Here is a 72,089-nt window from a genome sequence, read left to right on the forward strand (position 1 = left end):
CGTACCTCACTGGTACAAATAGGCATAATTAGGCTTTAATTGTATTTTGAGAGAAAAGCTTTATTTTAATAGGAAGGGTGATATGTAGGAGGATCTAAGGGGGAAGGAGTATGGAGAGGAAAACAAGGAGTAAGGAGAGGAGAAGAAGAAGAAGAGGAGAAGCTAGGTGATGAGAAAGAGAAAGAGTGAGAAAGAGAGGGGGGCCATGGAGGCAGATGTTCACGTGTCTCCCACAGTAAAAGATAGTTTATATATCTAGGTTGGGTATTGGGTTACCTTTCTGATTGTGCATGACCAAACTTATAAAGCCTTTGATTATCATTTTAAAAAATTGTATAAAAGCAAAAAAGGGGGGCATGGAATAGGGGTACCTAGGGAAGGGAAATGGGGAAAGGAGATGGCATCTGAAATGTAAATAAATTATCCAATAAAAAAAAGGAAAAAAAGAAAAGACTATACAATACACAACATAAAATAAATATGGTGAGTGAAACTAATTGTAACAAATAATATGGCAAAATATAAAACTGAAGAGGCTTTATTTTTAATAACCACTTCTCCTATGCTAAATTTGGAGGTAGAAGGGAACACTGAAATAAAATGATTGGAATCTTCTTCAGTCCTGAAGAAGTTTCTGTTGTGGAATGTCATATGTTGAAATTGTTCCACAGTCCCCTGCTAAATGAAATAGAAAATGTCATCATTAGACAAACATTCTCAGATGATAGATTCACCCCACTTCAGATAAGACTAGTTTTCAGTGTATTTTCTGAACACTACACAAAGAATTAACAGAGGTAACAATATATCTGATTTTGAATGGTGTTACCTGTTGAATCAGGTATGCTTTAACATCTTTACTATTCTTCACATATGTGTTGTAATGGATCCTGTGCAACTTAATATTTATACCAAGTGCTAAGCATTTGGAAAGATTATCTCCCAAATAAAATTAAACAAACATTAGTGGTTTTGCAGAAGTATAGCAAAGATTGTTAGCACAAGGTTCATTCATATAGTATGTTTAAGGATTTTTAAATAAATTAATTGTTTTAAGTGATCTTTTAAAAAATAATTTCATATCCAAGATATCCTACATGACTTAGAGACTGTGGGAAGAAAGATGAGAAATAAATAAGGTAATATTCTGAAATTATTATAGAGGCTCAATGAGGAGTCCCTCTGTCATATATACATGCATACATTATACATGTATGCAAGTATTTATATGTGTGTATGTGTATGTATGTGTATATATTATATATATATATATACAAATATTCATATATAATTTAAGTGATGTATGACAACATTTTTCCCATACTTTAATATAATGATGTCAGGGGTAGCCCTGCTTATACACTGAAGGCCTAAAATCAGCCATAGGCCTAAAATCTGCAATAGGCCTGACATACATGCCTAGTAACACAAAGTGTTAGGTCTCTGTGGAAAAACACTGAAACAAATAGCTATAAGATATTGTAAACAGGCAGCTTTGGTAGAAATTTACCAGCCTGAATAAGAACAAATAGTCATAGGTCTTGTGGATAGTCATAGACCTTGGGTAGCCTTGATGGATAGTACTAACTTAGATAAGGACAAGTGAATCATAAGTGGAGTCATAGTGATTTGTCCCCTGAACTTTCACCCAGCTGACACTCTGTTCTAGAAGATATCTGTAATCCCCCTGAATACCTACACAACTGCATTCATCCCCTTCCACACATCCTGCCTTTTTGTGTATACAACCCCTGTGTGAAAAAGTAAAAATTACAGTTTGATCAGCCTATAGACAAGCCGTGTTGCTTTGCATTTGCCTGTCCCCCATCTTCTCTCTTAGGTGATCTCCCGGACCCCTGTTTAATGCTGGACAGGACATAATTATATGCCCAATGCTGCTCTGATATTTACAAATTTGTTAAATCAGGGAATGATATTACCCTACTGTTCATTTGATCACTAACTAAAACTTTTCTTACATGTAGGACCTTCCTCCTGAGAAGGAGCAGATGAAATCTTTAATTCTGCATTTTAGCATGTGAGGTTTTCTCACTGTGGATATCTCTGGCTTTTTCCATAAAAAGTGACTTACCAGCAGTATTTAGTGACATCTTTAGGTCATCAGAACTCTTTTGATTTTCTTTACAAATTGTACTCTCATTGTTTCCAAATATTTCGAAATAGTTGTCAATCATGATTTGTATAATAGTAAACTGTAACAACACAAGGCACAAGCAAAATCCTCAGTCATTTCACACAGCTTACAAAATCGAAATCATTAAAAACAACTAGTATCTAAAATGATGAGGAAAATAATACTATGAGCAGATATCAACCAGTGAAATGAAGTCTCTGTCTAAAATGCAGACTCTAATAAGTTCTTTAGATCTTGCTTAACCTAGTTAAAATTTCAAGCATATTGCATACAATGAAAAACCACTAAAGCAAAGTAAGATATGTGCTATCGCTATCACACAATGAAGTGATGTGCTGCCAGAATACCTGTGAGTGAATCAAGTTAGTGAGTTCAAATTTCTCTTGTCTTTGTCATTTTTTGCAGAGATGTAGGGAGCAGGGGGAGTTTCATTGTGATGGTTTGAATGGAATTCCTGTATAATTACTGGCATCGAAATATAAACTTTGTGACAGGTTTTGGGTGGTTTAAGTGGCTTGGCTTTTCTGGAGAAAGTATGTTATTGGTTAGAATTTAAGGTTACAGCAGCTAGGTGCCATTGGCAATGTACTTTCTCTGCTTCACATGTCCTGCCTAAGATAAGAGCCACCAGGTCTCTGCTTCCTGTTTGGTTGTCCTTCCTTCCTGCAGACATGCTCCTCTTTCATGACTTTGAAGAACTGTAATCTCTCTACATCTCTAAGTCCCAAATAATCATTTACTTCTGTAAGTCCCCTTAGTCCTGATGTTTTATTAAAGTAATAGAAAATGACTAAGAGAAGAAGGTGGGTAGAAGAGGGATCTTAGCTGAGAAAATGTCTCCAACAGATTGGCTTATAGTGCAGGGAAGTCTATGGGATATTGTCTTGATTAACAATAGAAATTTTAGGGCCCAGATTACCCAGATGATGATAACCTTGAGGTATTAGTCAGACAAAGAAAGTTATGAGATGAAGGACAGGAAGCACAATTCCTACACTGCTTCTCCTTTAGTTCTTGCCTCCAGGTTCCTGCCCTGCTTCAGTTTGGGCCCTGACTTTTCTCAGTAGTTAACTGATAAGTAGAAGTATGTCATGAAGTGTAACCTGTACTCCATAAGTTGCTTTTCATCAGTGTTTAGTTGTAGCAATAGTAGCAAACTGAGCCACTATCTAAATTGAACAAGCTCTTCCCTGAGCTGTCCTACTCCATTGTCAGTAACATCACCGTGAATGATGTTTTGTGGACCTTATGTCTGTAACTACAAGTTAAAATATACACTTGCTTTTTATTCTTTTACTTTTGTTGTCTGTCTTTTTTTCCTTTTCAGAATGTAAATTCTTTGTTGATTCTCTGTGAATTTCTCATCATGCAACCCAGTAACACTCATTTTCCAGTCCTTCCATATCTGTCCTATCCCCTGGTAACTTCCTCCCAAAATTTATAAAAAAATTAAAAATTAAATCAAGTTTAACTTAAAAGTAAACTGAGGGAACAGGGATTGTGAGGACAGGACTCAGAGATGGGTACTGGAATCAGGTTATAAAGTAACTATGTAAAGTTATGAAAAATATTAATGCATATATGTTTATAGTAGATTGAAGAGCTACAGAAAACCTGATCAACATCAACTGTACATGAAATAATGCAAACAGGCACTGTTCCCTTTTATGTAAATGTGAGTTAGTGTTGAAATAACAAAAACTATATTCCATAACATATTCTACTTTCTTATCATTATTCATTTTATATCTCATTATATATGTATATTTATACATATGTATATATATGTATATATATGTATATATATATATATTTATGTAATGTGCTTTTAGATGACTAGCACTGCAATTGGGATGAATATTATATAATTATAATAGTATCACCACTATGAAGTACAACGCTCCAACGTACAGCTACCATAAAAAACAAAAAAAACAAACAATTAGGTAATTGGGATTTTTTTCAACTTCACTGTAGCCCTCATGGACTACTGTTATACATGCAGCATATTGTTAGTTAAACCATCAATATCTAAAATCAATATCTGAAAAGATAAGAAAAAAGAAAAAGAAAGAAAGAAAGAAAAAAGTAAGAAAGAAAGAAAGAAAGAATGAAAGAAAGAAAGAAAATGATTCACTTCTTTCAAACTTCATTAACATTCTCTTTTTCCAGTCCTTCCTGAAATAGATCAATGCATCTCCCACTCTAGCAGAACTCAATTCTAGGGTGTCCTTTAACATCACTGGCCTTGCTGAGTTACTCCCAATTCCTGGATCACAATGAGGACTTTGTTTTCAAAGGGAAATATCAGATTCCCTTACCTTTTTTGAGAGGTCACTATTATACAATGAGTATTTGTAATTTGGATTTATCAGCACATTAGGAGCTATGCGGACAGATAAAATGTAGGAATCTAGATCATTCTGAGAAGAAGTTTTGATTTTTAGTAACACATGGATAAGACGTTTCAGCAAGAGGAAGTTTCGTTGTGGCATCTTCAGTAGAATACTATACATAGAAAAAGAGAATTTTACTGTTGGTTGGCTTACAAGTAATATTACTTACAAAACTCTAAAAACAAAGATTAAATGGGAGTAAATGTTTTCTAGACCAGCTCATATATAATCAGAATTCAAAGGAAATGAGAATATACAGCTAAATATTGCCTAAAATATTTTCTGCAAATCACTACTCCCTATAAAATTCTGGGAAATTTTTGAAAATTATGTGTGAAATTCTGCATACTCCATGTACAATGGCTACCCACAGAACTCAGAGAAATATGTCAGGCTCTCTGGAAAAAGGATGTAAAAGATTGTTATAGTCCATATGTGTTCTCTGTATGAAAACATAGTATACTTAAACAATGAACCATCTTTCCAGAAAACATGGGGACATATTTAATATCTAATGCAGTAGGAATCCATGTAACATGCTTTTGACACTCTGGAACATAAGGGGCAAAGAGTACACTAGTTACCATGCACAATACAGTTAGAAAAGCTTCTGCTATAGGTAATGCATAGATTCTGGAGTCCTGGGTAGAATGGTAGCCAAAGTCTCTTGTTACCTAAGAAATCATTCTATGGAGTACCTTACAGGAAATGATTCAAAGATGTCAAAGTTAACTAGACCCAGACTTCTTAAAGTAGCTGTGGTTGAGAAAGATGAACTCAGTAAAACCTTCATGTTCTAATGGATAACATATATTTAACAGGGACAATATTCAAAATACCCTGATAATAATATTAGGAAGCAAATAACCCACAGGTATTATACACACATGTTTATTTTAATTTGTCTCACACAGGAACTCTAACCAATACTCTGGACTGACCAGCACACAACTGTGTAGTACAGGCTGTTATAATGTGTCCAAACCATGGCAGTTATAATGTGAAAGACTCCCGGATGGTGGGATTACAGACATGGTACAACACTTGGGCTTGAAAAATGCACCTGTTTGTAAAGTGACTCTACATGTATGAGCAAAGGGAACTTCTCAGAACAGGACTTCATTCCAGTTTATAATCCTGTAAATACCAGCCTTTGTACTTTCAAATGCATTGCTTCTATCTTTGTGCAGTTCCCCAAGAGAGTAGTCTATCATTACCTTTGTATAGCGGCAATTTTTCCAAGCAGAGAGTCCTGATCAGGAACACTAATCCAATCTTCATATAAGTCTGAAGGAATTAAGCTTCCTTTTATATTTCCAATTAACTCCTTTTGTAATTTAAAAAAAAAAAAACAAGAAAAGTAATGGTCAATATACTCTGTAGAAAGTATTAGGGAAACATTTTTGTTTGAAAATAGCACTTAAACCAGTGATACTCAACTAGTGTCACAATCATTTTTGTGGTCACATATCATATATCTGGTATATCAGATATTCCATACATTACATGTTATAATTTATAACAATATCAAATTATCAGTTATGTAATTAGAGCAAAATGATATCATGGTTATGAATGAACACAGCAAGATCAAATACATTAGTGTCACAGCATTAGAAAGCCTGTGAACCTTATTGAGACTCTGTTTCCTTAAGAGATTCCCAACCTGTCATCTACCCAGAATCTTGGCTCAAAAAGTGAACCTACAGGCAGGAGCTTATGAGATCTTACCTAACACTAGAATCCAAGAAGCAGAGTTCTTTCTGCAGTATCAATGAAATAGAGCTAATATCTGTTCAAATCACCTTTCCTGGATTCCAGGTCACACTACAACCTGCAACCAGAGATCTGCACTCTACTTTGCAGCCCGACTCTCTATCTGTTTCAAAGGAGGCCAGCTCCTATGTGGGACATCCAGATAAGAGCCTATCATAACTATTCTCTGAAAAGCTTCAACCAGCAGCTGACTGAAAGTGAGACCCACAGCCAAACATTGGATAGAGCTCAGGGACTCTTATGGAAGAGTTGTGGAAAGGATTCAGGGCCCTAAAGGAAATAAAGACTTCACAGTAAGACCAATAGTCAAGTAACCTGGACCATTGGGAGCCATCAGGGATTGACACCGAACCAAAAAGCATACAGAAGTTGCATCATATGTGCTATGGTACATATGTAAGCTCAGTCTCCATGTGGGTTCCTCAAAATGAAGAACAGGGGCTAATCTTAAAACTGTTGACTATCTGTCAAAACCCTTCACAGATTTGTCTCAGTAGAAGAAGATGTGATACACCTGAAGACATTTGATGTGATAGGGTACGAGGAAAATCTAGGGGGCCCTAAACTGCTCAGAGGAGAAGAGAAGAGACTCTGCAAAGGGTGAAGAGGTAAGGGTATCACTCAAGATTTAATATGAAAAATTAATTAATTAATTAAATGGTAGAAACAATAACCATAATAATGAAAAGAGTAAAAAAATGAAAAGAAAAATAAGCAATAACTATAAAAACCAACAAAACAAACAAAACCAAACTGTCTTCTAGAAAATAATAAACCAGGAGAAAATGGTAGGGCCAGAAAATGCCTCATCATACTTATTTAATTTGTTGAATCAGTACTTTAAGATCACAGAGAGTAAAGTTGAAATATACATGTACACCTCGCTTAAACATCCACCTGGAATAATGGTGAACTTTCTGACTTGAGCATCCTGTTTTACATTTAAGAAGGTCTCACAGTTTAATACCCATTCCTTAAAAAGTATAAATATTCAACTACTTAAACTAATTAAATTAAGTGTAAGCAGCAGCTTGTTTGAAAGGCAGAAAACTGTCTTTGTTCATGAAATACCACAATTAACTTTTATGATGTACCAGTGATAGCAAATTAGACAAATAGAAGACTCCCAGGTGTTCCAGTGCAGTTAAATTGCTCTGAATACACATGGCTACCTACAGTTATTGATCTTCACTCTCCTTCCCATGATGAGGTCCCATGTTTCTGGCAAGAAGAGTCAGACACATTTGGCAGGCTCAAGAGCCATGGAGGGATCATTCAGTACCTTTGCCCAATGGTATTATACATGCCTTTTCTCAGAGCTTTAACTTTTCTCTTGATGTCTCAGTCCTTTGCTTCACAGTCTACTGAGTGGAAAACTCAGATCATGGCCCAAATAAAAATAAAAAAAGCCTTCCTTACCCTTAAAACCGAAGCTATGGTGAGCACAGATTCCTCATTCCAATTAATCAGTTCTTCATGGTAAATTCTGTCCTTCAGGGACCAGTGTGATTTGTTTGGTACATAGCTGAATATTTGATCAGAATCTTGCCCCTTTTCTGCAATTATTGACAACATATCCTGTGTGGGATAAGGACAAGTTTCTATTATTACAGATCCAAACCGCTGAAGTACAAATATGTCTTTTATGTTGAACAAGAGCCATGGTAATCATGGATAAAGAGCTACAACTGAGAGGAATGAAGAAGACATTGAATTTTTTTTCTTTTTGGCAATATATTTTCTTCCACATCCTTTTCCCCAATTTGAACCATCAGGGTTTTCTTGGAATCAGATAATCCTCAAGATTGAATCACACTTCTGTTCCCTAAGGCATTTTGGTGAATGTTCCTCTCTTACTTACTCCTTTCTTCCTTGAATAATTTCTCAAGCATGCCATTCTAAGTTATGATTGGAATAATTATCTTTCACAGATCAAATCACTATTTTAATTTCTGTCTTCCTGAACTCTATTATGAATCCTAACATTTGTGTTTTCATGAAAGCTCTCTTTTTTCTGTATAATTCTGAGACTTTTATATCCTTCTTCTGTAACTTCTTGTTTACAACTATCTATATCTGAAGATGCTGTCACATTTAAGAACCCAAGAAATACTGACCTCAGGCCATGGGTAATTTTATCTACAGTATCTACCACATCAAAGCTCAGCAGAGCAGCATTCTTGAAATTCATAAGCTCACTATGAAATGTTAAAACATCTAGAGAGGTGTTAGAATTATGCCAAATACACTGAAAGTGTCTTCAAACTTCTTCTCAATTATATTGACTACCACTGAAAATTGTAGAACTAACATGAATCCATGCCAAACATGTTCACATAGAGCATAAATTCCTCATACAGACATACTGCTAAAATAGAGCTGGACAGTAAATGAATATTTACAATAAAAATCTACTAGCATGTTTAAAATAGGCTAAGCCATATTACATAGCAATTATATATAGTCCACTAGGACAAAAGGATCAATAAATAGCAAAGAACAATGTGTATATCTAATACAGTGATAAAACCAAATAAAAGTCTATAGACAATATTAATTTTAAGATTGAATAATCTCAGAGGCAATGATATAAAGGTAGACTCTAGAGCAATATGGAGTCATAATGTAGCAGAAAGAATTGATAGTTGGAGAATCAGTGGGGCACTTCCAACAGTCCATTTCATGCAACAAGCTAGTGAGTTTGGGTCTTTGTTGAAATCAGTAAAAAACATGGGAATACTATATCTGTTCTCTTTTTTTTCATTTTTCATTAAATTATGAGACTCATATTTCAAGGAAATTCATTTCTATTATAAAAGGATCTTACCCTCATGAATAGGTTATCCATACATTCATCAGTTTGATGAAATAACTGACTTGGCACAAAGGTTCCCAGAAATTATGTGAATTAGGACAGCTCTAGAAACCCAAAATGAAACTCACAAGTAAAGGAGAAGGCAGCATTCTTTGCAAGCAAACAATGTGTGGTAATTCACTAAGTTCTTGTTCTTTTATTGGTGCTGGAGAAGGTGCTTGTTGGGTTGTATACACGTTGCCTTCTCGTTTATCTGTTTCTAAAAAAAAATAAGAGAGAGAGAGAAATCACTACAAATACACAGAAAATAACTAATCAATATTCTAGCACTTATAAGAATGACACTGCTTCATAAGGCACTGGATATCCAGTTGTATATGGCCCATACTTCTGGTATAAAAACAAACTCTTTTATTGCTATGAAAAAAATGCATATAGGTATTAGAGTCAAGCAATAAAATAGTACAAAACTTTTAGTCCACCTGTGTGAATTTCTGACTTAACAGCCATAGGCAACTGTACATTAACAGCAGTATCTGCACTTCACGACACAACTTACCTGACTGCACATCTATTACAGCCCTTGGCTTCCCTCCTAATCCTGACCTGTGAGTTCAAATCTAAGATCATAGTGTCTATGTCTCACACACTGGTATATTATGCTATATTTTAAGACATGCATAAGAGAAAAACATGGTGGCACATGCATTTATTCCCAGATCTTGGAAGCAGAACCAAGAGGATCTCTGTGAGTTTGAGGACAGCCTGGTCTACAAAGGAAGTTTCAAGATAACCTGAGCTTTAATGTAGAGAAAACCCAATTTGGTGTTGATTTGCTATTCTATGTATTATGCACATCTAAGTTAATACTTAAATTAAGTGATATATCCTTACTTTATTGATCAATCTCATTTCTGGGTTATACCTCATGTAAACTCAGTAACAGTAGAAAGAGTTCTAAAATTTTGAGGCAATTTCTAACAACAAAATGTTATCTATAAGACACAAGTGAAGTTTCCCTTCGCATGGTTTTGTACATTCTTCATTGCTGTTAGTTATGAATGATATTTTCATTGTTAAATGATTCTAATTTTAAATTATGGTAGTAGAACATGTATACACACCTACAATGCCATCATACAGAATAGGGAAAGATCGACTTTTCATCAGTGAACTGTGGCGAGGGCTGCATATCTTGGCACTAGGGTAGCTGTTCAGTTCATTTTCCACTTCCTTCCTGTTCCCGTCATCAGATGGAGGAGTTGGTGAACATGAAGCCTTTGCCTCATATGGATATAGAAATGAAGTTTCGTACCAAACTACAACCAAGTCAACTCCGAAAATTTGGGGGGAGTTTTCGATCATAAACATTACCAGAGAAATCTGTGGCAAAAAAACGAAAAACAGGATCTCTGTCATTTTTCATGGTTGCAAATCACATTTTACTTATGTGTCTAGGAAGGTAAAAAATATGGAGTTCAAAATACTGAAAAAAAATGTCAGTTGTTTTAAAATTAAGAGGAGATTTTTTTGTTAGATGATAGTGAGATCAGATGTTCAATTGTGATCATCACAGTGCAATGGCATATGAGAGGATGATTTCCAGTTTTCACATTTTCAATGCTAGTATGTAATACATGTCCACCTGAGTAACTTTGGTTGCTGCTGACTAGTTAATTGCTGTGTATACTTGTGGGGATGCTTATAGAAAGGCACAACTAAGGTGGGAAAATGACCTCTGAATCTGGGCACTCCACTATTAAAAGTACCCATGGTCTGTCTAAAAAGCAAGAGACAGGCAATTCCATCTGAGAAGTACCAGTCACAAGACTCTGATGGCTCTGCATAGGTAATGGTAACCATTTGATCCTCAGGTTGACTATGTTTGAAGTTATTTAAAATAATGTCTATTGGGAGGAAACTGGATAGTCTTGGAACCCATTGGAAGGTTCTTTGGAACCCTGTTTTTTTCTTCTGATATTTGATCTTATACAATATGAGAATTACTTTTACAAGTCCCAGGGCAGTTGGTCAGTTAATAAGGAATCAGAAACTCATATTATGACCATCAAAATAACCTTTGATCCAAATATTGTAGAAGTTGGGATACTTTATTAAAATATGTGAAAGGCAACTCATGACCAGCAATAAGAGGTCAAGGGTATATATGATCATACTAATTAGGAGTTATAATAACCATATGTGATAAAAACAATCCAGATTCCATTGCATTTGTTTTGTGAGGAAACTACCTTGAAAACAATTAGAATTTCACACATTCTACACTGATTACAACAGAATTCAGTCTTGATTCCTGACCTGAGTACCCAGGATTATTTTTATCATATCACAGAATTTGTTTTCACTAGATAACTCTAATGAAATTCTAAATCACAATATTTCAAGATACTGAGTTAGTGAGCTCAAATACCCATTTATATTTTACTTACTTATAATGCACCAATGATTCATCCTCTACAGAAGAATATCATTCAAAGGTATATATATTTTACAACAAAAAAAACAAAATCAAAACCATCATCATCAACAACAAAATAACCCAGACCATCAGGATAATCCTGTATTCCTTTGCCATGTAAAGCCTTATAAAATTTAACCATAAAGTTCATGTCTAATTACCTTTTTGGCAATATCATTATCCAGGACATCACTGGGGTAGCTAGGAAGGCATAAGATATATGGTGCTATCGCACCTGATAGATGGTAAGGTGACATTTGGTTAACAGAAGAGTTTTTTGCAATTTTATGCAATATTCTAAAAACTTGTCGCAGAAGAGCAGCATTTGGTTGTGGCAGTTTTTCTAAAAGACTGAACAAAGAGACAGTTATTTTAAAACAAATTTACTCAATTTATAAATGTAAAGAAAGGGGATAGAGTAGTTGTTTCTTATGAATGGACATCCATGACTCAAGTAAAAATAAGAAAGTATACTTGAAATATTGCTTGAAATGTTTCCTTTCCCTGATTTAGAGGAAAAAATGACAAATTTAACTAGAACACAAAGCTGAAATTATAAGCACGGTCAACTGTGTCTACCCAAGTCTCACTTCTCCTTAAAATTTTTTCCATGTTGGTGAACAACTGAAACCATTTGTTGTCAGTATTTTTAGTCCTGTGATACATATTGTATAATGTGTGTAAGCCAATATTACTTCAATGTTGTTAATGTTGTCCACACAATTCTCCATCCATTACCTCTGCATTGCTGCTACTTTCTCTTGTTCAGTGGCCATTTGGATAACAGCAAGCCACTGGTCGTAAAACTGAGGAGTCAGCAGAGTTCCTTTGATGGACCGCAGAAACTCCTTATAGAGAGAGAAAAAAATATTTTGCAGAAAAAAAATAAGTTATGGAGATTACTAAAACATAGTTAACTCTAAAATTGAGTTTAGTTCCAACTTTTTTCACAGCTCTCAAACTTTCCCCTAGTTAGAATATTGACTGATATGAAGACCCAGTAAGTTTTGTCCATCAAAACTGTAAAGCTAAGAGCAGATTTTCAGATGTGCTTGGATTGCACAAAAATCTCTTCTTACCTCAATGTGCCTCTAGTGGACAACTGTGCAAACTAGCACACATACATCACACCTCAGATCAAAGACTTTTTTCAATGACAGAAATATACAATTATGGTAACTACAACAAAGACAACCATAGTAAGTTATTATCTGATTTCTCAGATACAGCAAAACACGTGTATTACTCAAGCATGAGATGACGTGAGGTCATGGCTCTTAGAGAAGGACCTATCACCATGTCACTAAACGAGCATGATTCCCAACACTGTTGTAAATATGTAAGCCAATGTTTATAGATAATGTAGCCCATACCCATACATCAAAGAATCAGGAAATTTGCTTTGAGATTGGGACTCCAAGAAATGTGGCAAAAGCTTCATTTTTGATAGTCCAACAATATATTACCCTTGTTAAAACAACTTTTGAACAAAACATCATCCACACAAGTCACACTAACTGGGAATGAGTAATCTTATGAAGACTAACTTCTAGATGAAGAACTACAGGCACCAAAGTACTACAAATTACGAGAAAATTAGTGTTTCCCACAGGGAGCCTCCTAATTTCTAAACCAATCACAGTTTGGGAGCTCAGAAATAATCTGTATACTACCAAGAATAATGGACTTTTTAGGTTCTTTGAACATATTTATGGGCTCAAATTTCTCTATAAATAATAACACTAAATGAAAATAGGCCATGTATTATAGTGCGTGTGGAATGGAGGGGAAACACATTTAGAGTAAATGAAAGTTAGGAGAGAAATGATGTAATTGAATTTTAATTTTAATACTAAAATATAAAACACAATTTTATGGTGCTAAAAGTACAGCATAGTGCTCGCTTCGGCAGCACATATACTAAAATTGGAACGATACAGAGAAGATTAGCATGGCCCCTGCGCAAGGATGACACGCAAATTCGTGAAGCGTTCCATATTTTTATGTTCATAGCAGCCCTATTTATAATAGCCAGAAGCTGGAAAGAACCCAGATGCCCTTCAAGAGAGGAATGGATACAAAAAATGTGGTACATTTACACAATGGAATATTACTCAGCTATTAAAAATAATGAATTCGAGAAATTCATAGGTAAATGGATGGAACTAGAAAATATCATCCTGAGTGAGGTAACCCAATCACAAAAGAACACACATGGTATTTACTCACTGATAAGCGGAGATTAGCCCAAAAAATTTGAAACAGCAAAGATTCAACTACCAGACGACATGAAGCTCATGAAGAAGAAAGAACAAGTGAGGATGCCTAGGTCTTTCTTAGGAGGAGTAACTAAATAACCAGGGGAGCAAATATGAAGACAAAGTGTGGGTCAGAATCTGAAGGGGGGGGTTGTAGGGAGACCATTGCGTCTGGGTATTCATTCCATAGGCAGTCACCAAAAATAGACGCTGATAGGGATGTCAGGATGGGAAAGCTGACAGCAGCCGGATAAGGCTGTCTCCTTAGAGGTCTCTCAGAGTCGGACATACCCAGAGACAGATACCCACAGCTATCCATTAATCTGAACAAAGTTCCCAATGGAGGAGTTAGAGAGTAAATTGAAGGAACCGTGAACTGTAAAGGCTGGTGGCCCCGTGAGGAAAGCAACAATACCAACCAGCCAGAGCTCCCCAGGGTCTAAACCACCAGCCTAGGAGCACATAGGGAGAGACACATGACTCCAGCTGTATATGTAGGGGAGGATGGCCCTGTTGGGCATAGGTGGGAGACAAGATAATTAGTACCCTGAAGGCTGAGCACTGAGGGGGGGGGGATCTGAGGGTGGGGAGGGAGGCTGGGGGTAGGTGGGTAAACACCTTCATAGAGGCAGGAGGAGGGGGGATGGGATAAGGGGTTCCTGGGTGGTGGGGGAAATATGGTAAGGGGATAAAATTTGAAATGTAAATATTATATCCAATAAAAGAGGGGAAAAATAGAAAAGCGGTTAGAACCAACATTCTTAATAAAATGTCAGCCCTCTTCTAAAAAAAAAAAAAAAACTATCTTGATACTAAAATTTGTTTTGAGAATTGTATATTGCAGAATGATCAGCCTTGGTGTATCTACTCAACAAGCAAGCTGGGCAGACCTGCTCAAACCTCTGAGGTCCGTGAATTCCTTCTGGAGGCAGCGAAGACACAGCATCAGAGGATTGTCAATTTGCTCTACCCCCCACTCCTCTTCTAATATCTCAACGCCCATAATCAGCTTGAAGAAGCTAATGATGAGTCAGCGCCCCTATTCCCTGGGCATGGGGACTAAGGTGGTAAATGTTGGGCTGTCTCTCTAGGGAAAAGTAGTGGTTTTGTGGGAATAGAGAGGATTAGCTAGGGTTTATTGCATAGCCATAACCTATTAGTGGAAATCTGTATAATTAATATCAAGATGAAGATATAAATTCTTAAATGGCACAAATTTACTTTGTTTACAAATTTTAAGGTTTTCATTGGCATGAGCTTCTTAGTGATATAAGAGTGAGATGAATATTGTTACTCTCATAGGCATTGTACCAGTATAACACACTTAGGAATACAAAGCTTAGACCCAGCCCTTCTTCAACTTTTTTAACTGATTTGAGATGGTCAGCCTGTGAGTTAAGGGACTATAGCAAACTCATGACTTGGAGTTTATTATAAGGGTGTTCTCTATGTTTTATTTAGAAATAGCTGAGTGGAATTAACAGGCAACAGTCCAGATTACCTTACATGGATAGCTGGTTTTCAAAACATCAGAAATCCTTAGAATTGACATGACAAACATTTCAGTATTAATGTTCATTTTCATTAGAGACCTGTCTGCTCCGGACAGCTTCCTATGTTAAATTCTAAGAAGAAACTGAGCATCCTTGGAGTTACTCCAGTTGTGGTGAGACAGCCACTAGGCAAGAATTGCCACTTTCTTTCTACAGACAAATTACTGTCCAGAAAAGGACACACTTGCAGAATAGTCGACTGATTATATCTGCCTAGACAGAGTAATCAGCCCTTAATAATTCTGCAGCACTAAGGTCTGTCAGATGATCCTGGGCCAGAAGGCAGAAGAACAGATGCTCCAACGTTTTGAAGTAGAGCCAGTGTCCAGGTGTTCAGAGGTCTCTATAAATTGGCTAAGTTTTAGAAGCTATGCTTTGTGCTTCCCACAATTATAGTCAACTCAGTCATTTTGGATTTCTGACGAAGTTGAAAACTTATAGCTATTTACCTTGAGAGAAAAGATCTGAGTGTATGGTCGTCAGCTGACATTCATCCTAAAGCCAGGTTCAGAACTAAATGTTTTAGTTACGAGAGATGACAGAGGTGCTGGTAGGTCAACAAAAGGATGGACTGGGTATTGGGACTATCTTGTACCTCACTGGTACAAATTGGCATAATTATGCTCTAATTGTATTTTGAGAGAAAAGTTTCCTTTTAACAGGAAGGGTGATGTGTAGGAGGAGCTAAGGTGGGAGGAGTACTGAAAGGAAGAAAAGGAGTAAGAAGAGGAGAAGAAGAAGGAGAGGAGAAGCTAGGTGATGAAAGAGAGATAGAGGGGGGAGACAGGGAAGCAGATGTTCATGAATCTACACCAGTCAAGGATAGTAGATATATCTAGGTTGGGTAGTGGGTTACACCTCTGATTGAACAATACCAAACTTATAAAGCCTATGATTAACATTTTTTTAAAAAATGTATAAATGCAAAAAGGAAAAGGGGGCATGGGATAGGGGTTTTCTAAGGGGGGGGAAGGGGAAAGGGGATGGCATCAGAAGTGTAAATGAAAGATCTAAAAAAAAAAGGGGGTGTTAGCATTTAATTATATCATGTTACTTATTCCAAAAAAGAGTCAGTCCCATATTGTCATTTTATATTTATTCTACCTGTGTGGATATATTGATTAAATATATTTTTGTCCTTTCATATTAAAAAAAAAGTACAGCATAGTGATTAAAAATACCTGTTTCTCAGCTATGAGGACGTGCATTTGGGTACCAATATTTCATGAGATATAGACAAGCAGATCATGAGATCCTACTTGGTATATGGAACAAAGAGATACATGAAGGAATCACATAATCTATACTGAGGAAGATAAATCTACCCTTCAGTAAAAAAGGAGAGAGTGACAGAGAATGAAGAACACTGGTAGTTAAATGCGTCTGACTAGTCATGCATACCAGGTGAACCATGTTTGCATGTATGAAGTGACACTCCACATGGCCACATGAAAAAAGTCAAATAAATGGTTACATTACTTCTCATTCTGACTGGACTTTGGTTTGAATTGCTATTCCTCACATTGTGAATAGCAGAGGAACCTTGGAGCTTACCAGATTTCTCTCATACATATCTATTATCACTCACGGGAATACATGATGAAGGAAACTACTAATATAGACTCAGGAATCCTGAGGGTACATGATGCAAGGACTTTCCCTACCTTTAGGATCCATGCAACCACATGTACTGATTGATGTTTTATATCCACCTCTTCCCCAGAATCCATCTTTTCCTTTAAAGTTTTGCATGTTGTCTCATTGGGAGATATGATAAATATGCCCTCGGTTGTGGGCCCTTTTTCATTTATGAGGGACAGGATGTCCTGAGAGGAAGAAACGGAAATACCTGTCACAGTTCATGCAACAGAGAACACTATTTGCTTTTTAGAATCAGAGCAATGGTGTCCACAGGTGCAGTGCATGGACTACAATGGACAAAAAGGACCTCAATCAGATTATGTGCCTCAATCCTTTGTTGTACACATCCCACCATAATATTAACACTGAAATGCGAGGCTGTAAGTAATTTTTATTAGATTTTACATGGGAAGGCCAAAACTGAACCATATGAGACATACCAGAATTGCTGTGGGCACTTTGCCAGCATGACAAATGGAACTGAGCTCTTTTCCAAAGAGTTTTCCACTCTTATTAACTCTAGGGACAGTGCACCCTTGGTCCTGTTGGGGCACAGAGCCCCTATGGAAACACGATGTTATACGAGGAGGTCTTTCTTTCTTATCAGGTCTTTCCATTGCATCTAAGGAGGAGAGGAGATCATTACCTGGAATACTCTAATTTATACAGCTCTTTTAGAAAACTAAGTGTCAATTGCATAATGTCCCTACTGTAATGGGTTAGTCAGCCTGTAGTGTCTATATATTCTTATCCCCTATATTCTGCACTGTTAGTAATTTTAATAATGTCTCTAAGACATAATCTAGTGTTCTCTAAGACTTGAGCCATTGGGAATTCTCATAAGATGGTGCTGTCTTAGTCAAACTGCATCATAACTTGCATCATATCTAATTGAACAAGTTTCCTGAAGTATGCACCCGCAATAGCTTCAGTAGTCATATCTGATTTCATAGCAGCCCTCACTTTTATTCACATCAATCAGTTTTCTATTGTCTTCAAATGTTATCCTGAATTTCTTGTGATTTTAGAGGAACCATTGTTAAATTTCTCTCTTCATTACTATGTCTCCTTCATGAGAATATATACATGAATATTTTGTTGAACTGTGGACCCTGGTTCCAGCATTATGTGTTAAAATCTGGGATCAAAGTTTATTTTCCTCTTCTAAGATTTCTTGTTGTAAATTGATCCATAAAGAAATCTTATATATGCTACTTAAAACAAAAGCATTAAATGTAAACAAAGGAGTCATATAAAAATATAAAATAAACAGTAGTTCTCACTGTAGAACATACTGGTATTTGTCTAAAAGAAAAGAGTCTGGCCTGATAACAAAGTAATATGATAAGGACTGAATATGATGCATAAGTTTGTTTGTGTGTGTATGTGTGTGTGTGTAAACATCCACATTAATTCAAGTGCATGTATAAATATAGAATATACATGCATATATGTTACAAACTTTTTAGAAAAACAATAGCTTGAGTGCCATAAAAAGGGTACATAGCATATGGGAGTAAAGGGGAAAATAATGAAATTATGCTATTATTTTTCAAAAGTCCCAAAACCTAAGTATGAGCTCAATTTGAAATCCAGGCACAGGTGTAAAGAACACACAAAAATATGCTTTTTTGAGTGAATAGAACCAAGATTAGGGTCTGAGCTAGGAGATTAAGGTAACTTCTACTCTACTGTGAAACAGATCATCTTCAATTTCATACATATCACTTTCCTATGTCTCTCGCAATACAATATTTTAAGTAAATTCAAAGGTCATTTTCTGCTTTGATCATGAAACTCTGTGAAATCATATTCTAACAGGCAAAAGATGTGTACGCACATACACATGTGCATATAGTGGTGTCTTGGCATACCAGCCTATGTCAACTATCTGTGGAACAAATGGAATGTTCTCCCTATGATCAAGCTTGATATCGCAATATAGAGATCTCAGGATGGACCTGGGGCACACTGTTTTCCTTTGGTTTGTTTTCTACACTGCCCCTCCCTCGAGCAAATAAATGAACACATGAATTGATGTTTTATGCCAAATTGAAAAACGAACTGAGATGGTATCTGAAGGAAGGTGTAGGACTCACTTGGCTGTTGGATCCTTGCTGAGTCAATGGGCTTTAAGATGAATTGTCCCTGTGAATCCGAGTACAGGTCGTTCACAAGAAGCCCAGGCAATGGGGGAAAAGCAGTGAAAATTCTTGAGTTTAAACTACTGAAGTTTTTTTGAAGGTTGTTCATCATAATATCATGTATATATTCATAGCCTATGAAAAGAAAATAAGAATATGTTATGAAACTAATGAGTATGAGGAAACCTTCTAATAGGATTTAGTCTGCATTGCTATTTTTTATGTTTCGTTCTTCTTCAGGACAATGTAGACTGTACACCTAAGGACTAGATGATTTACAAGGATATTATGATAAAGAAAGGATATGAATGCTGAGAACTGTAAAATCAAGGAGAAAAATTTCAGTTGACAAATTGGAGCACTTTTTTTTTGGCAGATTTGGCTGTGTTCTACGTTGACAGACTTAACACCTGTCTGTTATAGTCTTGATATCAATAAGATTTCTAAATCATAAGAAAATTACCTTATTTGTTTAGATTTATATTAATCAATTTTCATATATTTACTGCAACATATGTGTGTGTGTGTGTGTGTGTGTGTCTAATAGAATTACTTATAGAGTGCTTCTCTCATAAGGTTTGGAGGTAGTACTCTATAAGTAATTCTATTAGCCATGTCAAGCATTTCAACGTCCAATATGTTTTTTCTCTCATAATGATAGCCACATTTATAAAGAGTCCATTTCCATTCACAGTATGAGGACAGAGTTTCATGGAATCAGTGAAAGGGAATGGCCACTGCTTCCTCCCATTGCTGGACTCCATGACAATGGTCAGGTTGATGCTGTATGCTGTGGAAATCACATGAGACCTTCTAGACACACAACAGTTTTTTAGTACTCTAGTTGGGGTCATGGACCAGGGAGAATGTGGCCTAATAATGATGTGGGATGTAGTTGTCTGCAATAGACAACTTTTCTCATCACATCAGATAATTTATAATCTGAGGGTTAAAAAGACTCACCAGAGGAATATACACAATCACAAAGCTTGGTAGACAAAACATGTTTCTACATAGAGGCATATGAACAACAGCCATTGACATAAACTCTCTTCTATCTGCTCTACCATGAGAGAGCATGAAAACACATTCAAAGGACAATTCAGTGTCTTTAAAGAAACCTTGGTCAGAAGACATTTTTTTCTTTGTGTGAAGATTTCTCACATGCAGTAAGAATAATTCTTTTCTCACAACAAAATTTTTAGACTGTTCTGACAAACAGTGACTCTGAGCCAGAAATACATAGAAAAATTTGGAATTTAATCCAGGTGCTTGATGTATTATTTCTTCTCTAAAGAAATGTTAGAGAGCATGTGCTCTGCTGAGAATATGGTGTTCTAGGTGTATGTAACCTTAGTTTGTCCATTTCTGATGAATCACCAATATGATTAAAGTCTTGATTTGCCTTTCCTTCTGACAATGATAGAATGTCAGTACTGCAATCAGAGCAAGACTTACAGCAACATTGAGATAAAGAGTCTCCAGAGTGTTCCAAGTTATCAATATGGAAAAATCTAGATCTGAGGGATCTAGAAAAATCTAGATCAACTTGTATGGCCTGTGGGTTGAAAGATACATTCAAAATGATGCTGAGAAACTAATAATAGCATTAACTGCTTGAGACTTCTGAAGCATCCATCAAGTACAAAGCACTTACAAGCCATAAAATTAAAAGATTATTAAGTTGACACATTTCAATCAATAAATTATTTAAGATAGTAACACTCTGCTCTTGCCTTATCACTGATTGAGCACTGCTATTGTGTCCACTTTTTTAAAAGCAAAAATCCGGATGATTTTTGCACATGCCTGTATTTTCAGCACTCATTTGCTTGAAACACTAAGGGTTAAGAGTTCCTTACTTGCCTGGACTCAATAGCAATACTCTGTTGCTCAAAGGAAAATAAAGTCCATTGTGTGGGTTCAGTTTGCCATGCTTATTTTCTAGTGAATGAAAACCCTTAAAATAAATATAGAAGAAAAATTAAAGTAGTCCAATTTTAGTTTCCTTCAAAGAATCAAGAATATCCCCACAGATTCTTGACTGTACTCTGATCTCAAAAATACATTATTACTGTCACTTGTCTGATGGTCATTTTAGGCATTAATACTTCACTATTTTGTTAGATTCTAAAAGATCAGTTTGCAAATACACTTGATAATCTCAGAATTTAAAATCTTATTCAAAGTCTTATGATCATTTTATTACTATCATTTATACAGCACTAATTTCATTAGTGAGAAATTTATTTAAAATGCAATAGAAGGAATAGCAGGTGATTCAGTCTAGAAGTCTCCAAGCATATGAATATGACATCTCAATCAGTGAGGGAATTGCTGGTCATAGGAGATGTGAAATGCATATTCCACATGAACTCAGAGATAGGTATACATTTACAATTTTCATTATGAAACAGAATCTACATAGTTTGTAATTAACAGAAAAAATTTTAAAGTTGCTAAATTTCTTACTTCTCATGAGAAATCTTCCCACACATGCAAAAGAAAAAAGTCTAATGACACCAGTTTCCTTAAAGACATAGAATTTCAATTGAACGTGGTTTTGTTTTAATTTTAGACTTACTTTTGTTTATTAGTTTTGCTCTGATGTATATCTTTGTACCACACTAAGCCTATGCACGATAGACCAGGAAATTTGATCCTCTGAAACGAGTTATGAATGGCAATGAGCTATCACGTGTGTGTTGGGAATCACTGAAACACTTCTTTTTATAGTAGGATTCTTTGTAATGACAACCAACTAAATTTTTTCACTTATTTTCTTCATAAACATTATATACAGACTTTTACTTTGTTTCTCTTTTTAGGAATATTATATTTTCCAAGTGGAAAACTCAGAAGATTTATTTATTTTTTGACAGACTTCAGATTCTTTCATAATGACATGTTTTCATGTGACTAAATGCTAAATTAAAGTTATTAATTATGAATTTAATGATTGAAGTACTGTAATTTTTTGCTTTAGTGTTTATATATATTTAAGGCTAAATAATAAAAAACAATCTTTCTTAGATTTTCTTGTTACTTACCTTGGAGTGCTCTTGGAGCTTCCTTGTGGCCAGGACAGAACCACAGTTGGTAATCTTCAATGTTCTGGGAGCCAAAAAGAACAAAGCATCAAAAATAATATGACAGTACTGTCTTTCAAAATCTAATCATTTTCTTTATTTACAATTCCCAGCTTTGTACCAGGGATATTATTAGGACCAGTATTAATGTCATGTGTTCTGACCACAGGTTTGAGTCATCAGGATTGATTTCAGGAGACAACCCTTGGGTGCTTGCCTTTCCTCTCTGAGAGATCCTTGGTCTATTGATCCGCAGTAAAATAAGAAATTGCATTCAGCCACCAGCAGTAACCATGACAATATTATTACAAAATGACTCACATAGTTCTCTCCAGTCTGTAGTGGAATACTGAACTTTAATTTTATAAGAACACACAACCTAGAACCCACAGAGTCATATATTCACAGTGATTATAATGACTTGATACAGAATATTTGAAAGCTATGGTTACTTCATCAACATTAGAAAAATAGACAAAAACAGAGAGGATTTGAGAATACCTAGGAATATACAAAACTAGTGGCTTTCATTCGAGGTGGCCAGTTTGAGGAAGGGACGAAGATGTAGGTCACATACTTGAAAGAAGTTTCACAACATAATTATTGTATGCAGACTTATGGATTTAAAAAAATCATATAAACTGAACAAGATTGATTTGAAAAAATCATATAAATAGAACAAGATTGATTTGAAAAAAAATCATATAAAATGAATATTCTGTTGAAATAGCAACATCCAGTAGTGATTAAGTTGATAATATGCTCTAACTGGAGTTATCATTTATTGTACTTCCATGTTGATTCATGATTAAAATCAAGGAATTGTTCTATAGAGTTCTTAAGTATTACACTAGTGGATAAAACTTCATACCAGCAGACACTCATAACTCCACACACAAAACATACAAGGAGAGGAAAGTGTAAGACAGAAAGAGAAAGAGAGATAGAGACAGAGAAACAGACTGAAATTCACAAAGTCATCATACAAACTCTCAGGAAGTGATAGCCACATACACATATGCAGAGAACACATACACAAAACACATACACACACATACACAAAGCACATAGGCATACACACACAAGCGCACACACAGAGGGAGAGAATTACAAAGAGATACACATGCACAATTTAAAACAGAAATACTAAATATACAAATGTGTATACAAAGAAACAAAACACAGAAAGGAATACACAAACACATTTATTGAAGATTAAAATCAACAACAACACACCAGAACATGCACACTTACACCTTCACACACAGGAAAATGAAAATAAGGAGGAATGGGGAGGAGAGAATTTATGTACCATAAAGGAAGAGCAATAAAATTTTAATGAAGAGAAAAAAGAAACAAACAAACAAACAAACAAAAAGAGAGAGAGAGATCTTGTTGCCTGTATGATTGGCAACCTTTAAATCAGGTGTGTGCATATGAATAATTAATCTCACTTTATTACAATGTATCCTTATTGTCTAGTGATAGTAAAAGTATAGCTCAATACCATTGAGCTATGAGTTTCATTTCTTTTTTTTTTAAATTTATTTTTTATTGGATATTTTATTTGCATTTCAGATGCTATCCCCTTTCCCCATTTCCCCTCCCCAGAAGACCCCTATCTCATACCCTCTTCTCCTTTTTGCTTTTATACAATTTTTAAAATGTCAACCAAAGGCTTTATAAGTTTGGGAATGCTCAATATCAATCAGAAGTGTAACCTAATACCCAATCTAGACAGATCAACTATCTTTGACTGGCCTCCTCTCTCTTTCTCTCTCATCACCTAGCTCCTCCTCTCCTTACTCCTCCTCTCTGTACTCCTCCCACCTTAGCACCTCCTATATATCATCCTTCCTGTTAAAATAAAACTTTTCTGAAAATACAGTTAGAGCATAACTATACTAATTTATGTCAGTAAGGTGCAAGATAGACCTAATACCCAGTCCATCATTTTGTTGACTAACCAGAACCTCTGTCATCTCTCCTAAATAAAAGACTTAGTTCTGAGCCTGACTTTTTTTTCTTCGCTTTAGAATGAATGTCAGCTGAAAACAATCCTCTCAAATGTTTTCTCTCAAAGTAAATAGCAAGGATTGGCTATGAGGCTATAAGTTTTCAACCCCATCAGAAATCCAGAATGACTGAGTTAACTGAGATTATGGGAAGCACAAAGCATAGCTTCTAAAACATAGCCAATTTATAGAGACTGATAATTCTGCATCACTAGGTCTGTCAGATGATCCTGGGACAGAAGGCTAAAGATCGGATGCTCCAACGTTCTGTAGAATATGGACAGTCCAGGTGTCCAGCGGTCTCTACAAATTGGCTATGAGTTTCATTTCTATGGAAATGCAGACAACAAATTCAAGAAAACAGTCTCTCTCACGACTATTACTATATCTTAGATGACTTTACGACAAGGGAGTAGATACTAAGATGTGATTTGTAAATTTATCAAAATTAAGTATCATCTGTATTATTTATATGGATACACACTTGCACATACATGGACCTCAAAAACAAAATTCAATTTTCACTCAAAGTAACTTGAAAATAACTTACAGTCACTCTTATCATTGGTCGTAACTTCTCAATTATATCATTCACTGTACTGATGTTTGTTGCTGTTACACATAAAGGCTATGGAAAATACGGAGAAGAATGGTATAAAATAAATTTGAAGCTAATGATTACAAAATTAGTTATTGTCTAACCATTACTTATAATCTACAGTCTGTAATGGCAACTTTAATATAAAATAAACATCTTATTTTCTTCTCTTGAGATGACTCTGGAAGAATGTCAGTCTACCATATTTATCACAAAATTAACTATGTGGGTACTTGGCCTTTGAACACAACTGTAACAGGTTGTGTATGATAAAGGAAGTCTTAGTAGCCATGGGTACAGGAGCCCAGCATCCTGATTTTTTTTATTATGGAAGGAGACAGGCAAGGAGGGTGGTTATCCAAGAGCATATCCCTTTGCTTCCTCCTCACCTAGACTTCCATCATTTTACACCCTTACTTTCATGCACATCATATGCACAGTTCTAGAAAAATCAGGATAAATGGCACCTGCAATTTAAAAAAGGAAAGAAAAGACCAAAAAACCAAGAAAACATAAAAAGCAAAATGAACAAAAGATGAGTGAGTACTGTCTCCCTATCAAGCTCTGTACATAGTTAGATGATATCGAGATCTATAACACTGAAATACGTAATGGTAATAGCACTAGGCACACAACATTAATATTTTAGAATTATCCATCACTTAATACTCCAAGAACAAACAAAATGCTTGTATTATTAGCTCTCTACTGCCTCTCACATTTAGAATCTCCTCCAAAGACTTAGGATTACAGCAAGAAGAAAATAGCATGAAATCAAATGATAGGAATCTGAGAAGATACCACTGATATACTGATATTCTAATATATTACCACAGTGTATGACAGTGAGTCAATAGGTATATGTTTATGAAGACTGTTTCTATAGCACCAGCTACCGGCAAGAAGCACTGTAGATTTCTATGAAACAATCCCTTAATAAGAAACATAGCACAACTCCCCAGTTGCTATCCAAAAACAACCTAGATCCAAGACAATAGAAAACCACTTAATAAGCCATCTCTTTCACAGAGTTTTTATTTATTGTCTTATAACCACTGGGCATAACCTATTACCATGAAAAATAGTGTGTGTGTGTGTGTTTGTGTGTATGTATGTACATACATGTGTATGTGTGATTATGTGAGTGTGTATGTGTTTTGGTGAAGATTCATCCAAGAACCTATTGTAACATGCCAGGTTACTTGAACCAGGAATATGTAAGTAATTCTTAGCAGAGAATATCAACCTTATAGTAGATCACATGTTCCTACTATGAGGAAGAATAGGTTTTTAATAATTGTTCAATATATATATATATATACATATATATATACATATATATATATATAATATGTTTAACGTAGAAAATGAACAATACATTAATATAGAAAATAAAAACCTGTGAATTTTGAAATTACATATTAATAAACTAAATGTGAAACAGTGAGTTGCTGCTATCGCTCCTAACAAGGTATGAATTTCAAAACAGATTACGTAAAGGCATTTAGGAATGAAGGAAAATGCTGTCCTCCGGTATTGGCATAGGGAATGACTCATGAGGACAGTACAGGAACTTGTTACCTCTATAATATTAAGTCAAAAAGACAGTATTCTATGTATTTGTATTTGAGGTCAAGAGGAGGAAAGACATGTGTAACTTAGGGAGAGGTTTGGGGATATCATATGATTCATGCAGGTGATCTGGCAGTAGATTTCATACTTATATGAAACTGTCAAATAAAGAAGCCTCTAAAATCATCTGTGTCTATGTATTTTAAAATATACAGACACTGAGGATTCTACGCTCAATACAATAATAAGAAAAAAAGGAAAACTTCAGAAAAAAATCTTTACATAAGAATAGCAAAAACAGTTTCCTAATTAATACATAGGAAAAAACAGGTTTATCATAAGTGTAATGAAATACATGGATGATTCAAAGAACTATTAAGGCTAAAAGCCAAACTGTAAACATAAAATCAAAGAAAACCAGCAAAAAATTGACAAATATAGGAAGGATCATTGCTGAATTCTCACTAGAGAACATTGAGAAAGGCAATATATTATATTTATATACTAGAAGAATGTTTTTTAAGCTCTAAAAACATCTCTTCAAGGAAAAAAAGGGAAATAAACATATCACATAAGGAAAACATAAAAAGAATCCATTACCAATGTTTTGAACTACAAAACTTTTCAATAATTATAGCAGGATAAAATAGGAAAACACTAAGGTTGTGTGTAAAACTCAGCAAAAATGTTTCCTTTAAGGAACTGGATCTAAGTCACAAAGGTGTTGAAAGACATCAGGGAAATTGCTCGTGTACAATACTGAGCATTTGCCATAGCTGAAATCAAGCAGCAGAGGGAAGAGGGCACTTTGCTACAGGACTATATGTTCTTCTTCTCTTCTCTCACCTGAGGACAGATCTAGTTCAGCCAAGCTACTGAGTGTCCTCCTAATTAATGTCACTGGTTAGAAATTACTTTTATACTACACTTTTCTCTTTCATTACTGTTTTGTGTGAACTTGAAAGTGTGAAGATCAAATTGCATGATGATCATTCTACACACCTTGATAAGTTTAGTGCAATTTCAAAAGTGACATGTTAGGATATTGACTCTAAATACATTTTATATGCATTAACTCTTATAAAAGTCACAAGGTGGTGATCCTCTGAGCTACATACTATTCTGCTTACAGTAAGAAAGATCTTTTAGTTTCTGCATGTTAAATTCCAGATCTTCACTAAACAGTAAAAATAAAACAATAATATAAGTATTAGAAAAATAGATAATTATTTAATAGCTATGAAGGTACCTCAGTGATAAAACTACTATGTAGAATGTGTGAGGTCAATGAGTTTTATCCTAAGCATTGCACCCACATAGGACAACACACACACAAACACCCCAATGGTAAGTTAATAAATATGATTTTTAAACAGACATTACATGAAAAGATATCCCTATGTCTACAATCAAATAAATATTAGAATAGAGAGTCATAATTATGTAATTGGCCTTCCAAAGTCGATGGGAGCATGCACAGTAAGGGGCATACTGAAAGAGCAGAGGACAGAGATAAAGAGGTAAAATCTTATGAAATATGTGGTTGTGTAGAGCAAATTAATTCTTGATAATATTGTGCCTTGTTTAAGATTTGTTTATGATTATCATATATAATAACTGTTTTTGATAGACACAAATATTTTAAAATAAATAATAGTTGAAAACACATAAGTTAAAATGTGAGACATAACTCAGGGAAAAAAGCAGTTTGATTCTAATAATAACAATAATAATAATAATACTTGGTTTAGCAATGAGAGCTCTTTCAACTGCAAGACATAATTTTCAGTCATTTAAGAAAAAATATTTCTTCTTTTTTGATGCTTTAGCATATGGCTCAATCTTGCTTCATAATGCTTTCTATATATCACATATAAAAGATAAATGTGCATATGCCATACACATATAGCTTTATTATATTTGTAAATTCTTACTATCTATCCCCTCATCTCTCCACTCCACACTCTTCTTATGTCTCCATCTTCCATTACTCTATAAACTGCCTGTCTCTCTGCTTGTCATGAACTTAAAATATCAATTTTGATTTTGTGTTCACTTACACTATCACAGCTTGGGATGTCCTCAGTGAATATCTTCAGAGAAAAATTTGTCTTGATACCGTTCTTGGCTACTTTAATGGATCTGTTCAAACGCAATAAAAACACACAATGTAGTAGAATTAATTTGCTTGTAGCTTATTTTCAGCTAATCACTATTAATATTTTATAAGTACCATCTTAGCCTTGAATATAAGACAATCAGCTTAGCAATATACATTATTGGATTAGGAATTATATAAAATTTTTCAGAACCAAGGCCTTGGTCAGGTAATAGTACATTGACCAGAACCAGGAAGCACAGCCAGAACTTCTTTTTGCAAGGTTGTAGTCAACCTGATTACATCTGGAATGAATTAGAATCCAGAACAGTAGGGGACACCAGTGATTCAGGTCTTCAGAGTGGAATACTTGGACCTTGACATGGAAATCTTTAGGCATACTGGCAAATAAAATCTTGGGCCCAGACAAGGTAAAAACATACCCACCATTAACCCCTAATGACTGGGGGAAGTATATCTCTGAGTTAAAGGTCAGCCAGGACAAAGCAAGTTCCAGATCTAGGCATAATGGTACACTACTTTAATCTTACGCCTTCTGCAGGAGGCCTACATAAGGACATTGGAAGAAGGAAGACTCATGCTTTGCCTCTTTGCTCTTACTGTCAGCCCAACTGTTGGATTCCAATTTATACAGAAGCCCAAGTAAAACAAACTAGCTTCATGGTAGCCTCAATACCAACTAGTAATTCTTAGACTGAGCAATTACTAAACTTTTTGACCTCCCATTCAAATGTGCCATTGTTGGGTTAGTTGAACTACAAACAGTAAGTCATTACTATAAATTCTCTTAATATATCAAGACAGTCCATAAGTTCCATGGCTCTAGACTAAGTTCTATAACTAACACACATGGAAAAGGCAAAAATCTACATAACCTCAAAGGAGAAAGTCGCAGATGGTTTGAATGGACATGGTAGAGTAACATCTGTGGAGTAAACTTTAAAGTAAGACTGAAGAGTACTGTTTACTCCAATATAAACAGGAGGCAATGAGTGCAGAACTTCTTCAAAATTGAATGAAATGTGCGATAGATAAGAGAATCTAAAGCAGTATCCAGTGATCAGCTAATGAACATACTCAGAGACAATCTAGCAAATATATTTTTAAGAAAGAAATGAAGCACAAACTACAATTCCCATATCAGTGCAAAATTAAAGTATCACAAGTAAAATACCTTTTGAGAAAATAGAACCACTGGTCTTTCTGTTCTTTTGAACTGTAATGTTAAATGTGAAAAACAGGATTAGAGTCTTGACAATGCTAACACTTTTAAGACTATTGCTCATAAAAATTATTATAAGCCAATGGCTACCCAGAGAGTACAGGGGTAGATTGTATTCCATATATGACTGCCCTCCTGAATGACATGTTTCACTGGGATACTTATATGGCAGGAATTTGAAAACAAGGTGGAAGCTAAGTGGGAATGTCAAGAGTTGACTATGTTCCAAGAGATGTGTGACTATGCCTGGGCTATCAATTTATATATATATATATATATATATATATATATATATATATATATATATATATATATAGTTAGGACAGTGTCTTCTTAGCAAGAGTTCAGATTCACATAGAAGGTATCATTATTCACACTAAACTACAGGTAAGGTATATGAAGTTTGGTTAAAACACACTTAATTAAGGGAAAATACCTTTTAAGAAAAAAAAATATTGTGTATTTTCTCGTGTGAGTTACAGAATTGGCATACAAGAAAGAGAATCCTAGAAACTAGTGCTTTATTTCTGTGAGTCATCTCACTAACTCTCCTGGTACAAATTAATAATAAGCACACCACTATTCCAATGTGGCATGTGATACTCTCAGATGAATTAAAGATGATTGTAGAATTGTAATGCTTTATAACTGTGACTTTTATGCTGAATGAGTTAGACCTCATTGATATTTCACACATTCACACTGTCTTACAGTCGCCAAAAATATCTTGTTGATCAGTGTTTTTCTTATCCAAACAACAAAACTTACCTATGAACTATTTTTTCTTCCCCATGCTTACAACCCTATATCAGGTATTGTTTTTCTATCTGTAAGCTAATGTGAACAATGTTTCCTCTTTCTGAAAGTAATTATCCATGCTGAAAATGCATTTCATCAAGTAATTTTCTACTCCCGTTTGTCATGATTCTAACGTCCAGCACTCAAGCTGAATATTCATATTGATATTCTCTGTAACTTCCTGTGGAATGATGGACTGATTCTTGACCAAAGTCTAGCACATTCTTGTTTCTACCATTAACTGCTTGCCCACTGTATAGTCTGTCTACAACCATTTTTAGCAGAAGGGTGGATGATGCCTGTTTTCCTCATCCTACAAAAATACACACACATACACACACACACACACACATATGTATATGTGTGTATATATACATATATATGTATATATATATATTATATCATCTATTATCACTAAAATAAAGAATGACATAGCAGGAAACCTCATGGGTACTTGGTGATATAATGCGGGTCTTTCTAATGCTTTGATCAGGATCTGCATGTAAACACTGAAGGTCCTGTTCCCAAATTGGACTTGAACAATAATAATTCTATTGGCCAATGAAGTAGGTGGAATCAACAAGACTTCTAATTTTACCACAGGAAGGCTAGCAGATGCAGGGGAGGAGAAAAAGATTCACCATGCTAGAGAGAAAGAAAGACTCACTGACCATGTGAGATATAAGGCAGATTGACCATTCTCTGCTTCCTCAACAAGCCTGGGGTTGCAGACAGGATATTGGAAACAGAATTATGCCAAGGGTAGATTTAGGGTACTGAGCTAGGTCTAAGGTGACTGAGCAAACAAGGTTGATGGAAGATTCAGAGGTGTTGAGCTGGGAGTGAAAAGAAGGGCTCAATAGCTGAGGAAAACTTACAAGAGCCAGGCCAATGAGCTAAAGCATATCAAATAATTAATGTGTGTGTGTCTAACATCTGCAGAGCCAATGAACTCTTATCCATTGATCATTAACCTCATCAGTTATACATTAGACACCAATGAAAATCTGCTACTCAGACATTCAAACACTTGGGCATTCTACAAGTAAGTATTTTTAGTTCTGTTCAATTAAATAGTATGTTTTATGGAAATTAACTGGGAAAGATTGGAGGTATTGGTCAAATTTAATTATAAAGTATTATTGTAGAGAAATCATTTTGTGTTCTTTCAAAATCTAGATGATACCAGACATTATGAGGGAAACAATGTGGAGGATATGGTGAGTTCTTGTTTTATGGACATCCTTCATACAAGACTTCATGTCTTCATAGAAGACAATTTACCTCTGTTCTGCCCTAAGAATCTTTTGGAGTCCTGATTAACTTCACAGATCAAAAACTAAGGGATATACATATACATGAAATGTATGTTGTGAAAATTATAGACAAACTCATGTCATCACAGAAAGGGAAATTTGAGTTGGCAACCTCTCTACAATCAGACTAAAATTAATTTGTATTTTGCCAACATTCTGATTAATTGGTTTAACCTATAAATTATGAAGCATAATATATTTGGCCCACAACTTCTATAGCTATACTGTTGTGAATACAAATCCAAACTGTAGGTCTTACCGAAAGGTCAACACAAAATTTCCAGTGGCCCAAAACAGGAAAAGGGTCTTGGAACTACAGTTTTCATTACTCCTAACAAGGTCCACAGCATCCATGACACATAGGTAATTTAGTGGAATGATACGTTTTATTTTAAACTTCTTCTTATTCCTAGAAAGAGAATCAAGTGTCTCTGTTAGTTTGATTTGCATTGTAGTTGGAATCGCGTGTAGAAATCCCCAGTTCTTCCTGCCCCAGAGCAGAGGAGGAATCTTCCATTTTATCACTCAGGCACAGTTCAAGCCATGGTAGATAAAATTCAACAAAGCATGTGTTGAAAGTAGTTACTGGATAGGATCTTCTCAATGCACACAAGTAGACTTACTGTGATTGTTTTCTGATTGGAGAATGTTTAGAATGACTATACTATGAATGTGTGTGTGTGTGTGTGTGTGTGTATTTGTATGTGTTGTATGGCATTTTTAGTAAGCAGTGTGTATCAAGGTTTCTTCCCTTATTTTATTAATTAGTAAACATTTTGCTTTATTCCCATGAAGTCCATACCAAAAGTATTAACTAAAATTTTGTAATTTACTTAATTAATTGTAATAATCTTTCCAAAATTAATACAAAAATATTGTCTGACTGAATAAAGTTTATTTTCTGCCAGGCGGTGGTGGCGCATGCCTTTAATCCCAGCACTTGTGAGGCAGAGACACATGGATTTCTGAGTTTGAGGCCAGCCTGGTCTACACAGTGAGTTCCAGGACAGCCAGGGCTACACAGAGAAACCCTGTCTTGAAAAACCAAAAAAAAAAAAAAAATGTTTATTCATTTTCCATTGTCCTTGTCTGTACACTAGGAAGTCACATTAGCTCACTACGATGGCTCCATTAGTACATGTACAAAGTATATCTCATACAAGTATCCAAAAAAGATGATTATTTATCCCCAAAATTTAAACAAATAATTATAAATATGTCTCCATATCAAGTATTCTTGTCTTATCAAAAGTGTTCATAGAAAATATTAATCTTGGAAGCATTAATTTCCTTCTTTCATCATTCCTTTTATATAGAGTTTGCCATTTGTGAAATTCACATACATATACAAAGTGTTCAGATAATTTTTTTCTGTAGCTCTCTCCTGTTCCTTTTACCTTCTGACAGACTCCTTCTTCAGAATCATGACTTCGATTTTTTTATGATAGCCTGAATATTACTTCACTCTGTGTGTGTGTGTGTGTGTGTGTGTGTGTGTGTGTGTGTGTACTTGGGTATGCAACTCTGCCTTGGACACTGTTAAACCAATATGTTGGTCTGAAACTTAACATACTGACTATGCCTCTCTCAGATTCAGGAGACAATATGACACAAGTATAAACTCTGATTTTGTAATATTTACTAAAGAATAAACACGCACACTCACAGGCAAACATTCAAATATATGTCTAAATCATACAAAATATTTGTACTTTTATTTTCTTTCTACCTAAAGATATCTAATTGTACACACCCACACAGTCACACACAAACATTACATATATGCATATATATACATATATATAATATAATATATATTCATACACACACATATATGCATATATGAGACCAAAAATTCAGAAGAAATGCAAAAACATAAACCTCTAATTTCAATATGGCTAATAAGAGATAAACTTGCTTGAAAATGGAGAAAAAATGAACATCATCTCCTATGAGATTAATAATGCTTTTTCCATAATATGAATGACAATCTCAAAAAAGGTTTAACTATTATCACTACATAGCAGAGGTAAAACAAATATATGATCGTTCAAGAAAAACATTCATTTTAGTTTTCCTTACTTTCAAAATTCAAAGGGAATTTCACTAATGTGCACCAACTACAATTAAAAAGCACAATATCAGTATATATACATTGTAATTCAAATGGGTTGATTACTATCTCTTAAAAGATGTGAGTATTTCCATCTGTAGACTGAAGGTGATTTGAGGAGAAATGACAAGAAGAATGGACAGATTGATAGACAGGCAATTCACTAATTTTGAACCAGCTTCTGTCAGACACTAACTAGCAGTTTCTATGCTGGGAGCTTACAAATAGAGATCAGTGTTCAAATCCAAAGTAACCCCATTGGTTTTATCTATAATATGTAGAAGAATTCTCTTCTGAACACTTAATTTCCTCACAATTATTGAAGTGGATCTTCAGAAATGTTATTTATTGATGAATACAATGTTTATACCCCAAACTGAATAAACTATATCATTAATGTCTTTTCACAAACCAGTTACGAACTTCTGAGAACAAACCTTAAATTATTTACTTGATAATGTCAGTGCCAACTTCATGCCTTCTAGAATAATATGAAGGCTATGATCATGGACAGTGGAGATTATATGTGATGTGGTTCCAGAAAACACCTCCATGGTTATAATGCAACCACGTATACAACTTCATTTAATCACAGCAGTTTTCTCTATTATGTGCAGAATCACCAACCAGGAACTTCTTGGTACCTGTAGTTTCACCTGTTTAGTAGCTGCTATAAGTAGGGATGGTGGCTGCTTCTCCTCTCTTCATTCTAATTTGGAAACTATGAGGTGAAGAGGTTTCTATGTGTTGCCACTTGTGTGCAAGGATCATGATCAGGTATTACCCCTCTTGCTTCTACAGTCTATTTGGAAACAATGAGCAAGAGGACACCTGCTTCTCATATTTTACATATTGTATTTGACAATATGTCTCACTGCACAGTTCACATATCCCACAAAGTTTGAATAATAAGTCATATGAATCATAAGTCAGCTTTAACAATGATAGAATTACTGATATGTGCTTGTATATCTGCATCCGTCTCAAGTTTATCGGTATACTTTCCCCAGATTCAAATAGCAGAATAACACCCCAAATAATTCATTTCCTAAAATTATGTTGAAAACGTGTGTCAAAAATAAAACAGAGTCATGTGTAGGTGAGTGTCCACCAAACCTCAACCATTGCAGAGGAAAGAGAAGAAGCGGTCATGAAGTATCAAGTAAGTATAATCTTTTTAAAAAAAAGAAGTGAAAAAACATATGTTCTTTTTACAAAAAAGGTCTAATTAAAGTGTATCCTCTCATAGTAATGGATGCATATTACACATACTTACAGATTACTAGACACAACCAAGACATCATTAAATAAGGATAGATGTCTTTTATTCTTTTTCTTGTCACTGGTGATTAACACGGGGCCTTGGCACAGCAAGGAACGCTGCATTCCTCCTCTGTCTTCCTTCACAAGGCTTTCCGTACAGAAAAATAACACACTCCAGTACAGGTCTCCACCTGACAGAAAAATATTCAGTGGATATGTAAGAAGACCAATGTTCATACTAAATTTTAAAGGGTTCATGATATTAATACATAGTAAATAAAGTTCAAAGAGCAGATCTGAGGAATATTATAGCAATATTTATAATTATAACAGTTAATATATTTTGTAAATGTATGAAATTCAAAAATGAATTAAAATGTGATATTAAAGGATAATTTTAATTCTTAACATAAATGATATGCTACTGAGGCAATAGTAAGAAATTGAAACTGCATTGAATATGAAAACTTAGAAATGAGCAGCTTGTGTATATTGTATTCTGAAGGTATTATCGGACTATTCTAAACAACTAAAGCCAAAGACCTCTGTTTTGTGACGCTGATCTTCACCTGAGCTGTCAAACTGTTATATAAAACAGATCTCTTTCAATTCAGAATAAAAACCTCCAGCATTCAAAAAATATTTGTGAATTTGGTCTTGTCGAGAAAAAGGGGTCACTTCTCTTGCCTCTTACCTGTGCCTCCTATAAGAATATCAACATTGATTCTGGGAAGTAAAAATACTTGTACATTTTAAAGTCTCCATGTAGATATCTGTACCTCTCCAAACCTCTCCATCTCCTGTGCTATGCTAATTGTACAGTCCCCTCTCCATCTTTATCAATGTAAAGTTTCTCCTACTCAAGTTAGCCCCATTTTTCTCTCCTGATATTCTTTCTTCCTGTAACCCATCCTTAGCCACACTAAGTTTGTTCCTTCTTTCTCTCTACTCTGAACTCTTCCAGCTGCCTCTGAACATGTTTCCTCTCTTATCCATAATGAAATTCTTCCCTGTAATAATGGAGTGGAAAATCTTGTGGTGGTTTCCTTATTGGTACCTGCTCATACGAATGGAATTCTTTCAACGAATGTATAAAGAGGCACCATATCTTTTAGTAAGAAATCTTTAGGACCCCTGTGAAAGTGTAAAAGAAAAACAGTTGCCAACAGTGGTCATCATAAACTTCAAACAATAATGTAAAGATATGTTAAAAAAGATTACCAACTCAATTTCATGATGAGCACAACTGAAAATAAATGAACATGTCAGAAAAGTAGTTCCTGTCTAATCAGAATTAATGTTCAAATTCTCAGAATAATTCAAAACAACAAAATATCTGTTGGACAATATAACAATTTGAAGAAAACAAGAAATTTGGGGTCTACCAAGGAAGCCAGACCAAATTGTTTAAAAAAAAACTTTGTAGTCAGGATGGTTACAACAATTGAGTTGCACACAAAATAATCCTCACTCAAAACTTGGATTTTTTAAGATTTACAGAAACCATTCTCCTGTATGCTCAAAGCATAGCTCTCCTCACAAAATTGTTTCTACAGAAGATTGATACTAAATATTCCTAAAATGACTACCTTTTCAAGAAACCACTGCTGGGCTGAGAGTTAGTTCATATGATCTGTAGGAATGAAGAGAAAACACTTCCTGATACAATAAGTCTATCATGAGGATCAAATTATTTATAAAGATACCTTTTCCGTGGAGCCTGGAAGGGAGAAATTGTCAATAGACTTAAAATTGTATTTTGCCTTCCTACTCCTGATCACCAAACTGGTGACTGCAGTTGGCAGACAAGCCACTGAAGTCTGAGGCCTCTGCAGCAGTCAGGCTGAAGGGCCATTGTGATGTCATTAGTCTAGGGCTCATGCCATCTGACACAGTGACACATGCATGGCCTCTCCTTATACCTAGGGACTTTCAAATTTTATTTTTAAAAGTCGTTGAAACATAAGACATTGTAAGGAATAATGTATTTCAACAACCATACATATGTATATGAAAGTTATACACACTTTCAAATCGTAATACCATTTTTGCAACTTCTTGTTTGTGTTACCAAGATTCTATTATGTTAAAAACTAAAACCACTTGAGGAATAAAGTTCATTTCAGCTGACTTTTGCAGTCCAGCAAGAAGGAATATCAATACAAGATCAGATCCTACTACACGGGCCTATACTCAACAAAATTGGAAAGTCTGGATGAAAAGGACAATTTTCTAGATAGATACCAGGTACCAAAGTTAAATGAGGAGCTGATAAAACTCTAAACAGTCACATAACTCCTAAAAAAATAAAAGCAGTCAGTAAAAATCTCCCCACCAAAAAATGTCTGGGGCCAGATGGTTTCAGTGCAGAATTCTATCAGACTTCCAAGGAAGACCTAATACCAATCCTCTTCAAGCTATTCCATCGAATAGAAACAGAAGGAACACTACCCCATTCATTCTATGAAGCTACCATTACACTCATACCTAAACCACAGAAAGACCCAACAAAGAAAGAGAACTACAGACCAATCTCTCTTATGAATATTGATGCAAAAATACTCAATAAAATTCTCGCAATCCGAATCCAACAACACATCAAAACAATTATCCATCAAGATCAAGTAGGCTTTATCCCAGGAATGCAGGGATGGTTCAATATTCAGAAATCCATCAATGTAATCCACTACATAAATAAACTCAAAGAAAATAAAGCACATGGTCATCTCACTAGATGCTGAGAAAGCATTTGACAAAATTCAACATCCCTTCATGTTAAAAGTCTTGGAAAGATCAGGAATTCAAGGCCCATACCTAAACATTTGTAAAAGCAATATACAGCAAGCCAGTAGCCAACATCAAACTAAATGGAGATAAACTTGATGCAATCCCACTAAGATCAAGGACTAGACAAAGCTGCCCACTATCACCCTACCTATTTAATATAGTACTGGAAGTCCTAGATAGAGCAATTAGACAACAAAAGGAAGTCAAAGGGATACAAATAGGAAAGAAAGAAGTCAAAATTTCACTCTTTGCAGATGATATGATAGTATACTTAAGTGACCATAAAACTTCCACCAGAGAACTCCTAAACCTGATACACAACTTTAGCAACGTGGCTGGATATAAAATCAACTCAAACAAATCAGGAGCCTTCCTATACTCAAAAGATAAACAGGCTGAGAAAGAAATTAGGGAAATGACACCCTTCACAATAGCCACAAATAAAATAAAATATCTTGGAGGGAATCTAACCAAGCAAGTGAAAGATCTGTATGACAAGAACTTCAAGTCTCTGAGGAAAGAAATTGAAGATCTCAGAAGATGGAAAGATCTCCCATGCTCCTGGATTGGCAGGATTAACTTAGTAAAAATGGCCATCCTGCCAAAAGCAATCTACAGATTCAATGCAATACCCATCAAAATTCCAAATCAATTCTTCATAAAGTTAGAAAGAACAATTTCCAAATTTATTTGGAACAACAAAAAACCCAGGATAGGGAGAACTATTCTCAACAACAAAAGAACTTCTGGGGGAATCACCGTCCTTGACCTCAAACTATACTACAGGGCAATAGTAATAAAAACTGCATGGTATTGGTACAGAGACAGGCAGGAAGATCTATGGAATAGTTGAAGATCCAGAAATGATCCCACATACCTATGCTCACTTAATCTTTGACAAAGGAGCTAAAACCATCCAGTGGAAAAAGTAGAGCATTTTCAGCAAATGGTGCTGGTTCAACTGGAGGTCAACATGTAGAAGAAAATGCCAGGTTCAGAACTAAGTGTTTTAGTTAGGATAGATGACAGAGGTTCTGGTTAGTCAACAAAATGATGGATTGGGTGTTTTAGTTAGGATAGATGACAGAGGTTCTGGTTAGTCAACAAAATGATGGACTGGGTATTAGGACTATCTTGTACCTCACTGGTACAAATTGGCATAATTATGCTCTAATTGTATTTTGAGAGAAAAGTTTTATTTTAACAGGAAGGGTGATATGTAGGAGGAGCTAGGTGGGTGGAGTACTGAGAGGAAGAGAAGGAGTAAGGAGAGGAGGAGAAGAAGGAGAGGAGAAGCTAGGTGATGAGATAGAGAAAGAGGGGAGAGATAGGGAGGCAGATGTTCACGTATCTCTACTAGTCAAAGATAGTTGATATATATAGGTTGTGTAGTGGATTACACTTCTGATTGAGAATTACCAAACTTATAAAGCATTTGATTAACATTTTTAAAAAAATGTATAAGTGCAAAAAGGAAAAGAGGGCATGGGATAGGGGTTTTCTAAGGGGTGGGGAATGGGGAAAGGGGATGGCATCTGAAGTATAAATAAAATATCCAATAAATAATGACAAAAGATAAATTACTATGAAAAATTAGTGCCAAAAAAGCCTACAGGCAAAATGAATTGGGAATGAAACAACATAGGAGATAATCTGTGAATCTCAGAATTAAATACATAGTATTTAATAAATACTATGGAAATACCATGTAAATAAGAACACTTATGAATTGTGCCTTCTAAAAACAGTGCAGTTTCACTGATATATGCAAATATACAGTACTAATTAAGACAGCAAAAGTCTACCAACCTGTAAAGTTCTTCATAGATTTTCTGCTGCATAATTCTTATTTCAAATGACTGATATATTACATTATGGTAAAGAAAAAAATGTGAGTGAAATGTATGTGTTCAAATGCCTTAACTCTTTGTAAACTAACATATATTGATGTCAAGAAAATAATTAAGTTTTCCTAATGATTAAATTTAATTATTTCTCAGTGAGTCCAAATATTCTTAAATGCCAATTTTGGTCCATCTCAAGATAGAGTATAGATGGATTACTGCTGATTAGAAACAAAGAGTCTTTACATTTTGTCTACCTATTTGATCCCATGAGTATTTTGTTCTCCTTTCTAAGAAGGACTGAAGCATCCACACTTTGGTCTTCTTTCTTCTTGAACTTCAAGTGGTCTGTGAATTGTATCTTGGGTTTTCCAAGCATTTGGGCTAATATCCACCTATCAGTGAGTGCATACCATGTGTGTTCTTCTGTGAATGGGTTACCTTACTCAGGACCTATGAAGCCTTGATGCCTCAGTGTAGGGTAATGTGAGGATAGGGAGGCAGGTGTAAGTGGATGGGTGGGTGGGTCAGGGAACACCCTGATAGAAGAAGGGGAGAGAGGATGGGTTAGGGAGTTTTGGGGGGCAAAGGCACTAGGAAAGGAAATAATGTTTGAAACATAAATAAAGAAAATACCCAATAAAAAAGAAACAAACAAACATAAATCCCCAAACCAAAAGTAGTATTTACCAAACATTAGTTTAAAAATTAGACTTGTTCAGGAAAAAGAGTCATTTCCCTTGCCTCTAGCAAAAGAAACATATAGCAATCTATTGACTTGTGACTCCTATCAGGCTCTTCAAGAGCCACAATGATTATTCCTGTTATCTGAACAGGAAGTAAAAGCAAGTCTTATACATCTCACTTACATTTATGTTTCTTCCCAAACATCTCCATCATCAGCTAACTCCCAAAATGTTATAAAACTACCATTCTTTTAATGAAGGCAAGGTTTCTCTCCCATTTATATCCAATTTTCTACCCTGGTATTCTCCATTCTTTCCGAGACAGCATTCATAAAACCTAGCTTCTCTCTGATGTAAATACTTCCAGATGCCTCTAAACATTTTTATCTTATCCATAATAACCTGCTTCCCTATAATAATAGAGTAGCTACTTTTTTCTGGTGTCTATACTCTTCCTAGTTCATACAATAAAACTATTAACACGTTAAGGAAATTTTACTCTGCCCAAAACATATGATATATCTTTCAAAGAATATCTAGAGACAACAGCTTTTAGGTAGAAAGCATTTAGGTCCAATGAGATTCAGAGTCAGGAGGAAGAGCAGACAATGGTTATCATCATACACTTCAAATAATTATTACTGATAAGTTAAAAATTAAACCAACCAAATTTAATGATAAACGAAATTGAAAATAAATGAACATGTCTGGAAAGTAGTTCCTGTCTAATCAGAATTAATGTTCAAATTCTCAGAATAATTCAAAACAACAAAATATCTGTTGGACAATATAACAATTTGAAGAAAACCAGAAATTTGGGGTCTACCAAGGAAGCCAGACCAAATTGTTTAAAAAAAAACTTTGTAGTCAGGATGGTTACAACAATTGAGTTGCACACAAAATAATCCTCACTCATAACTTGGATTTTTTAAGATTTACAGAAACCATTCTCCTGTATGCTCAAAGCATAGCTCTCCTCACAAAATTGTTTCTACAGAAGATTGATACTAAATATTCCTAAAATGACTACCTTTTCAAGAAACCACTGCTGGGCTGAGAGTTAGTTCATATGATCTGTAGGAATGAAGAGAAAACACTTCCTGATACAATAAGTCTATCATGAGGATCAAATTATTTATAAAGATACCTTTTCCGTGGAGCCTGGAAGGGAGAAATTGTCAATAGACTTAAAATTGTATTTTGCCTTCCTACTCCTGATCACCAAACTGGTGACTGCAGTTGGCAGACAAGCCACTGAAGTCTGAGGCCTCTGCAGCAGTCAGGCTGAAGGGCCATTGTGATGTCATTAGTCTAGGGCTCATGCCATCTGATACAGTGACACATGCATGGCCTCTCCTTATACCTAGGGACTTTCAAATTTTATTTTTAAAAGTCGTTGAAACATAAGGAATAACATATTTCAACAACCATACATATGTATATGAAAGTTATATACATAAGAGACAGAGTATAGACACAGATGAATGATAGTTCAATAGACACATAGATCAATAGCTCCTCTTTTGGTGGCTCTTTGCTGTACCTTGCACATACAATTCAAATACTAAAACATATAGAGTGAATATCATACTTCCCAAAACATATGATTAATATTTCAAAGAATATGTTGAGAGACACCAACTTTTACATAGAAAGCATTTAAGACTCTTGAGTTTCTAAGCTAGACACTGATGTGGATGGCTGGAAGTGCATGCTGTCAAGAACATTATATAGCCGTCTCCTTAGAGGTCTGCCAGAGACTGACACATTCAGAGGTGGATGCTCACAGCTAACCATGGATATGATCAAGGGTTTCCCAATGGAGAAGTTAGAAAGAAGACTGAAGGAGCAGAAAGGGTTTGTGACCCCCTGAGGAAAGCAACAATACCAATCAACCAGAGTTCCCCAGGGTCTAAACCACCAGCCTGGGCCTTGTCGGGCATAGGTGGGAGAGGAGATTCTTGGTCTCATGAAAAACGAACACAGAGTGTGTGGGGGGGAATACGAGGGTGCGGAGGGGGTAGTGGAGGTGGGGGGTTAGTGGGGGACACAGCCTCATAGAAGCATGAGGAGGGGGGATGGGATAGGAGGTTTCTGGGTGGTGGGAGGAAGTGGGGTAAGGGGATAAAATCTGAAATGTAAATATAACACACAATAAAAAAGAAAAAAAAAGACTATTGTGGTTCCAGCAGGCAATGGTTATTGTCACACACATCAAACAATAATGCAAAGATATTTTACAAAAATAATACCAACTCAATTTCATAATATTCAAAATTAAAGTAAACAAACATGTTGGGAAAGTGTTCATTTCCATCTATATGAATATTACAATTTTGAAAACTTTTAAAAGAACACAACATATTTAGGGAAAAATAACACTTTGTCAAAAACCAGAGAGTTCATAGATTGTTTTTAGGTTAAAGTCAGACAAGTTTACAACAAAAGTTTTTGTTTATAGTGGGTTAACACAATTAGATACCTAGAAAATAATCCTCTTTCATGTCCAGGATAGGTATTTTTTGAAGACCCATAGAAAGCATTCTCCTGGAAGCTCAAAGCATACCTCTCCTATGTGATAACATTTTTCTTTAGGGGATTCGTATTGAATATTGCTAATGAGTAACTTTTCATGGAGCCACTGCCAAGTTAAAACCTAGTTTACAAGACCTGGAGAATCAAGACAGAATACTTCCTGATTCCATCTGATTGTCATAAGAATCAATTATCTATTATATACATACCTTAACAGTGGAGCCTGTGTCAAGAAACAATCAATGGACATGAAATTATTGCTCTCCTTCTAGGTGCTAAAATCAAACTAAAGTCTGCAGTTGGTAAACTAACCACTGATTACTGAGGATGCTTTGGTAGTCAGGGTGACAGGTCACTGAGATGTCAAGATATCAAAGGCTCATGCTATAACTGAAAAAGTGACAAGTCAATTTTATGTTCTTCAATCTTTTTGCTGTTAAAATATATTTGTTTAAACAATTGTTGAACATAGGGTATTTTTATCAAATAACAGATTTTTATAAAATATATATGGTCTAGATTATAGATAAATAATAGATAGACAGACAGACAGACAGACAGACAGAAACATATCAGTAGTAATACCTGTTCAAGAAAAGGAGCAATTTTTTTTACAACATATTGAAAATGTATAATCATTCCCAATTATTCTCAATAACTATATCTTTTATAACCTATAAAAGTATACATGAAAATGCAACTTTATTAACACTGAATCTTTAAGACCAACATGCAAAAATCAAAAAAAAACTTTAAAAATGAATATGCTTTACTGAATAAAGTCCGAAAGCTTCATCCACAGGGAAGTCAGACAGCATTGAACATTTTATATTAATATTCCCATTACAATGAAGCTTTTTTCAGAATCAAAGTCAAGTATAAAATACATTTTTAAATAAATTCATTCTATCATCTATAATTTTCCGATAAAAACAATTAAAATAAATGTAAAATACAATTGTATTGTATTGCATTGCTATTTAAAGTTTGAGGTTTAAACATTAGGTCTTTTTCTTCCTTTTTTCAGATGAATCATTATATTTTCTTCTTCCTTCCTTTTATTAAATATGGATTTTTTTCTCATACAATACATTCTAATAGTTTTCCCTCCCTCTATTCCTATCAGCTCCTCTCCACCTAACACACAAACAGAAACACATACACACAAACACACACATACACCTCCTCTCACATTTGTGTTCAGTTCAGTTCTGTCTGTCATAAAAATAGAACAGGCTTCTTAGAGATAACAACATAACATATCAAAATAAAATACAATAAGATCAAATAAAAATCATTATATTAAAGTTGGACAAGGTAAGCCAACAGAAGATAAATGACCTCAACATAAGGAAAAAGAATGAGAGGCTCACTCATTTACACATTCTAAGTATGTATATGTATGTATATATATATGTATATATACATATGTATATCTATATATATACATATATATGAAGACAGAGAGAGAGAGAAAGAGAGAAAGAGAGAGAGAGAGAGACAGAGAGAGAGAGAGAGAGAGAGAGGATCGTTGTAAACTCATTAGGCCTTGTAACTCATGCTTCAGTTTCTGTGAGTTATTTGTGTTTTATTCTGTTTTTTAGATGGCTTTGCTCTCCTGTTCTTCCATCCTTTATGGCACCTTCTCTCTTAGAATAGAAAAGCAGTCTTTACAATATTTATTACAAAATTTGAACACTGCATATAGGCATTACTTTTTAGAATTATTCAAAATATGTATTGATAAATTTTGTAATGTGGGATTTGATACATTGAGAAAAAGGCCAAAATATTCACTGATGCAAGGTTTCAGTATTTCAGTTGGTTAATGGTGATTGTGATTATACAGATGTTTTTCTCTGTATTTAAATATAATTCTACTTTCTCCTTTACAGCAAGCACCTACCCAAAAGATTAAGAAAAATATTTAGTCTTCAAATATTATTTCTCTATTAACAATTATAAATTTGAATATAATTCAAACATAATATAATTCACTTTGTAGGGCTGACAGAATCAGTTTGTTCCTCTTGAACAATGTATAATAAACTGAAGATACTCCATGGTAAGTCATGCTCACTCTGAACATAGAGTTATGCATGCTTTCAGAACACAGTTCAAGAATGGAGTTGTGGCAGAATCCTGAGTGCTTGTGAGAAAGCTCCAAGAGAACAAGATGTGAACCTTGTGGCCTAGGTTTCTTCAAACACAGAATTGTTCTTGGAATGTTTTTGTGCTCCTCCCAGGGGTAGTATAGGTGTGAGTTTGCTTCAGCTGTTGTTATTCACATGCCTCCAGGGAAATACAGGTTTTTGCCATGTGTGGCTTATCCTTGTAATTCAACTCCTTACTTCTGTGACTCTTTCTTTTTCTCTTTATTTATTTCTTCTCCCTAACCCACCTCTTGATTTCCCCCCAACACACCCTGGTTCTTCAAGTCTCTGCAAGGTAGATGCCTCTCAGAGGACAACTTGTCCCTGTGTGGAAGCAAAAAAAGAATATTGTTAGAAATTAATGTTAGGCAATTGGTGCTTGCCCATGGTCTCAAGGTGGGCTGGTTATTGCTTGTCCATTCCCTTAGTTTCTGCTCCATTCCCCATGCATATGAATACATTTCTTATAGATAGGATAAATTTTTGGTTGAAAGCTTTGTGGATGGGTTGGTGTCTCTATAGGTCTAATAGGGTTCCTGCCTGGCTGGAGGTGGCAGCCTCTTCAGGTTGCATATCTCAAGTGTAGTGAGTCACAGCTAAGGTCTTTTTTTTTTTTTTTCTTTTGATTCCTGTATGCTTCCCTTGCCTCAGGTCTCTGTCTTGTTCTTCAGATGTCCACCAACTTCTCACCGCACTCAGTTGCAAATGTCTGTTCCTTTTCATGGCCATCTAGCCATTTCTCCTGTCCTTCTCTTACCTGGTGCTAAACCTTATGTTCCACCTTCCAATCACCCTACCTCACAGTACTCTCTGTCCATCTGCCTCTTGTGAGTATTTTATTCTCCCTTTAAAGTGAGGTACCATCTTGGCCTTTCCTTCTTCTTTAGCTTCTTTGAATCTCTTGACTATTATATGGTATCTGCATTTTATGGCTAATATACACTTCTAAGTGAGTCCATAGTGTGCATGTTATTTTGGGACTAAATTACCTCACTCAGGATGATGATCTCAAGTTTGATCCATTTGCCTGCAAAATTCATTGTATCTTTGTTTTTAATAGCTGATTACAATTCCAATGTGTAGATGTACTTCATTTTTTTTTGTTTGTGTTACTTTTTGTTTTAACCATTCTTCAGCTGAGGAACATTTAGAATTCTTTTTCAGTTTCTGGCTATTACAAATAAAGCTTCTATGAACATAGTGAGCAAGGATCTTTGTGGGATGTTGTTACAAGTCTTCTCCATTTTTGTCCCTGCAGTTCTTTCGGAGAGGAACAATTATGAGTCAGAATTTTTGAATGTGGGATGGCAACCCCATCCCTCACTTGAAGCCCTTTCTGCTGGAGGTAGGCTCTACAAGATCCCTCTTGCCACTATAGGTCATTTCATCTAAGGTCCCTCCCACCCTTTGAGTCCTGAGAGCCTCTCATGTCCCATGTCTCTGGTACATTATGGAGGGTTCCCCCAGCTCCTATGTCCAGAGGTTGCCTGTTTCCATTCCTTCTGCTGGCCCCTAAGGGCTTCAGTCCTTTTCCGACCCAATACCTGATCCATGTTCACCATTTCCCCTTCCTGTCCTCTTTCCCACTGCAGGCTCTCCCTCCCCTCCTCCTGTGCTTTCTTCTCCTTCTCAAGTGTGATTGAGAACTCCTCAATTGTGCCCTCCTGCTTATTAACCTTTGAGTTCTGTGGACTGTATCTTGGGTGTTCTGTACATTTTGGGCTAATATCCACTTATTAGTGACTAAATACCCTGCTTGTCTTTTTTGGGTCTGAGTTACCTCACTCAGAATATTTTCCAGTACTGTCTAATTGCCTTCAAAACTCAGGATGTCCTCTTTCTTAATAGCTGAGCAACATTCCATTGTGCAAATGAAATTAAGAAAACTAAACATTTCTTTAAATGCTTCTTGGCCATTCAGGATTCCACTGTTGAGAATTCTCTATACTCCATTTTTAAATTGGGTTATTTAGTTTTGTTGTGTTGAGATTCTTGAGGTGGTTTTTTTTTTTTTTTTTTTTTTTTTTTTTTTTTTTTTTTTTTTTTGTAAATTTTGGATATTAGTCCTCTATCAGATGTAGCATTGGTGAAGACACTTTACCATTTTTAGGCCACTGATTTGCCCTGCAGTCAATGTACTTTGCCTTAAGGAAGATTTGCAATTTTATGATGATGAATTTATCAATTGTTGATCTTAGAGCCTGAGGCATTGGTGTTCTGTTCAGGACACTGTCTCCTGTACCAATTCTTTCAGGGGAATTTTACCCTTTCTCTTCTATGAGAATTAGTGTATCTCATTTTATGTTGAGTTCCTTGATCCTCTTAGAGTGGTAACTAGGATCGATTTTCACTCTTCTACATGTAGACATCCTGTGAGTTCAGCACCATTTGTGCAAGATACTTCTATTTTTACACTGTATGCTTTAGGCTTCTTCATCAAAAAATCAAGTTTCTATAGGTGTATGGGTTTATTTTTGTGCCTTGAATTGAACCCATTGATCAACTTGTCTGATTCTGCACCACTACAGTTAATTTTTAAATCACTATTGCTCTGTAATACAGCTTAAGGTCAGGGATGGTGATGCCTCCCAAAGTTCTTTTATTCTTCAGAGTTGGTTTGAATATCTGGGTTTACTATTTTCTTATATGAAGTTGAAAATTGATCTTTAGAAGTCTATAAAATTTAGTTGGAATTTTGATGGGAGTTTCATTGAATTGTTTTTGCTAAGAAGGTCATTTTCACTCTGTAAATCCTACCTGTACATGATCATGGGAGATCTTTTCATCTTCTGATATCTTTTTCAATTTATTTCTTCAAGGACATGACATCCTTGTTACACAGATCTTTTTCTTGCTTGGTACAATTATACATAGAAATTTTATATTATTCATAGCTATTGTAAAAGGTGTTGTTTCCCTAATTTCTTTCTCAGTCTCTTTTTCATTTATATAAAGAGGGCTACAGGTTTCTTTGAGTCAATTTTATATTCAGCCATCTTGCTGAAGATATTTATCAGGTGTTAGAGTTCTCTGGTAGCATTTTTGGGGGTTGCTTATTTATACTATCATATCATCTGCTAATAGTGATACCTGGACTTCTTTTTTGCCGATTTGTATCCCCTTGATCTCCTTTTGTTGTCTTATTGCTTTTGTTAGAACCTCAAGTACTATATTGAATAGATAGGGAGAAGGTGGGCAGCCTTGTCTTGTGTCATTATTTCTCAGTTTTGTTTTTTCTGGATGTCCTGTTAATTGGTGAGAGTGGGGTTAAAATCTCTCACTACTAATGTGTGGAGATCAATGTGCAATTTAAGCTTTAGCCATGTTTTACTGGAATTGCTTTATGTTTTTCTCCATTTAGCACAATGGTATTTTCTTGCTGTATACTGCCTTATGTTTGCATATATGCCCAGCATTCATTTCTCTAAAACCTTTCACATAAAGAATTGTTGGATTTTATGAAATGCTTTTTACATAACAAGTTGATCTTGTGACTTTTTCCATTCAATTTGTTTATATGGTGGATTTTGTTGATTTTTGTATATTAAACTATCTCTTCATACCTGGGATGAAGCCTACTTGATCTTGATTGATAATGTCATTGATGTGTTCCTGGATTCTGTTTTTGATTATTCTATTGCATATATTTTGCATCAATGTTCATATCAGAAACCAGTCTGAAGTTTTCTTTCTTAGTAGACTCTTTGTGTGGATTAAGTATCTGGGTGGCTGTGGCCTAATAGAATGAGTTTAGCAGTCTTCCTTTTGTTTCTATTTTGTGGAGTAGTTTGAGAAGTATTGGTATTAGTAACAATATGCTCAATTTTGGAGAAGGACACATGGATTGTTTAGAAGAATGTATATTCTTTTGTATTTTATTTTATTTTATTGACACCTGTTAGGTCGATTTGATTCATAATATCTGTTAGTTTCATTATTTTTCTGTTTTATTTTTTACGTGGAAGTCCTGTTAATTGGTGATAGTGGGATGTTGAAGTCTCCCACTGGTAATGTATGAGGTTCCTTTTTTTATTTTTACAGATGTGGGTGAGCATGTGTTTGGGTATAGATGTTTAGAATTAAGATTGCATCTTGAGAGATTTTTCCTTTGATAGGTATAAACTGTCCTTCCTTGTCTCTTTTATTTTGGTTGAAAGTCTATTTTCTTAGATATTAGAATGGCTACTCCAGCTTATTTCTTGGGTCTGTTTGCTTGAAAATTTTTTTTGCTCTTTACTCTGAAGTAAAGTCTATCTTTATACCTGAGGTGTGTTTCTTGTATGCAGCAGAATGATGGATTCTGTGTTTGCATCCATTCTGTTAACATGTGTCTTATTATTGGGGAAGTCTGTTGGGATGAGGTTGGGGGATGGGACATCCTCTTGGAGACAGGGCAGGAGGTATGGGATGATGAACTGTCAGAGCATAGACCTGGAAGGGGATAACTACTAGAGTGAAAAAGAAAAGGATTAAAGAATAAAAAAAAAAAAAGGAAGTCTCAAAAAATTAAAAGTAAATCAATACAACTACCAGGTAATTATAGGCATGCTCAGTATGTACTGGATCCTTTTCTATCCAATAACAAGCTCCCCCTTGCTTTCTTTGTTGTTAATACTTTGCTCTTTTTATTTCCTGTGGCTTAGTAGTATATCCACAAAGCAGTGACTGTGGTCCTCAGGTAATGTTCTCTGTGCTCAAGATTTCTTTGCCTATCCAGGGTATTTTATGCTTTCATAAAATTTAAAATTATATTTTTGTTTTATGATGAATAACATTGGAATTTGGATAGTTTGCTGTAAATCTATAGATTACTTTTGGTAATATAACAATATTAATGTATTAAATCTGCCCATCCATTAGTGTCTTACCATCTCCTAGTATCTTACTCAATTACTTTCCTCAGTGTTTTAACATTTTTATTGTAAAGCTTTCCATCTCCTTCATTAGGATATTTTATTTTGTTGACACCACCATGAATATGATTGTTTCACTGAGTGTTTTCTCAGTATGTTTCTTATTGGTGTATAATAAAACAATTGATTGATAACACTCTGTTATGCTTGCAGATAGGAGCTGGCTGGAACAGATGGAGATACCCTACCCATAGACAAATATTGGAAAGAAATTGAGGACACTTCTGGAAGAGTTTGAGGAAGGATTGAAGGGGAAAGAATCTCCAAAAGAAGACCAACAGAGTCAACTAACCTGGACCCTTAGAACCTCTAAGAGACTGAGCCAGCAGCCTTGGAATATACATAGGCTGGACAGGGCCCCCAGGCAGATACGTAGATGTACAACAGGTTTCTCATGTGGGTCCCCCAAAAACTATAGCAGGGGCTATTGTCAGGAGCCATACTGGGACAAGCTAATAACCAGTAGGTGATCATCCTGAAATGGCTTGCCTTGGATTATTATATAATCTGTGACAAGTGAGTCCATATTCAGCAAGGCTGTAAGGGACTCATTTTAGGAAAGATTCCTGCTATTAATATGCCTTTCCTAGTATTATTATTAAACAAATATAACAATCACTAAGCAATAGCACACCCCTTTGGAGCAGGTCTCTGTAGATACACAAAGATGTACTATCTTGTGATGATGATATGTAGACAAATAGATGGCTTCTTAAGTCTTAATGATGATCCTATAAGAATTCCTAAAATATATCAATAATTACTAAGCTCTTTTATATTGGATGCTATTAGGTCCCTTTCTGACAGTCTAAACTGTAATGAGAAGTTTGCCAGTCTCCCAAGTGTCATCAGTTAATTGCTCTGAGATAGTAACCAGACTTTCTCCTACTCAGAGCACATTTCAAGAGGTTGTAAAAACAATTAACCAAAGGTCATTAAAAGGAAACTAACAATTAATTATAGGTGCTAGGACAGAAGATAAAGTATTGCCTGGGTTTATTTATACAAAACTTCACTAATTTCTTAGTTATGGTTTTAAACATTTAGTGAACCTGTGGAGCTAGACAGGTGATGGATTTTTAGCCAGATAATTACTCCTAATAGATATGCATGTAAACATTCTTTGTTGTAAACTTCTAATTCAATTTATGACTTGATTTTTGGTATGAACTTGTGGTGAACTTTGTAACACGTGACCATGTATTCTGAAAGATGTATAAGTACTGAAGACAAAGACAAAGAGAGAGTAGTTCATCCCTTCCTTTCCTTTTCCCCTGTCTAGAATTTTTTCCTTAGAATTTTTCCCTCATTAGAAATTTTTCCTTTTCCCCCCTTAGGACCTTTCCACTTTTCCCCTTAGATAGCTTTCATAGGAAACTTTCCATTTAGTAATAAACTCTATAAAAACTTCTCTAAGTGTCTTTTCTTCCTGCAACCTCAGACTAGCAGACTAAGTTAGACTAAGTTAGTTCCTGCTGAGATAGAACAAAGGCCACATTGCCTAATCCTTTGCTGTTAGGATACAGGTGTTAATCACCTAAAAGTGGAGTCTCTTACCCTCAGAAGAAACAAGAAATTTTAGGACTTTCAAAAAGTTATCATCAGCATTTCAGTACAGTTCAGAGAGCCAGAAATCCCTGAGATGCTCAGACTTTAAAGAGATCACCAGAGTCCTACTCTGTGCCCCTGGCACTACCCTTTCTAGGCCAGGAGGCTCCCTGTAGGCTATAATTGAAAATATAGTCTGTCTGTGGAATCTGTTTTCCAACATAGTTACCTTGTCTGGCCTCAGTGGGAGAGGATATGCCTAACACTGCAGAGAATTAGTGAGGCAAGTTGGGTTATCCCCCTGGAGGTATCCTCCCAGGGAGAGGGGGAAGGAGTTGAGGGAAGGACCCTATAAAGTGGGCACTGGGGAGCAGTGATTGGGATGTAAAAAAGAATTAATTAATTTTAAAAATATTTTATAGCAAAGAGCCAACTTTGTAAATAGAAAAATAAAGTACACATTGGTACACAACACTAATTAAATAGTATTTTTGAAAAATCTTGATATAATAATTCAGTGTAACCATTAATATAACAAAAAGCCTTTTACATAGAACAACTAGTTTAAAAAGAAGAAACAGAATAAAATAGAAAAACCATAAAAAAAAGCACACAATTTGACCATTTTATACAACATACAAGGGGAGTCGTATGTACAAATCTATTTTGTTGACTAGAACTGTACAGCTTCCATTCTTTTTATCATTTATAGTTTATTTGTTTGAGACTCTACTATTAAAAATGCTTAAACCAGTGAAGAGCATCACATTTTAGAAGGAAAAAGTCATATAAATTTGAATCAGACTTCAGAAGCTCTCAATATAAGCAAATTTTTCCAGAAACAATATAGGAAGACACAAATCAAAACAACTGAGGTTCAGGTAGAGTGGCCTAGCTATCAAGTTTGATTTCCTGTGATTGGATTTCTCTGTCTAATTCTTTTATGAGGTTTGTTTTATTTTTTCCCTTCACTTGGGAGGGACAATGCCTAAATTGCTAAATATTCCCCAGTAAGAGAATGTTCTGAAAGATAAAGCACAACAAAGATAGCTAATTACAATGCTTCTGGCTTGTACTTATTATGAGATTAGAAACAAAATTTAAGGTTATTTTGATATATTCTGTTTCTTCTCACAAAACTCAAGTATACCTTTTTTTAAAAAAATTTTTGTGTATGTGATGATGTATATTTGAAAATAATAAACAGTAATTACACAATAATAACTTGGCTCTGAACACAGAACGCTGCTGGTAGAGTCTTTGGTTACCATGTATAAAACCCTGGGTTTGATCCTCAGCACCAAATAAACTTAGCATAATGGCCTACAGCTAGAATCACTGCACTCAAGGTAGACCCTTATGATAACAAGGCTCACTTTTAAAATATCTCTGTTACACAAAGAATTGTTTTCTGCCATCTTTGTACCAGGTAAAGCCATGAGATATACCTGTATTCTGTAGCAATTTTTTCTGTATTGAAACATTCTATCCTGGATGAAAACTAAATGAAACTCAAAAAGCAGTAACTCACAAGATTCAGGAAATTACTGAAGATTACAGAATTCCAAGATCCATTTGCAAGGTTATATAATCAGCCAGGCATGATGGGGAGATAAGCTGGATTACTTCAAGTCCTGTAAAAACTTGAGAAAGGTAGATTCTTGAGGCATTAATGATGCTACCACAGCTTTAGTAACTCCTGGTACAAGGAGAGACAGTTTTCTCTAATGATGTGATGCCTAGTAGGTCAATTACATACAGGAGTAGGATTTACTCCTAAAACTAGTTGGGAAACAAACTAGATTAACTAAGGGAAGAAAAGAAGAAAGAAAGGAAGAAAGAAAGGAAGGAAGGAAGGAAGGAAGGAAGGAAGGAAGAAAGAAAGAAAGAAAGAAAGAAAGAAAGAAAGAAAGAAAGAAAAGAAAAGAAGAAACAAAGAAAGAAACAGACAAAGAAAGAAGAAACAAAGAAAGAAAGAAACAAAGAAAGAAAGAAACAAAGAAAGAGAAAAAGAAAGAAATCTCCAGGCTAGGTGGTCGTAGACCAAAAGGAAGAAAGTGGTCATAAAAGGGATTGGAAAACAGACATAAAATGTTCAAAATATATTGTATAATATATTCAAAAAATAAATAAAATATTAAAATTCAAATTAGGAAGAGTTTTTAAAATTTATAACTTGTAGAATATTAAGAATAAACTAACTCTAGAAGCTGAATTAGTCAATCAAAAGTACAGAATGCACATCAATATGTTTTATATATGTATGCTAGTATCTTTCATATTTATATAGCATAGCACTGACTGCTGATGAAGTCTGAGTTAGTGTTTTATGTATCGATAATACATACTCCTCAAACAGGAAGATAAGAGCTATTAGGGTCCTGAAATTCCTTAGATAATAGAGTATAGTCCTTTGTGAAAAAAGAATAGAACATGTTCTTGTTTATCTAGAGATGTTTTGCAGGAAAATCATATTGATGGGACATGACAGAAAATTATGGGCAACAATCACCACTAGGGTAGAAGATCCAGGCTAAAAAAAAAAAAATGTCATCAATCTAGAATAAACCACAAGTGATATCCTTCACTGGGTATGCCCAAAGCTGCTGTCTCAGTATCCTACATATATGGATTTTCTATATGGAACTCCACAGAAACCCATCAGCAAGAAAGCATGGTATCAATTAATAGCTGCCTACTATGTCCAACAAAACTCTCAATCATTATAGATGGGGAAAAGAAGATATTTGAAGAAAAATCCAAAAGTAAAGACTATCTATCTACCAATCCATCCCTACAGAAAATACTAGAAGGAAAAGTACAACCCAAGGAGGATAACTACATCCAAGAACACTCAGAAAATATGTAATTTGTACCAGCAAAAACAAGGGAAAGCGCAGAGACACACATAGATACAAACACACACACAAACACACACACACACACACACACACACACACACTACCAACATCAGCATAACAGAAACTAATAATCAATGACTGGACATTAATATCTCTCAACATCAATGGACTTAATTCCCCAATATAGAGACACAAGCTAACAGAATGGATGCAAAAACGTAACCCATCACTCTTCTGCATATAAGAAACATACCTCAGCAATCAAGATAGAAATTATCTCAGGGGAAAGGGCTAGAAAAAAGTTTTCCAAGAAAATGGACCCAAGAAGCAAGCTTGAATACTCATTTTAGTATCTAATAAAACAGCCTTTCAACTAAAAATTATTAAAAGAGACAGGGAAGGACACTTCACACTCATCAAAGGGATAATCTACCAAGATGAGACCTCAGTTATGACATCCGTGCCCCAAACACAAGGCATCAATATTTATAAAAGAAACATTGTTAAAGCTTAAATCATACATAAAACCACATACATTAATAGTGGGAGATTTCAACACTCCACTCACACCAGTTAACAGGTTATCCTAAACATAGAAATAATGAAACTCACAGACAATATGAATCAAATGAACATATACAGGATGTTTCACCCAACAAAAAAAGAATATACTTTCTTCTCCACCTCAACAGATAAAAGAAATAGGTACACAACAGATACAAGTCAAGCCTCAACAGATCCAAGAAAATTGAAATAACACCTTCTGTCTTAATAAACCATCATTCATTATAGCTAGACTTCAACAACAACAGAAGCAACAGAAAGCCTATACACTAATGGAAATTAAACAACTTAATAACCTTTGTGTCAGGGAAGAAATAAAGAAATTAAATACTTTCTAGAATTCAATAAAAATGAAAGCACAACATACGCAAATTCATGAGACATAAGGAAAGCAATGTTAAGAGGAAAGAGCATAGAACTAAATGACTCCATAAAGAAATCATAAATTACTTATACCAGCAATTTAAAAGTACACCTGAAAGATCAAGAAGAAGAAGAGGAGGAGGAGGAGGAGGAGGAGGAGGAGGAGGAGGAGGAGAAAGAGGAAGAAGAGGAGGAGGAGGAGGACGAGGAGGAAGCAGCAGCAAGCACAGCAAAGAGAAATAGAAGACAGGAAATATCAAAACAAAATTAGAGCAGATATCAACAAATAGAAACAAAGGAAACAATAAAAAAAAAATCAATGAAGCCAAGAGCTGGTTCTTTAAGAAAATCAACAAGATAGATAAACACTTAGTATAACTGCCAAACATGAGGAGACAGTGTCTAAATTAAAAAAAAAAAAAAATGAAAAGGGAGATATAACAACACACACTAAGGAAATTCAAAGAATTATTAGGTCTTACTTCAAAAGTTTATATTCCATTTGAAAAACCTTAAGGAAGAGGATGATTTTCTAGACAGATATTACTTACCAAAGTTAAATCAAGATATGGTAAAATATTTTAACAGCCTCATAATTTCTAAAGATATAGAAGCAGTCATCAAAAGTCATCCCCAAAACCCAGGGACAGATGGTCTTAGTAAAGGCTCCTATCACACTCTCAAATAAGAGCTAATACTAGTACTACTCAAACTGTCTTACAAGACACAAACAGAAGGAACACTGCCAAACTCATTTGGTGAAGTCACAGTCACCCTTATACCTAAATCACTCAAAAAAGAGAACTTCAAACAATTTCTCTTGTTCATGTTGATGTTGATGTAAATATACTCAATAAAACACTCGCAAACTGAATCCAGGGTTTTAAAAACATCATCCACCCTGAACAAGTAGGCTTCATCCCAGGGATGCAGAGATGGCTCAATATATGGAAACCTATCGCCAAATTCATGATATAAACAAACAGAAAAAAATAAAAATCACATGATCATCTCAAGAGATGCTGAAAGCCTTTGGAAAAATTCAACACTCCTTAATATTAAAAGTATTAGAGTGATCAGTACTATAAGGAACACATTTAAACATAACCAAAGCAATATACATCAAGCCAACAGCCAACATCAAACTAAATAAAAAGAAACTTAAAGTAATTACACTAAAACCAGAGACAAGGTTGATGGTCTACTATTTATGTTTTCAAAATAGTACTCGAATTTCTAGCTAGAGCAATAAGACTATAAGTCAAAGTATTGCTATTTACAGATAATATGACACTATACATAAATGACCCCAAAAATGTTACCAGAGAATTCCTACATTGATAGGAACCTTCAGGAAAGTGACTGGATACAAAATTAACCCAAGAAAATCAAAAGTCCTCATTTATACAAATGATAGGCAGGACAAGGAAGAAATAAGGGAAACAACAACCTTTATAATAGTCACAGATAATATGAAATATCTTGGCGTAACACTAACCAATTAAGTGAAAGATCTATATGACAAGAACTTCATGTCCCAGAAGAAAGAAAGTGAAGAATATATCAGAAGATAAAAAGATCTCCCATGCTCATGAATAGGTAGGATTAACATAGTAAAAATTTCCATCTTACTAAAAGCAATTTACAGATTTAATAAAATTCCCATTAAAATTCCGACACAATTTTTATAGACATTGAATGAGCAATTCTCGACTTCATATGGAAAACCAAAAAAGACAGGATAGACAAAACAATCCTGAATGATACAAGAACTTTGGAAGGAATCACCATCCCTGACCTCAATCTGTACTCAAAGCAATAGGAATAAAAACTGCATGGTATGCCGGGCAGTGGTGGCGCAAACCTTTAATCCCAGCACTTGGGAGGCAGAGGCAAACGGATTTCTGAGTTCGAGGCCAGCCTGGTCTACAGAGTGAGTTCCAGGACAGCTCCAGGGCTACACAGAGAAACCCTGTCTCGAAAAAACAAAAACAAACAAACAAACAAACAAACCAAAACCAAAACTGCATGGTATTGGTACAGAGACAGACACATTAATCAATGGAATCAAATAAAATAATTAGAAAGGAACCACACACACCTATGGACACTTGGTCTCTGAAAAAGAAGCCAAAACTATACAATGCAAAAATAAAAACATTGTCTACAAATGGTGCTGGATGTCTACATGTAGAAGACTAAAAATAGATCCATATAAATCACTCTACAGAAAACTCAAGGCCAAGTGGATTGAAGACCTCAACATAAAACCAGATACACTAATTCTCATAGAAGAAAAAGTGAGAAATTCCCTTGAAAACATTGATACAGGAGATAATTTCCTGAACAGACATCAATGCCTCAGGCTCTAAGATCAACAATCATATACCTGTATCCTGAGAGTCTCTGCCAGAGCCTGACAAATCCAGAAGCAGATGCTCACAGCCAAACATTGAGCTGAGCACAGGATCCCCAATGGAAAAGTTAGAGAAAGGACTAAAGAAGCTGAAGGAGTTTGCAATCCCATAGGAAGAACAGCAATATCAACCAACTAGACCCCCTAGAGCTCCCAGGGACTATATCACCAACCAAATAATACACATTGAGTGACCCATGGCTCCAGCCTCATATGTAGCTGAGGATGGCCTTGTCAGGCATCAATGGGAGGAGAGGTATGGGGATGCCAGGGCAAGGAGGCAAGAGTGGGTGAGTGGGTGGGAGAGCACCCAAATAGAAGCAGGATGAAGGTAGAAGGGATAGGGGGTTTCTGGAGGAGAAACCAGGAAAGGGTTAATATTTGAAATGTAAATAAATAAAATATCCAATTAAAAACAATGCATAAATGGGACCTCATGAAACTGCAAAGCTTCTGTAAGGTAAAGGACACTGTCAATTGGTCAAATAGGCAGCCTCCATATTGGAAAAAGATCTTCACCAACACTTCATTTGACAGGGGTCTAATATCCAAAAGGATAAAAGGAGCAAAAGGAACACTCTTCCGTTTTTTGGTGGGACTGCAAACTTGCACAACCACTTTGAAAAATCAATTTGACACTTTCTCAGAAAGGTAGAATAGTTCTACCTCAAGACCCAGCTATTTCACTCCTGGGCATATACCCAAAAGATTCTCCACCATCCTAAAAAGATATATATTCAACTATGTTCATAGCAGCTTTATTCATAATAGCTAGAAACTTAAAGTAACCTAGATGTTCCTCAATTGAAGAATGGATAAAGAGAATGTGGTACTTCTACACAATGGAATATTACTCAGTTATTAAAAACAAAGAAAGCATGAACTTTGCAGACAAATTGATGGAAATGGAGAATATCATCCTGAGTGAGGTAACAGTCCCAAAAGTACATTCATGGTATATACTGAATTAAAAGTGGATATTTGCCATAAACTATAGGATACCCATGCTATATTTCACAAAAGGAACTTAAACAAGAAGGAAGTCACAAACACATGTGCTTGAATCTCACTTAGACAGGATTATAAAACAGTCAAAAAAGGCAGATGGAGAAAGGGTAGATGGTGGGAAAGGGGGTGGGTGGGGGAACTCAGGGTTCATGATTAGGTGTGGGGAGGGACAAAAAAGAGGGTCTGATGGTCATAAGAATGAATGGAAATCTGCAATTCACAGGGGTAGAGAGTGGGGGACCTCTCCAGGACATGACAGAGACCTGGGATAAGGGAAGAACCCAAGTATCAATGCAGGTGACCTTAGTTATGACTAGTAGCATTGCGGATATGGAACCTAAAGAGGCTACCTCCTTAGCCAGACAGGACCCAGTGGAGGGATAAGGACATCAAGCCACCCACAAATCTTTTGACCCAAAATTTGTCCTGTCTACAAGAAATGCAAGGACAAAGAAGGAGCAGAGACCAGAGGAATGACCAACCAATATTCAGCCCAACCTGAGACCCATCTCGTGAACAAGCTCCAATCCTTGACTGATGATATTCTGTTATGCTTATGGATAGAAGTCTAGCATGGCTGTCCTTGGAGAGGCTTTACACAGTGGCTGTCTCAGACAGATGCAAACACCCACAGTGAAACAGTGCATTGAGCTTTGGGACTGTTGTGGAAGTATAGGAGGAAGGATTGTAACAACAAAGGGAATAGGGATACTACAGGAAGACAAACAGAGTCAACTAACCTGAATCCTTGGGGCTCTCACAAGGTTGGGGTGATCACCAACCTTGGGAATGGTGGTCACTAAACCACCAACCAAAAAGCATACATAGGCTAGACCTAGGATTATCTGCACATATGTAGCAGTTATACATTTTAGTCTTCGTGTGGGTCCCAAAACACTAAAGCAGGGGCTATCCCAAAAGCTGTTGCCTATATTTGGATGTGTTCTTCTAGCTGTGCTACTTTGTCTGGCTTCAGTGGGAGAGGATGTGCTTGCTTCACCCTGCAGAGACTAGGTGTGCCAAGGTCAGGGCATACCAAGTGGTCCACCCACTGAAGGGAGAAAGGAGGAGTGTTGGGGAACAATTATGGGAAGGAGTGACTGGGAGGGGTGGTGAGCAGTGTTTATGGTAGCACTAGTTATAATAACTATGTTAGGAATTAGTCTGTAAGCAGATGTGTAAAAATGTGACATATATAGTCAACTGAGTTTTAGTCAGCTATGAAGGATGAAATTGTGTTCTCTGTGGGAAATAGATACAGCTGGAGATCATATTAAAAAACAAAGTCAGACATACAAAAATAAATATCTCATGTTTTTTCTCATTTGTAAGTTCTGGATCCTATGTACTACATAACCTAGAGTTGGCTATGGTCTGTATCAAATATCTTAATCTTACAGTAGATGCTGGTACATGGGGTGATAGAACACTTGTAGCTGCAGTCATTAAGGGCTGGCAGCCCAGGAACTGGGGCATACAACTTTTGTGCCTTGTCTATAAAATCAGAATGACATTACAGCCAACCATAGAGAGGTTTTGTGCATGTAACACACACACACACAGACACACACACACACACACACACACACGTATATAAGTAGAGAGAGAGAGAGAGAGAGATCTAAAACAAAAAAATATTCCATAGAAATACACTGTTCAAAATATCAATACTGCAAAAATGAAGTGGACCAATAAAAAATGATGAATTAAGTGTGGAAATGGGACTTAGTTCTGAAATTTGAATTAATGATAAAAACAGGAATATTTTAAAAAGTTATAATTCAGTTATCTGTCTGAGAAGAGGCAAGCAATATAGAATGATTAAAAACTAATCAGTAGTCATGATCAAAGTATGGGCTTAGTATTTTCTACAACTAATGTTTGACACTTTGGGGAAACATCCCCTAGAGAGATACAGGACAGGGGATGAGTAAGAGATGGAAAAAATTGAGGAAACAATGCATGGAGAATATGGGCTGACAGGGAGAACATGCAGAGGAAGTGTTGTGGCTGAGGTTGCTATTATATTTCTATATTCTCATAGAAATGAGAAGTATACTGTATCCTTTGGAATGAGGAGCCAAGAGCAAATCATAAAATGTTTGGAGAATTCATTAAAATTGACATGTAGTAATGTGGAAAGGTAATGTAGAAAGCTGTTAGCTTTTCTAAGAGTGTAGCCCCAGTTTAAGTTGATCATGCTCCAATGGAAGAATGCATGTGTAAGAATATTTGGGACATACAAATTGCTCTTGAGTGGTCTGAAAAGGAATTTAAAAGTTACATGGTTGAATGTGTGGGGAATTAGGCTAGATCTGGGAAGAGCTGGGGTGAGAATATGATCAGACACCTTGTAAAAACTTTCAAAAAACTAACAAGTTCTTCTATTTCTTTAACTTCTTTGGAGACTGATTTGTTTTTAAACTGGACTCAAATTAACTCATTTTAGAAGACAGAGAGTAGAATGGTTTTAGCCCTTGCAGATATGTAAACATTCCTGCAATGCCTAAATGAAGGTATGTATGGTGACTTGTATATATTTAAACCACTCTAGGACAGGAGAGTCATCTTGCTGGCATGGATCACCTTTTGCATTTCTCTGGATCTCCTTCTCCCACTCTCCTTCTTGCTGCTGTTTCATCCTCTGTTTCCCAGCACTTGACTTTCCTTTCTGTCTGTCTCTCACTCTTCCTTCTTCTTTGGGATGTATGTATTGTGGCACTGATTCAACTAAAGTATGAAATGTTTCTCCATGATTTAAAAAAACCTAAATGCTCTAGGGAAATATTTATAATGTAATTTTAAACAAAAAAGTTTATATGCATATGACTATCAATTTTTATATTAAAATGATTAAGTGTATTTGTGTAAGAAGTTTTACTATTGACATATCATTCACATTCATACATAATAATATGCTGTTGTATCTATGCTAAGACTTTTATTGGAATCTAATAATGAAATTGAACTAGAGTAAGCAGAAAAAAAGTTATAAAATATTTGATTAAAAAAATCCTCCTTTTATCCATATACTTTCTAACTATTTTTGCTATGCCCATCCATGCTTATCAATATTGTTTTTATCAATATTTCCTTTTGTTTTATGGGTTGTGTTTTGTTTTCATTTTTGAGGTCAAATATCATGACTTCTCAGGCTTACAGGGAACCTTTTGAGCAACCCAGACTGCTCTTGAACTGATGCCAGTAGACTAGCTCCCCAAGTGGAATTACAGGTACAAAACCATGCTCCCGCTTTCCTAGAACTTTCAAAAAAAAAAAAAAATACTGTGTAAAAAACCACTTTAATGTGAAAAGCAAATGTTCTGCCTGATTCCATTTAAAGAAGCAAAAAGAATTCAGTCTTTCCTAGAAGTGCTGTCTTGTATTTGAGGCTCCCGGAGGCATGCTGAGTTTTCCTGGCTGAGGCATGGTGAATTTAAAGTCAATCATCGTCCATGCAGAGCACAGCTAATGCTTTGACTCGGTGCTTTGACGTGCACTCCAAATTTAATTAAAATTCCTCCCTGTCTTTAGATGGTTTTCCTTTATGTCTGAAGTTGAATCCTTTTGTGTTCTCTGCCTATGGGCCTGAAGTGATTTATGTACTGCACTGGTAGAGAGTTCAAAAACATGCTTCGAATAGTTTATTCTACTTTTGCTGGTTTGATTTAAATACATGTCTCAAACATCAAGGCCAATCCCTTCCTGAGGCCCACTGGAAAACTGTATAATAATTCTTTCTACTTTCCTTAGTAATCATGCCAGGACCAGACTCACTGAAGTACAGAGTGTGAGCCCTGCATTAAAAGCAGACTTAAGCCATTGCACAATTATAACAAAGAATAACTGCAAATAAGTCTGATAGTGTAAACTCTGAGGGATATACTTCATAAAAATACATGAGTCCAACCTTATAAATTAGGGCTAAAACTCTTATGTGCATTTATTTAGGTTAAATTGAAATGGCTACATAAAGAAAGAATATTTTAAAATACAAATTAGGATGCTAATTCTGTTGGTACTAACTACTTGGAAAATTATGCACACATATGAAAACACTGCTAAAGGAATGGTTATTTAAAATTTCTTTGTGAGGCTTGGGGCTGAGTTAGTCATAGTTTTTGCAATCAAATATTTCTCCATATTCACAAAACATACATATAAAATATTTTAAAGAGTGACTTACATTGTGCCTGTGGAAACCTTCAAATTTCATGTTGTAGAACACAAGCGTGTTATTTCATTCAACAATGATAACATGCACACTGTGAATAAATAGTTTTATAGAATTACTATATAAATTATATATAAATCTCCTCATGTCAATACTTATAGTTAATAATAAAATGCCAAAATATCCCCCATGTGATATGTGATGTTATATAATTTATACATACAATGTTACTTGATACCAACAACAATCAGATATGTCACTCACTACTTATGTCATAATACTGCCAATGACAAAAGTAATTGAAAGGGGCTGAGGAATTTGGTCAAAGTATTAGAGCAACATTGTACAAGGGGTCTGCAATAGGTTGCAAACTCAATCATTCTGCACTCTGTGTAGCTTCTTTTAATCTTATCTCTGTAAGCTATAACAACAACCAAGCTTCAGTGTGTTATCACACACTAAGTTCTTTTCACACACTGTGGCTTGAATATGAAATATCCTCCATAGGTCTCCAGGGAGGTTTCAATTTGGAATAGTTATGAAACCTTTGTGAAGTAAATCCTTAATGGAAGAAATACATCACACCTTGGGTGGGTTTTGGGTTTTATGGTCTGACCCGACTTCCTGTTCTCTGTTTCCTGTGTGAGAATAAAATGGAATCAATCCTTTTCCAGTCTCCCATGCAGGACTCACTCTCCTGCTGTCATGCCTTCCATGCACTCATATAATATGTTCAATCTGTGACTACAAAAAAAAAAAAAAGAAAGAAAACCTTTTCTTCCCTAACTTATTTTTTTCTCAGAATATTCTAGCATAACAATAGAAAAGTAACTAAAATAAAGGATTATTCTCAGTTGCTTATTCTGGGATGATAGACATCCACATCAACATGCCTAATTTAACTCACTTTTATCCTTTGTTCTCTCTTCATCCATATTCCTTAGTCTCATTACTTCTTGATTATATATATATATATATATATATATATATATATATATATATATTCATCTGAGCTAAAACTTAGTACTAAAATTCTTTGAATGATTTTGCTACCTTTCTTTCCTTCCTTCCTTATTTATTTATTTATTTATTCATTCATTTATTTATTTATTTATTTTGAACTCTGGATGTAAAGTTTTTCCTTAGCAACCTCTTCCCTATGACCCTCCTCACACCCTCTGGCTACACTAGACATGGAGTACATTGACACTTTCTTTTGCTTTCGGAGACTTGTGTGTTTCCTCTCATTTCAGTGAATATCCCAAGCAGTAAATGCCTCAAGGTATCTATCCCATTACTCTGGTTTTTCTCACCAGGATTATCATTATCCTTCTAATTATTTTCCTGGACCCCTAATATTTTAGAAGAAAAAAATAGCAGTATTTACAAGATGCTTAGTTTACATAACAAGCAAACTCACCTGGCTTTTCAGATCTACTCTGACTGGAAGAATGGGATTTACACTCAATACTTCCAGCAATGGAAGTATTTCCCTCTTTATTTATACATTCTGTTTTTTCTACAGCACTTTTGATTGTCTAAAGAATTAAAAGTGCTTCTTATGCAAACATCTTTCTTTTTAAAAGTTCATGTTAAATTTAGAAAACAACAATAGAAACTTTTAGTCTGCACTGTGTTGTGATCTTTTCTTTAACATATTGTAGTAATACTGGGGTGAGTCTGTACTCATTTTAAATATTTATTGTGTACTAATATTAACCACTCTACTCAAATTAATTTCTTGGACATTATCAAGTTTCTATAACTGACTTGTATTAAAACTCATTGAAAGTATTAAGTATGTGTTAATCAAGATTTTTCTTTACCCTTGACATTATCTGCAGTCCTGACATTTATCTTCTGGATTGTTTCTATATACATGATTATCATTTTATGAATCATCTTTTCTCCTTGATCCTCTGTATCTATAGTCATTACATAAGAAATTATTATTATGACTTTGTGCTTCTTTTCTTTGTGGTGTGAAGTAAAAATAATTATTTGTATATTTGTAAGAAATATTGTTTCATTTCAAAACATTCTTTCTTTCTGATGATTTTCACTATAGCATCTTTCTGATAACTTACAACTCTGCCTCTGAAAGATGCTTAAGCCACACCACCAGGGGCTTGGAACACTCTGTTCAGTGGGAAACGCTATTCAGATCTTAGTTTGAAAGTTACACTAACCTCATAATTAGAGAGTAGGCTAAAATAAATTCAAATTATTTTCTACATTATTTCCTCCCCTGCCCTCACAAACTAAATAGTTGTTTTATTTAATTCATACAGAGTAGCATATAAATCTATAATTCTCAAAGATGATCTTGAGAATGCATGGTGCAATGCAAAGCCCTGAAGCTACAGTTTAACGACTTCTTGCAGATTCATTCTTTTTTTTTTTGGGGGGGGGGAGTTCGAGACATGGTTTCTCTGTGTAGCCCTAGCTGTCCGGGCACTCACTGTGTAGACCAGGCTGGCCTCGAACTCAGAAATCTGCCTGCCTCTGCCTCCCAAGTGCTGGGATTAAAGGCGTAAGCTCATTCATTTTTATGTTTTGCTTGTTCATTATTTTGACTCACAATAGCTTTCATCATGACAGGACTCTACAGCGAAACTTGCTTCTTTCTAATCTACTTTTTAAATTAATTAATTAAAAAACCTTCATTACTTTAAAAAATTTTTCTTGACATTTCTTGTATTCTTACATGTTTCAGTGTAAATTTTGTTTACTTTACACTTCTATCTACCTGAACTATTAACGTCATATCAATGACTATTTTCTGACAGAGCTTCTACTTTGAAACTCTTTTTTTTTGTGTGCAAGAAATTCTTTTTTTTAAATTTTTTTATATTTGTTTTTTTATTAGATATTTTATTTACACTTCAGATGCCATCCCCTTTCCCCATTTCCTCCCCCCTTAGAAAACCCCTATCCCATGCCCCCTTTTCCTTTTTGCATTTATACATTTTTTCTAAATGTTAATCATAGGCTTTATAAGTTTGGAATTGTTCAATCAGAGGTGTAACCCACTACCCAACCTAGATATAACAACTATCTTTGACTGGTGGAGATACATGAACATCTGCCTCCCTGTCTCCCCCCTCTTTCTCTCTTTCATCACCTAGCTTCTCCTCTCTTTCTTCTTCTCTTCTTACTCTTTTTCTTCCTCTCAGTACTCCTCCTACCTTAGCTCCTCCTACACATCACCCTTCCTATTAAAATGAAACTTTTCTCTCAAAATACAATTAGAGCATAATTATGCCAATTTGTACCAGTGAGGTACAAGATAGTCCTAATACCCAGTCCATCATTTTGTTGACTAACCAGCACCTCTGTCATCTATCCTAACTAAAACATTTAGTTCTGAACCTGGCTTTAGAATGAATGGCAGCTGACGACCATCCACTCAAATCTTTTCTCTCAAGGTAAATAGCTATATGTTTTCAACCCCATCAGAAATCCAGAATGACTGAGTTAACTATAATTGTGGGAAGCACAAAGCATAGCTTCTAAAACTTAGCCAATTTATAGAGACCTCTGAACACCTGGACACTCGCTCTACTTCAAAACGTTGGAGCATCTGTTCTTCTGCCTTCTGGCCCAGGATCATCTGACAGACCTTAGTGCTGCAGAATTATTAAGGGCTGATTACTCTGTCTAGGCAGATATAATCAGTCGACTATTCTGCAAGTGTGCCCTTTTCTGGACAGTAATTTGTTTGTAGAAGGAAAGTGGCAATTCTTGCCTGGTGGCTGTCTCACCACAACTGGAGTAACTCCAAGGATGCTCAATTTCTTCTTAGAATTCAATATAGGAAGCTGTCCAGAGCAGACAGGTCTCTAATGAAAGTGAACATTAATACAGAAATGTTTGTCATGTCAGTTCTAAGGATTTCTGATGTTTTGAAAACCAACTATCCATGTAAGGTAATCTGGACTGAAACTCTTATTTACATCCAAACTCAAAGATGTATTGATTCCTATTCCACAGTGTCCTTGTAGTCTGTCTCCACAACTCCGATAAAAAACCATCATTTTTATTTTAGACATTTCTAATGTTTATTTTCTCTGCTTCTGATATCAACAGCACATATTCCATTTTATCTATAGTTCTCTTGCATGCTCTAACCCAACACTAATAGGTCCTCACTTTTTACCCTGCAGTGTATGTATGCCTACAATGGCCTTCAACCTAATTAGTCATTCATTACAGCATGTGCATCAAGTTTTATCTGAAGCATCTGGCTTTCCTGTAACCTTCAAGGTACCTATGGCCTCAGATGTACTTTTGTATGTATTTGTAACATCCTGTCTACCTGAATAGTTAATGTCTCAGATGTTTAAGAGGCATCTTCTTTGTCTGACATTATGGAAACTCACATGGCTACCATGATTTGTTCTTCTCCACATATTTGTTGACTTATGCTATACATTTCCCCAGGCCACTTTACTTTCCTTGGTCTGTGGGCTCTCAGAGCTGAAACTGAATTGCATTGCTTTGCCCACCCTGAGTGTCTGGAGCAATACCCAGACTACAACCAAGGCATAGTAATCTATGGAATAAATTGATGATACCTATTATTTATGAATAAATAGGTAGACTGAGAATCATAAGACAACAGGAAAATGACTACCCAGGCATCCTTAAAATTTGCTTACAAGATTCTAATGGGAGAAGTTGAGGGTAATGGAGCAACAAACATAATATTATCTAAGAATTATTTCTTGTTGATGAAATAAGAAAGAGAACACATTTGCTTGCATTTCTACTTTGGTGATCCCAGGGGCATAACCTCATCATGCACTGACTCTGACAGAGGGTGTAGAAAGCTTTTCATTGCAATCATTCAAAATTAATTTATTGTTATAATACTTAAGTGAATGCCTTCAAATGTTGCATATTGACCTGGATAAGTCAAGAGATGCTTTTATGCAATATTTATCTGGAAAACTATGATTATTCTCAGAAGAAATGCATAGTTGATGTATTTGTCTGTCAGACTATTTTCAAATGCACACCACCCAGTACATCTGTGTGGATTTAGGAAAACACCAACATTTAGCTGAGCATTCATCCTCATAGATAAGCACTGAATGGCTCTGAAAATTAGCTTTTGTAAACCACAAAGAAAAGACAGTCTCACTGCAAGGTCCTTTGGATCATTTTGGCCTTTTGAGGTTGGTTTGCAACTGTCTTAGGCTATGTTCTGCCTGACAGTTGAGAGAAGAGCACATTCATGCTGACTGAATGCAAATGTTTTCTTAAGCAGTCATAAGCTAGGATGAAGAGTTTTCATTTAAAATTCTCAGCTTGACTTAAAAGTGAGAAAGATTTTTAATTTTAATATTTCTGTGTCTAGGGAGAAAGGACCATTGTTGGCATTCAAAACCTGTTATTATTTATCCAGGTGCTCAGATTGCCTCTGTTTCTCTTTTTACTTTTTATGCAAATTCCCATGAATCTATTTATTTCCCCAAATATGCTCTATGGTTTTTAGTTCTTATATTTTGAAATTAAAATATAATTGCATGATCTTTCTCCTTTTCTATTTTCCCTCTCGCCCTTAAGTGCATGATCTTCACTCCTGAATCTCTCTCACATTCAAGGAAGCTCTCACATCCACGTTTATGAGTTTATATGTACAACTATCATATGGTTTCTTCTCTTACTGTCCCTCTATCCCATATACCAGTCTTCTAGAATTATCTTGGTGAATTATGCTTTAGTGGAAAGCCACACATCTATGAACATATAGATAGCACCAATCTGTCTTTATGGGTGAAAAAAAGGAGACACAAGTTAGTTGGGTGAAAGAAGGGGAGTTGATCTAGAATGAGTTCGGGAAGAGGGTGAATGTGGCCAAAACTAATGAGAAATTCTCAAAGATGTTTACCAAACATCAAATCCTCATGCAAACAGAGTTTTGTGCTTTTTTTTTTTTCTTACATGCTACTTGTAGCTATGCAAGCATATAATATGAGTCATATGGTTTCATAGAGTAACTGTTTTAGGAGTCTGAGAATTTATTCCACTGAATCTTTTTTTATTGGATATTTTATTTACATTTCAGATGCCATCCCCTTTCCCCATTTCCTCTCCCTAGAAAACCCCTATCCCATGCCCCCTTTTCCTTTTTGCTTTTATGCAATCTTTTTAAATGTTAATCAAAGGCTTTATACGTTTGGTAATGCTCAATCAGAAGTGTAACCCAATACCCAATCTAGATATATAAACTATCTTTGACTGGTAGAGACATGTGAATATCTGCCTCCATGCACCCCCTCTTTCTCTCTCTTTCTCTCTCTCTCATCACCAAGCTTCTCCTCTCCTTCATCTCCTCTTCTTACTCCATCTCTTCCTCTCAGTACTCCTTCCCCCTTAGCTCCTCCTACATATCACCCTTCCTGTTAACATAAAATTTTTCTCTCAAAATACAATTAGAGCATAATTATGCCTATTTGTACCAGTGAGGTACAAGACAGTCCTAATAGCTATCCATCTGAGTTTATTGTTAGGGTGTTTTCTATATTTTATTTAGAAATAGCTGAGAAGAATTAACAGATAACAGTCCAGGTTACCTTACATGGATAGTTGGTATTCCACTGAATCTTAAAGAATGATAACTGCATCTTTCTAAAAAGGAAAGTTATGCTTATCTGGCTGGGAAGATACCATGATTAACAAAGTGAGTTTGCCAGGATGAAGTTCATCCATTACCCTTCAGAAATACTGACCCTGAGATTTTCACCAGTGGGGGAAATTTGATGTATAATTTGTGGTAGCAAGGTGCTATAATCACGTTCTTTTCTTAATATAAAAGGAAAGTTATATAAGAACTTTTGTTTTCAAGAAATAACAATTTACATCCAAATGCATTATACTGTAACAAGATGCTTTGTGATAAAGCCTCTGCAGTCTAAGAGAAACACAGCCTACAGCAAATTTGAAGACAGGGACGAAAATCATTCCACTAGAACTCTAACTTTCCTATCAAGCTCCAAAATTGTTATAGGTCTACACCCATATGAAAGAATAGAGGATGCATGGTAGAATAGCAGTAATTAGCTGGAGACAGACTGGAAGGGCTCAGCTAAAGAGATGGAGTCCCATTTGTGCAATGTATTCTAAGACTGGAAAATGTACCTTTTGACTAAGTGGGGTTCTAAATACAAAAGCTCATAAGGATGAGAAGAATCAGCCCCTTCAGTATATGTGATTAGACCAATCAGAAATACCAACAAGTGCATTAACCATCAAATAAATTGGACCAGGAATGCACCTCTGCCAAAGAACTACTTTATAGCATAACAGTGGGTGTTTTTTTTTTTAAACTGAATCCATTGAGAATTAGGTTTTGCCAGTAACTTCAAACTATTTTCTTGAATGAAGTGTCAAGTTCCTTAAATGAAATAAATATTTCTGTAAAATTATAGGTCTTATTGATTCTTCCCAACAACTCACCTCTCCTTTGCAGAAGTAAATTTTTCATGTGTATTCTCTTGTATGCATAAATATTTGACAGTAATCCCTCTCCAATTCTGTACTCACTGAGTTACTAATAGGGTCTTGTTCCGTCCTTGTAAATATTCCTATGTTTTTCTCATCACCTCAAGAAGAATGAAGACCAAAGAGTGGATGCTTCAGTTCTTCTTAGAAGGGGGAACAAAATACTCAAAGGAGGAAATATAGAGAAAAAGTGTGGAGTAGAGACTGAAGGAAAGGCCACCAGAAACTGCCCCCAACTGAGGAACCATGCCATATACAAACCCTGAACACAAACACTAGTGCAGATGCCAAGAAGTGTTGGGCCTTGGATGAGTTAACTCCATTTAACCTGTTACCTTCAATCACGTAGGACAGGTAGAGGGTGTGACTAACAAGTCTCCACCTCCAGGGATTTAAATATTAATGAATTATCAAAAGGCCAGGGGCGTAGCTAATTAAGTTATTCCCTCCCCTCCCTATAAGATTGGCCTTCCCTGGCTTTTGGCGGGGGGGGGGGGGGGGGGGGGGGGGGTGGGGGGGGGAGTATCACTTGAGTCCATTCACCATGTCATGAACAATAAAAGCTTTGGAAAACGGCACTCCACGTGTCCATGGTCTCTCCGCCTGATCCCCAGCTTTTGGAACCCTGGAACCTTGCCTATGCAGCCGCCGGCCCGCCCACCGACAGCTGCGTGAATGTGGGACCTTCCAGGGTGCTTGCCAACAGGAGCCTGAGAGAACTGTCTCCTGAGAGGCTCTGCCAGAATCTGACAGATACAGAGGTAGATGCTCACAGCCTACAATTAGAATGAGCATGAGTTTCACAATGGAGGAGTCAGAGAAAGGACTGAAGAAGCTGAAAGGTTTTGCTACACCACAGGAAGAACAACAGTGTCAAAGACACTGATTTTTTTTCTTCACATTATTGACTAAAATTTCTTTGATATTGATCATAAAGCAATGGTTGTAAAAGGATATAGGTGACCACTTCTTTATAGGATACTGATGCCCATTTAATTCATATCCAGAATGAAATGACTCATTCTTTCCAGAGCTCACTCTTAATTTCATCAATGGAACTTCTAGTGTTATTAATTCTAAGATACTGATCAAAGTTATAAAAAAATGTGTATGAAGTACATTTCATAATAATATATAAGAGAATGAGTCTCTATAACTAAAAGCTGAATTGACATTGAAAATCTTGTTTCTGTTACAATACTTATGCATTTTAGTACTAGACCTTATACACACTTTCAAATCATGATACCATCTCTGCAATTTATTGTTTATGTTACTAGGTTTCTATTGTGTTTAAAAAAAAAAAAAACCAAAGTCACCTGAGGAATAAGGCTTTATTTAGGCTGACTTTTGCAGTCCAGCATGATGGAAAGTCAATACAAGAACTCAAAAACAAGAAACTGGAG

General features: G+C 35.5%; 1 protein-coding gene and 1 non-coding gene across 2 annotated transcripts; one reads left to right on the forward strand and one right to left on the reverse strand.

The window, feature by feature from the left end:
• Window positions 1-1,959: 1,959 nt before the first annotated feature.
• Window positions 1,960-35,507, reverse strand: LOC117706558 (rho GTPase-activating protein 20-like). The gene is given in 18 exon segments (XM_034499399.2): window positions 1,960-2,033; window positions 2,036-2,213; window positions 4,477-4,663; window positions 5,769-5,878; window positions 7,747-7,905; window positions 9,271-9,401; window positions 10,267-10,525; window positions 11,783-11,972; window positions 12,360-12,469; window positions 17,097-17,258; window positions 17,514-17,695; window positions 19,173-19,352; window positions 22,268-22,331; window positions 24,872-24,949; window positions 28,552-28,633; window positions 29,785-29,826; window positions 32,206-32,355; window positions 35,336-35,507. Coding segments are annotated over 18 exon segments (2,448 nt in total). The 5' UTR covers window positions 35,446-35,507.
• On the forward strand, window positions 13,518-13,624 carry LOC117708085 (U6 spliceosomal RNA). The gene has a single exon (XR_004606791.1). It is a non-coding gene; the product is annotated as a U6 spliceosomal RNA (small nuclear RNA).
• Window positions 35,508-72,089: the final 36,582 nt, after the last annotated feature.

The sequence above is a fragment of the Arvicanthis niloticus genome, chromosome 4, assembly GCF_011762505.2.
Source record: "Arvicanthis niloticus isolate mArvNil1 chromosome 4, mArvNil1.pat.X, whole genome shotgun sequence".
Lineage (NCBI taxonomy): Eukaryota > Metazoa > Chordata > Mammalia > Rodentia > Muridae > Arvicanthis > Arvicanthis niloticus.